The following is a 50686-nucleotide window of genomic DNA, read 5'->3' as shown; positions in this document are numbered from 1 at the left end:
GCCCGGTCGGCACTTCTAGATTGTTGACTGCTAGAAGGCTGGTTATTTTCACCGAGTTACTCTTAGGGTCCCTAAAGGAGGACCGCGTCTTTTGTGGGGCTGGCTTGGTTCTCTCCGCCAGAACAGGGAGGCCCCGTTCTTTGAACAGCCGTGATCGGTATCAGTTAGAACTCCTTCTGTTGGAAGCGATCAAAAACCATATCCAATCTTTCTTAAGCAACAGAGGAAATTTATTGACTCAAGTATCTTAAAATAGCCCAGGGGCAGCCTGGCGTTAAGGCCGGCTGGTGTGGGTGCCCAGTTTCTCAGTCCCACTTGCTCTGTGTTAACACTCATGATTGCAAGGCGGCTGCCCCAGGTTATATCCTTGGCTTGTAGCCAAAGGAGAAGAAAATGGTTTGATTCTGCTTGTGCTGGCTTAGAGCAAGTGCCTGCCCCTGAAAGCCCACGACAAGCAGGGCATGTAATACCCAGGTTGACCTAGACGGGATTCACCCACATGCACACACACACACACACACACACAGTCCCATGTGTCTGGAGAGAGGGAGAAGAATGGCCCTCCCAACACCTATCACGTGTCTGAGATCCCCCTGCTTTAAATCAACAAGTGAGCCTGCCAGTTTCATAGATGCTGAGAGAAGACACAGACGCTGGCATCAGAGGGTATGTGTGGGGTCCCCAAGATCACCCCTAGGTCCAATGATTCGCTAGGAGGAATCCCAAGACAGCATTATGTTCGCGGTCGTGGCTATGATTCATTGCAGCGAACGGGGCCAGCAAAGGGAAAGGCTCAGAGAGTGAGGTACCAAGGACACCAGGCTCAAGTGGCCAACAGTCCTGTCCCCGTGGTCACACGGGACACTTCTAATTCCCCCAGCAACAAGTTGTGACAGCACACGTGTGATGTTCCCAGCCAGGGAAGCTCGCGAGAGCCTCACGCCCGGGGTTCCTATGGTCGGCAGCCTCTCCAGAGCATTTTCCCTAACTCCAGGCTCCCAGAAGGAGAGCACGTAGCCAGCACAAGTGACACTCGTTGTATGAACAGCTTAGGCAGACTGACCCGTTCTTATCAACCCTGGGGATGCTGAGAACCCTCCCCAAATGCCAGCTTTTATAAGCAACCAAAGGCCAACCTCATGAGCCAGCCTTCTAAGGACACTATTCAGGCGAGCTATGTCACAGAGACAAAGAAGTTTCCTCACAGCATCGCAAGCATTGCTTCACCTTTCCTTCTTTCCACCTGACCCCAAGTCCCAGGGCAAAGCAAAGGAGGGCACAGGTGATGCTGTGCGCACTGGGGGCTTGTGTCAAAGCCAAAGAACTCTGAGCGTAGGCGACCCCGGTCTTTTATAATGGCCTCTGTGCAGACCTGGCCATGTTTTGCCTCAGAGGGAAACATGACCTTTACTGGGCAGCAAACAGAGCTCTCTTTCTGCTCCGGAGGGAGACATCACCTCTCTCTTCCAAGGGTGTTTGCTGAAAACAACCTAGAAGAGGTAATCCAGAACAAAATGCCGTCAGCGCCTCTGCCCAGAGGACATACAGAAATGCGAGAGACCCTGGAGAGCTGCGTCCCAACGGGGGCCCCGACCCAAGTCAGGAATGTTGTTGCAAGAAGGAGGGGCGGCTGCGGGGAGGCACCCATGGGTGTTCACGCCAGCGGGCAAGATGATTTTCGCACAATAGTAATGACAGCAGTACATATTGAATAAGTGATTACTACCTTCCAGACCCTGTTCTAAAGCTTTAGACGTTTTAACTCATTCGGTCCTTCATAAGTGAGAGGCTCTAACAGGTAATCAACAGACCTCCATTGCTTTCAGAACACTACAGACGTAGGTAGGCAGACAGGTAGAGAAACATATGTGGTTGGGGCGCCCGGGGGGCTCAGTCGGTTGAGCATCTGACTCTTGATTTCAGCTCAGGTCATGATCCCAGGGTCATGGGATCGAGCCCCACGATGGGCTCAGGGCTGAGCATGGGGTCTCCTTGTGATTCACTCACTCTCTCTCTCTCTCAAATAATAAATAAATAAATAAAAATTTAAATTTAAATATATCTGGAGACATATTTGTCTCTCTCTATATTTTTGTACATATTTGTGTGTGTATATATATATTTGAGATGAGTTCAAACCAAGTTCAACTTTGTTGGCAAAGTACAAAACCATTGGCTTTAAAACAATTGAAAACTGCTGCTGTTAGCTAAATGTGTTTCCTTCCCTTTTTTTTTTTTTTTTGAAAGAGAGCAGTTATGGGATGAGTTTCCACTAATTCAATAGGACCATTACTTCTGAAAAACATTTAAAAGTAGAAGAGTATCGGTTGTTGTTGTGTGTTTTTGGTTTTTTTTTTTACCTTCAGCAACGTTTTGCTGAGTAGTTTTCTTTAATGCCCAGAACTCTGTACTGCTTCCTTTCAAGGTAGGAAGAGGAAATAGTGGCTGGTGTGGTGGTGCCCGTGGTGATAGCAACTTGACCTCAATTAAGTTAAATTTCATCAGGGGGATGGAAGTGACGAGGAACCCAGTGAAGAGATCTTCCAGTGTGACAAGCGCTGGTGAGCTGTGTTTCTGGTTTGGGGGCAACTATCTTTTTTATATATACACACAAAACAGCTTTTAAAAATTTTATATTCTCCCCCAATATGCATCCAGCTCTCCCAAAGCTTCCCATGTGCAAAAGTCTCCCGTTTAGGGTAGGCTGATTTGCCAATGCCTTCTTCCTTTCATTCATTCGTGGGACAAATATTTACGAAGTATCTCCCCTTTATCAGGCCTCTGCTGAGCACCAGAGGTGTTGCAGGGGACAAAACAAAGGTTCTGCATCGTGCAGCCTTCCTTCCAGCTGAAAGGGGGGGCGGCAGGAAACCAGGGCGAGAAGAGGTGAGGTGAGTGAGGCATTCTCCTTGAACGCAAAATGTAAAGGGGCACCCGAAAACCTAGCAACCAAGATACATTTTATTTTGATGCAATATTTAAACAATCATAATCAATGCAAAAAAAAAAAAATCCACGGCACACAAGATGTCAAAATTTAAATTTATAATATGATGCCAGGGGTGGTAGGCGCCATGATGAAATTAAATCAAGGTGGGGGTAGTGGTCAGAGGAGAAGCTCGGAGGAGGGCCACTTTATTTTACTTGAACCCTCCTTCGGACATCCTCTTAAGTGTAACCTTGAATGATGTGGCTGTAAAAGTCTTAAAGAACCGTAACACATATTTGTTGGTTTTTCATGCCAACTCTCAAAATGAGTCACTTTGCCTGTCAGCCTTGTCCAGACAGAATTTTATTTATTTGTATTTGTATTTTTTTTTATTGAGAGAGAGAGGGAGGGAGAGAGAGGGAGAGAATCTTAAGCAGGTTCCATGCTCAGCACAAAACCCGACGTGGGGCTCGCTCCCACGACCCTGGGATCACGACCTGAGCCGAAATCGAGAGTCAGACATTCAGACTAAGCCACCCAGGTGCCCCCGGACAGCATTTCAAACTACAGCGCAGGGGGAGAGCTCACAGGAAATCAAACCCTCAACGGTTCAGAAGACTAAAACATTTGGAAACAATTGCAACAGGCAGTAGGAACATTTAAACTACTTGTTCTTGGCCGGGGCCTCAGGGGCTGGTGAATGAGCTACATATTCATATTAACTGCAGCAATATTTTCTATGCACGACCGGATATTTTTCCACGGGGAGTGAGTCCAGACTTTTTCTCAAATTCTCCAGTGGGTCCCAACACCCTTTTGGGATTAAGAAATACTGGTTTTGCTAGGGGCTCATGGTTTTCTTTCTGTTGGTTTCATCCATCTCCCGCCCTTCACATCCACAGCCCGGCTGGGGCAAAGCTGTAGTCAAAGATCCTCACAAGGGAGTATCCTGTGTCAGTTCGTTCAGCAAAGGCAGTGGAAGGTAACAGCAGCTGATGACTCCAGTGTGTCTAATGTGGCTCAAGCAAAATGGCACAAAGCGCGTGAAACACCGAGTGAGGTACCTGATACGTAGCCAGCTCTAAACACAAATGAGTTGCTACCGCTGATATTAACTATATAAAAGCTTAAGCTGTGTATTTTCGGTAGCACAGCGTAGCCTAATAGCCAATACTCTAAATGAGGAAACCAAGGAGGAAGAGAAAAAAGAATCCAGCTGCCTGAGTTTCAACGGCCCACCCAGTGGTCACTGCTTTGCTGGGTGTCACGGTAGCTTTGGGGGAGAGGTTAAGGAACATGGCATTTGTAGTTCCATGGGCCTCACTTGAGAAGGCCTCTCATCTTGAACTCCTGTTACTCACCTGCCGTGTGCCCCTGAGCCAAGACACCTTGCACAGCTCAGTCTCAGGTTTGTCATTTGGAAAATGGAAGGCGCTGTACCCCCTGCCTCCTAAGTTACAAAGACAGAGGAAACCGTGCCTCCCAATCTCCCGGTCCACCGCCATGGTTAAATGCAGAGCAGGTATTTTTATTTTCACTTCTCCAAATGAGCTAGGGGAGGGGCAGACTCTGTTGCCAGAAAAGAGCACTGGTTTGAGAGTCTGTCTAAAGATCTTTGGGTTTATGCTATTCCGTCCCTGATTTTCCGTCCTTTGGGGGAGAAAAGTAATCTTGGAACCCAGTCCCAGCTCTCCCTCCTACCAGCTGTGGGACCTTGGGCGAGTCCTTTGATCTTTCCAGGACTTCTATTTCTGTACTTGTAAGCTTTCCAGGCCTCTATTTCTGTACTTGTAAATGGATTCCCCTAGTACCTAGCAGTTTTAGGGCCTGCCCAAACTGGACTTATCACCCTCGCTGAACGTGTCTGTACTTCCTTTGGGCTTATTGTGGAAATACATACTGAGCGAGCCAAAGGTTCTACCAGGCACCGAGGCTACGATGGGGACTAAAACAAAGTCCCCATGCTCACAGTTTACAATTCCTGTGATTGGCATAAAAATAAATCATAAGGCAATGAGAGACCAACGGATTAAAAGGTTTATTTTCTTTAAATTCCCATCAATTGCAGTCACAGAGAATCCAATGTTACAGTCCTTGAAGTTTTCATATCCACGTTTTCTGTTCCCAACTGGGGAATATTTTCAGGGATATTTGTTTGTTTGTTTGTTTATGTCTCATTGTGGTCAGCAAGGTAACATCCAATCGTATAGGTCCACCTTACTCGCTGTGGTTAGACTTTCCCCTAATATTTACCATAATTAAAGGAAAAACTAGAAAGAGAGTCAAGAGCCTGAAAGCAGACAGTCATGGATTTTAGCCGGGGTTTTGCAAGGGATTTGGCCTCTCATTATGGACCTAATACAACCTATCTCTTGGAAAAGGCAAGCAAACATCAGCGTAGCCTTGATAGAGCTGCCTCTGTTCACTACACCTGCTTTTTAATAAATAAATAAAGGGGGCTGTGGATCAGATACATTCCTGGACCAACTCTGCAACATTTCATCTATAGACGGTACACACGGCAGTATGAAAAGTTGCAGGCCTAGAGAATCTTACTCCCCCAGAACCTCCTAGAACACCACTTCACGGGATTTGTTGAGAGTGTTAAAGTCACGGTGGCGCTCAGTTACAAGTTCTCCTTTGCACACGTGATGGTTCTCTGACACAACAGATGTCATTCACATGCATCATTAATTGCATTAATAAAATGCGCCCCTTTCCCTCCAGGCGCTCCCATTCCGGGGATGTGCCAGACCCACAGTCAGACGTGCTGGGGTGGGTCGGGGCCCGAGAACCGGGGGTGCTCCTGAGTCACCCCCGCTCCCGAACCGCGGCGAGCGACCGCCACAGGGCGGCAGAAATCCAGCGCCCACCGGGAGGAGGGAGGGACGCCCCGCCAGCCCCTCGGCGCGCAAGGCTTGGCGCGCGCTCCGGCAGGCCGGGCCGCGGGGCCTCGCCCACCGCCTAGCGACGCTCGCCATGGCAACCGGGGCTTGGCAACGGATCCGCCCCACTGCGTCGCGTCGGGCGTGGCGCGTCATCCAGGCGCGCCGGAAGTGACCGCGGCGGTCGCCGGGAACTCCCGGAAGTGGTCGCTGCTGGGGATTCTGACTCCCGGTCTGCGATGGGTTGCGACGGAGGAACCATCCCCAAGAGACACGAACTGGTGAAGGGGCCGAAGAAGGTTGAGAAGGTCAGCGACGTGGGCCCGGTGGGGGCCGGGGGTGTGGGGTCCCCAGGGAGCGAGGGGGAGGTGGGGGTGGTGTGAGCCAGCGGGGCTCCTGACGCTGCCGTGCTCATTTGGAGAACTCAGAATTACCGACAGTATTAATATCAGACCTTTATTGAGTGCTTGCTTTTGCCGTTCACCTGGGGGTACGCTTTATATGGGGTAGCTCGTACAGTTCTTACTGTCATTATCCTCGCTCTTCGGACCTAGAAATTGAGAGCCGGGAGGACAAAGTTACCCCTCTAGTTAAGTGCCAGGGCCAGGATTTAAAGCCCGTCTGCCGTTAGTTAGTAACAAGGATACGGGTGGCTGCTGTTGATTGAGTTTTGTACACACCAACTTCCTTTTCTCCGGGAATTCTTCCCAAAGGTTCCCTTATCCACACGAGAGCAGGCCCTTCTCCTAAAAAGCTATCTTACCACTCTGTGCACTGCCTTCGTGGTTGATTAAGGTCCGTCACAGAGAAAGGTAAGCTCCCTGTGGCAGAGGCTTTGCCTTTTCCCCCTCTACAACTAGCACAGTTCCTGGCACAGTAAATATGGTGAGTACCCAATGAATGAGCGGGTAGTTGTTAATTCCCATAGGTAACTGAGAACATTGTATATAATTTCCATGCTGCTAACACGAAAACTGAGTAACATGACCAAGATCACACAACTGATAGCTAATGAAGCCGGGATTTCCAACCATTTATGCAGGAATTCAAAGGTAGCATTAGTAATTACTTTTTTTTTTATGCTTTATTTATTTATTTTTTAATAATTTACGCCCGGCATGGAGCACCAACCCATGACATCAAGATCGAGAGTCACATGCTCTACCGACTAAGCCAGGCGCCCCGAAGCATTAGTAATTGCTTTTTAATAACAGAAGGCGCCCCGAAGTGTTAGTAATTCCTTTTTAATAACAGAAGGCACGTAAAGCACCCAGTTTAGCGCCCGGCACACGTGGGTGCTCCATGTATTCTCCATTCAGCAGCTGGAGAAAGCTTTTTGAAAGGTAAATCTCATATATCACCCCTGTGTTTAAAACCGCCCAGCAGCTTTTTGTCATATTCAGAAGAAAATCCCATCAGGTCTTGTGTGATCAGATGCCTTGTCTCTCTCACCCCTCATCTTCTACCCACCCCCCCTCCAGGTCTTTCGTTTTGTTTCAGCGACACAGACCTTTGTTCTTCAGCCTGGAGTAGAATGTCCACAACCTGATACATCGTTCACCGAGATATCATTCACCTCTGTTACTTCGTTCAGTTCTTTCCTCAAATGTCATTTCAGTCCACTGTTGCAAAATACATTCCCTCTCTATCCTCTTCTGCTGCTTTGTTTTTCTCTATGGTATTTAATCACAGTTTTTATTTGTTTATTGTCTGTCTTTCTCTTATGTGAACAGAGACCTTGTGTGTCTTACCTCTGCCACACAGTCAACACCTGGTAGATAAGTGTTGGATGCAAGAATGAATGAGCACTCAAGAGATTGGAGGCGCCCTCTGATCACACCTACATGTACATAGGCTAATGCTGGAGAGTCGACACTCATAAGAGCTTTGCCAGAAAAGCATGCAGCTGGTTTCGTTAACTCATGGCCAGGGCTGAAGAGGAACACCTTAATGAAAAGCTCGGCAGGGTGTCAGAAGGGGACAGAAAAGAACAAAGGGTGATCGGAGACAGCCGGAGCGCTCAGGCAGGATAGATTTGTGTTATTCTTATTTGTTCAACAAATACTTTATTAAATGCTTGCCATGGGCACCATTCTAGGCCCTGGGGACACAGCAGGGAACAGAGTCCAGCCTTTGCATTGCTTACATTTCGGATAGATATATAGTAATTTAAAAAAAATTTTTTTTAACGTTTATTTATTTTGGGGGGCGGGGAGGGCAGAGAGAGAGGGAGACACAGAATCCGAAGCAGGCTCCAGGCTCTGAGCTGTCAGCACAGAGCTCGATGTGGGGCCTGAACCTATGAACCGACCGAGCCACCCAGGTGCCCCAGATATATAGTAATTTAATATTTTTGACTACTCATATGGTGTGTTTGGTCTGGAATTTAAGACCTTGCCCTGAAAAGAAGACAGACCTTGGGAAAAAAATGTTTTCAGAAGTTTTGGGGGGTTACCAATTTTTAGATCCCTGGGTAAAGATTAGTTTATGGCTTTTCTCCCTGCCCCCACCTCTCCCGATATTTTTTGAATCAGCTAAGGACTATGGGTAAAGAAGGTAAGGGATCCAGAAAGTAGATCCTGGACTTGAATGGCTTTTTTGCATCTGCAGACAATGTAGTAAATTGACCTCACTGGTGGCAGGTTTTCTCAGGGCTCAGCTACAGTGTGAATTTTGATAAAAGCTGTTTAAGCTGTCAAAGTGTGGCTCTTGGACCTGGGGTATAGATAGAATAACGGTTGCCATAATGCGGGTTTTATTTTTATTTTGTTCTGTTTGAAATAATAGGCAATAGAAAGTAGCGATTAGAAGCATGGTCTCTGGAGCCGGCCTGCTTGGGTTCTTAGCTCCTTCATCTGCTTGTTGTGTGACCTTGGACATGTAACCTAACCTCTTGGTACTCCCAATTCGTCAATAACAAAGTAAAAATACTAAGCTACAGGGTTTTTATGAGGGCTAAAAGATTAAGTCACAGAAACTGCTTAACATAGCGCTTGGCACACAGTAAACACTTAAGCAGTTGTTACTGTAGAAATTAAATTGAAGGGAATTTTTCCTCATTTTTGTCTTTTCCTATTTTGTCCCACTTATGCCATCCTATTATATTATTCAGGTTTGGCATTTTAGGAGGGGAAAAGAGTGGGACGTGGAATATTATGTAGGTGAAATAGCATTTGAGGGCAATGGAAGGTCTTATGTTTGGGTTTTCATAATGTGGGTAAGGATTTGATATGCTCCCTAATGAACAGTGTTAAATTGGTGATTTTTATTAAGAATTCTGTAGCCTTTGGGCACCTGGGTGGCTCAGTTGGTTAAGTGTCCAACTTCACCTCAGGTCATGATCTTGCAGTCTATGAGTTCGAGCCCTGCATCGGGCTCTGTGCTGCCAGCTCGGAGCCTGGAGCCTGCTTCGGATTCTGTCTCTCCCTCTCTCTCTACCCCTACCCCTCTCTCGCTCTTTCTCTCTCTCTCTCAAAAATAAACATTAAAAAAATTTTTTTAACTACATTAAAAGAATTCTGTAGTCTTTGTGCTGAACTTGAAAAAACAACAAACCTATTTTCTGAGTCCTGAGTCCTTATATTCTGCTAAAGCTTTGGAGCCTTTCCCATTGATAGAAATTAAGCAGTACTGCTTATTGTTTTCTATATGGCTTCTCTAACTTACTGTTAAGATACAAATTAGTATTTGGGCTAATACTAGCCAGGGCTGCCTGGCTGGCTCAGTTGAAAGAGTGTGTGACTCTTGATCTTGGGGTTGTGAGTTCGAGCCCCACATTGAGTGTAGAGATTACTACAAAAAATCAATAACTCAAAAGGATGCAAATGCTAATATTTATATGCAGCTTGCATAGGCAATTTAATTATTTGATGTGAATGTTTTGTTTTAGGTATCACATTTAGAGGGAACTTATTTGACATGGTGTTGATTACTTTGACTTTTTAAGTCCCAGCTTCGTGTGTTGCTATCTTTGATTTCAAAGACAAAAATCATCACATGTGGTAAAACTGAATTAGCCTTTATATGTAGAACTGTGGACCATATGTCTTTCGGAGGTGAAAGTTAATTGAAGGGATTTTTTTTTTTCCCTTAGGTTGACAAAGATGCTGAACTAGTGGCCCAGTGGAACTATTGTACTTTAAGTCAGGAAATACTAAGGCGACCCATAGTTGCCTGTGAACTTGGCAGGTATGGTTCCTTTACTTAATTGAGATGAGTTTTTATTCAGTAATTTTTAAAAGAATTTCAGTGTGTAAGTACGGTTCTTGATTCATGAAATGCGAATCATCTCAAACAAATGTGTGAAGCCTAGGTTATCATTCCTTGTCTCTGACCATGTTTCTGCATTTTCCTATTCAGTTTGATTTATTTAATTCATGATCTGAAAATTCAGGGGCCAGTAGGAGCTCCGTTATAAACATAAACGCATGAAGGAGCCATGTGGGGCTGTAGGGAATGGTGGGGACTGGAGAAAACTGGAGAGTCCGTGTCCTGTCTGAAAGGGCAGCTGCTTCTCATTTCCCGTCAGCTGTTGCTGTTCCAGAAAGTGGGCCCAGTGGTGTCAGAACCTCTGGTTTTTTTTTTTTCCCAGGGAAAGTTGAAAATGTGTACTTTTATATTAAATTTCCATACTGTTCAGATCCCAATCAGTCCTCAGATTGCCAGGTTGCAACCCTTGGTTTAAACTACTTTCTTTCTTTGTATACTGTGGAGATAGTTGAACCAGGATTTAATTTACTTTTTTAGCGATGCAAGCCATTTCTGTTATCCAGTGTAGATGACTTTGGATTGAGCTCAGTTTAGTTCTTCCTCCTTTGTGTGGCGGTTGATTGTTGCCACAGTGTTTGGACTGACCCTTATTGTTGCAGACTTTATAACAAAGATGCCGTCATTGAATTCCTTTTGGACAAATCTTCCGAAAAGGCTCTTGGGAAGGCAACATCTCACATTAAAAGCATCAAGGTAAGACAGGTGATTCTGAAGTGCTCCAGGGGTGTCAGTGGTTAAGATTTATTTTGTAGAATTCGTGCACATTATAGACTGAAGGCTGAGATTTGGAATTCCAGTCCCACCCAGCCATCTAATAAGAGTGTGATTTGGGGTAGGTCACTTAAAGCTCAAGCCAGAAATTCCCACACCTGGCCTTCCTGCATTATAAATCTGTTATGATGTAATATGTGCAAAAGAACTTTGAAAATTGTTAATGTGATGAATAAATGTTTGGAGACATCATTTTTGTATTTAAAGCTTGGCTACTTGAATTTTTTATTCAATTCTATAATTCTTATAGAACTAGAGACTTCTAGGTAGATCACTATGAAATCAGTGTAGTATTTCTTGCTACTTAGACATTCTGATTGGCAGTTAAAGTTCTTTCATAAAAATGGGAAAACAAGGGGGTACCTGGGTGGCTCAGCCAGTTAAGCATCCGACTTCAGCTCAGGTCATGATCTCATGGTTCATGGGTTCGAGCCCCGCATCGGGCTCTGTGCTGACAGCTCAGAGCCTGGAGCCTATTTCAGATTATGTGTCTCCCTCTCTCTCTGCCCCTCCCCCACTCACGCTCTGTCTCTCTCTGTCTCAAAAATAAACAAACATTAAAAAAACATTTTTTTTAAATGGAAAAACAAGTTTTTAAGTAAAGGAAGTTGGTTGAGAGGACAAAATCTTTCAAATCTGGTCGATGGGAGAAAAATCAGAAAAGTGGCAGAGAACTTGGGGACCATCAAGCTTGTCAAACACTTCATCCCACAGGTGGGAATTCTCACTATCCATGACTTTTTGAGGCCACACAATGAATGACACATTTAACCCAGAACCAGAATGCCTGACTCCCCATGTATGGCTTCGGGTTTTTCTTTTCTTTTTCTTTTTAAAATTTTTATTATGATATTAGGTTTTTTGTTTGAATTCTTGCAATGATTACAGGATACAAGAACAGTTAATTTCAGGCAAATTAGTAATTCTGAGATGTAGCTAAAGTCATGCTTTAGAAATAACCATGTTGATTTCTGTCACCTTTTATCTTGGGAAGAGAATTCATTCCTTAAAAGACCCATGGTAGCGTAGTGATCTTATTTAAATATGATGATCATTGAAATTAATTTATACAGTTCTGGGGCGCCTGGGTGGCGCAGTCGGTTAAGCGTCCGACTTCAGCCAGGTCACGATCTCGCGGTCGGTGAGTTCGAGCCCCGCGTCAGGCTCTGGGCTGATGGCTCGGAGCCTGGAGCCTGTTTCCGATTCTGTGTCTCCCTCTCTCTCTGCCCCTCCCTCGTTCATGCTCTGTCTCTCTCTGTCCCAAAAATAAATAAAAAACGTTGAAAAAAAGATTAAAAAAAATATATATATACAGTTCTATATTTAAAATAATATTCAAGGTACATGGTTGAACTTTTAATTTTAATGCAAAAAAGAAAAAAATTCCAAGAAATCAGAACTGTAAAAGCAGAAGGATTCAGATAAAATGATGCAAATATGCCAGATTATCATTACTGTCATAGACTGGTCCACACATACTTCGAGAACTTGAGGAGACACATGGCCGCATCAACCAGGAAGCCGACCCAAGGCACAGTGGCTTTCCTTTCAAGGCTCTCGGCTGCTGTCCGGAGTGCTGAAATCAAAATGGTGGGTTAAATGTCAGATGCTCAAGTGGAGCCATTAGATCACTCCTTGTGAAGGTGAATTTTTGAAAACCCGAATGGCCAGATCTTGGGATCTAGTAGTATTCTCTGGCTAATATTCTGCTTTGGATATTAGACCGTGGTCTCACAGATTTTACTGTCTGTTCAGTTATTAAATAAACATGGGCGGCCAGTAATATGGAACACCTCGGTGAGGATTCATCTGCAGGGAAGGAAAGTGTTCCTTTCTGGATGAAACGGATACAGAGCTTTCTCTTAGTGGCGTAGTTTTTCACGTCCAAAGTTACTTTTCCCTAAATGTCAAAATAATTGTAAAGTAGAAATTAACTAGTTCACTTGCCAGTCAGTGAATTGGAAAACTCGTTTCCTATCACAATTTGTGGTTTCAGTTTTTCTTCATATTATAAGTGACGGCCAAAGGAAAGTAGGAAGAAGAGGTTTGGACGGGAAAGGACTGTAATAACAATTTCTCTGCTGACTTCGGCGGTCGTTGAGGCTGAGGAGGATCCACTTATCAGATGAATTCTTACAATATTGATGTTTTTTCACAGAACGTGACAGAACTAAGGCTTTCTGATAATCCCGCCTGGGAAGGGGATAAAGGAAACACAAAGGGTGACAAACACGATGACCTCCAGCGGGCACGTTTCATCTGCCCCGTTGTGGGCTTGGAGATGAATGGCCGGCACAGGTCAGTGATGGATGTGGGGCAGCTGCCGGAGAGTCCGGTCAGACGGACGGGCACTGTTAGGGTTTGCGCTGTAGCTTTATGATCGCACAGACTGCTTAAAGCGTCCTTTGGTTTGGGGGTGCCTCGGAGGCAACAGAGCTGGCACAAGGCCGTGTTAATTCCCTGGCGGCCGTTTGTGACGTGGTGGCCAAGCGCACCCAGCTTCGGTGCCTGTGCCTTCTGTTCCTGAGAGGAGGAGAGCCGAGAGTAGGGAGGGATTTTTAAAATTCCTCATGCGACACGGGAGGTGCGTTATTTGGTCTTTTCCTCTGGCAGAGAAAGCAAAGGACAAATGTTGCCCACCAGACAACTTCCATTTCCTCATAACTGCCGAAAAACAGGCAGCGGAAAATCGTTTTACCGGATGTGTGGTCAGTCAGTCAGCTAAAGACCCAGCTGGTGATGGTAACTTGCTTTAAATTTGGAGCGAACAAATCCTCTGAGCAGAGCACCAGAAATCTTAAGGTTGACATTTGTGTAGCGAACGTAAGTGACCTGTGTACTTTTGCCTTAAAAAATATGAGTGTTGAATGGCTCAGTAGGTGCCTTTTTATAGGATGCCTCAGTGTGAGCCAAAGGTTTAACCTCTTTTCCCACCATTTAGAAATATCTTTAAAAGCTGGTAGTCCCAGTTGTCATCTGGAATCTTCTGCCTAACACATTACATGTGGAAGGTAGTAATTTTTGACCATTTTCATTCAGGAAATGGGGTTAGGCTGGGGGCAGAGGGGAGACGTAGCTCACCTAAGTAAAAACTTCCGTTGGTCTGTAAACAACCACATTGAACCTGGAGCATTCTGGCACCTTTGCACACTTCTGCTTAACAGACGTGTGTGCGCCATGCGGGGCAAACTGTGCCTGAGGGAGGAAGCACCGTGCTCCGAATTGGAATAACCTGTGGCTTTATGGATTTGGAGAGAAGGAAAATTTTCGGCCCAGGGAGCTTTTAAAGATGCTACTCTTCAGACAGTGTGAATTTAAATCCTTTAAGCCCCTCAGAGTTGACCATTTAGTGGTAACTGAGGTGGTGGATATGATAATTGGCTTGATGGTGATCATTTCACAGTGTGTGTACGTATCACATCAAGTTGTGCACCCTGAATGTATATAATTTGTGTTTGTCAATTATACCTAAATAGAGCTGAAAGAAGAATTAATCAATTAGTTAAAAAGCTAAAGTTCACTGTTAGGGTCAAGCAGGCAATATTCTGGGGAAGCCGACTCACCTACCTAAGCTTGTCCTACTTTTGTGTGTGTTTCTGCACATGGGTACATACACATTATCTCGAAGTGAAAGTCATAACATAAAGGTCAGCACCTCTGCCTAGTTCCTTCCTCGGTTTCCCTCACCCCCAAGGAAAACCCCCTGACCGTGGAGCAGTCCCTCCCATTCCCCAGCCCCTGGCCACCGCCAGTCTGCTGTCTGTCTGCATGGATTTGCCTCTTCTGGATACTGCCTATACATAGAATCATTCAGTGTTTGACCTTTTGTGTCTGGCTTTCCACTTTTTTTTTTTTTTTAAAGAAAACCATGGTTCACCCTGAAAGAGGAACTTAGCAGAAACAGACTCAACTCTGGGGTCTTGAGCAGGGGTTACCTATAGCTTTTGCTTCAACTGTGGTTTCCCTAGTTTTTCCCTTTCATCCCCTGGCTAATCTCTCTTTTCTCTTCCCAGTGAATTTGTGTGTTTTGGCTTTGCCCTCCTGCTATTAATAGGGCCTCCACACTAGAAAATTGATTTGGGGGTTACTTTGTACATTTATTAAATGTTATATAATAAAGATTCAAATATAGAGAAAAACAGAAATAAGTGACTGGTGTAATGAAAACATTGAGCCTTTGTTTAAAGAAAAATAAACAAATTACTAGTAGTTAGTAAGCATCCATAAAATAGAATTTTTTTTTTGTAAACAACAGTAAGTGTTGTAAACAACAGTAAGTGAATTTAGTATGGTTGTTGTTAATTGGGTTTTTGTTGAGGCAAGCTGCATCCACTCTAATCCCTAGGGAATTGGAGAGACCTTCTATTGTGGCATTTTTAGAGGAACAGGTAAAGTAAAATGTACACCTGATGATTTTTGCCCCTTTCCCCCAGTCCTCGCCTCCAGCGGCAGCATTCTTGACTGTTTGGAGTTTAATGCCCCCTGCAGACCCGCCCAGCACCAATGCACATACACCACACTTCCCTACGCCTCTGCCAGTAGAAATGTAAACGTGTTCAACACAGTATACATATCATAACCTCTTTTTTGTCCTACTTCTCTAATTTGAGTATGTTTTTATAGCCTTGCATACAGATTTACCTTACTCTTTTTATAGCTGTGTGAGTGTTCCAAACTTACGTACCCATTCCTCTGCTCACAAACATTTAGGTGCTTTCTTTTTCCTTGTTCCAAGCAGCGCTGTCCTACACAGCTTCATAAATACATATTTACGCATCTGTACCCTCGTGGGCAGGTTTTATAGGAGACATTCCGAAAGGTGATTCTTGTGCGGGACTCTGCCAAATTGTCCTTCTAAGATGCACCGTGCTGCACCACCCCCCGCCCCCCAACAGACATGCCTGTTTCCTCAGTTTCCTGCTGGACACCTTCAGTCTCTTTTGTCACTGTCGGATACGTAAAACATTATATGACGTTTTGCAGTGAATTTCTGTAACAGTTGCGGTTAAACATTTTTTATGTTTTGGCCAATTATAGTTCTTTTGTGAATCACATGTGAATGTCTTTTGCCCATTTTTCTAGCACACTGTTTATTTTTGCTTTTTAAGAGCATTTTGAATACTCCTACTCAATCTCATATATATATAAAATATTCTCTTTGAGTTCCTATTCTGTCTTTTGACTTTTTATGTTTGTGGTTTTATTTTTAATGTATTTATCTTATTTGTAGGAGAGACTTGATTCTAAAGGATTTTTGCAAGGCAGCAGGAATGGGACCGTGGCCTGTATTTTTCTCTATTTCTGTTTCTTTTTCTACGTATAAATAGGTATATAGGACGTACTAGTTTTTTTCCGGTAATGGAATCAAATGTGACCATTTTTCTGTTTTAGTCCCTGGCCTTTGTCTAAACTGAACAAATGTTAGCTGATAATCCGGCTGTAATTTAAAAATTATTACTTAAGTCAGCTTCCATTTTGGATTCTTTCTCCAGGTTTTGCTTCCTGCGGTGCTGTGGTTGTGTGTTTTCTGAACGAGCCTTGAAAGAGATAAAAGCAGAAGTTTGTCACACGGTGAGTTGTTGACACATGTCAGTTGTTCCTTCTTGGTAGCTGAGGAAGTCACACGGTTTAGGGTTCCTCCTTCCATGTGTCATTTCAACATGCTTCAGTTCTTTCTGAAATAGATCTGATTCGTTGTTTCTCTGCTCAAAGCCCTTCCATGGCTCGTCTTTGTTGGAAACAGACCCAGACAGCCTTTGGTGACCGGTCCCTGCAGGCCTGTCCGGCTCAGGCCAAGCTTGGGCTGCTCCCTGACCTCCCTGCTGTGCCTTTGTTCCGTCTTCTGTGACCTACCAGCCTGGGGAGGTCATGCCCCCTGTGAACCTTTGCTGCTGAGCCTCCTTCCCTGTTCCCCGGGCACCTTGTTAGCTCGCTCTCCTCATCAGAATGTAATTGGTATTTCCATGGTGGTTTTCCCACAGGACTGGGGCGGTTACTTTGTTTTTTCCCTCCCCCCCCCCCCCCCAATAAGACTTTATTTATTTATTTTTTTTAGAGTAGTTTTGGGTTCTCAGCAAATTAAGAGGAAAGTAAAGAATTTCCCCTATTCCTTCTGCCCCCCCCCCCTCAACATCCCCACCAGGGGGTACATTTGTTACAACTGACGACCCTGCCTTCACACACCATCTCCCAGAATCTCCAGTTTACGCGAAGTTTCACTTGCACATCCCGTGGGTGTGGAGAAACGTGGGACGATGTGTACCCACCATTGTAGCATCACACACAGTATTTCCGCTGCCCTAAAATTCCCCTGTGCTCCTCCTGTGAGCGCTTGGGAGCGGGGGCGAGGCTTGTCTGTCTCATCACCCTCCAGAGCTTATTCCCTGCAGGGCACGTGCTGTGTCCTCAGTAAGTGCTCACACGAGAGAGCAAATACATGATGTAGGAGCTCGCCCGTTCGGGTCACATGACACGAATACCGACGGCCCCACTTTCCCAGTGTTGCTGCGGCAGCCCCCAGACATTTGTGTCTCTGGCGTGCTGTTCGCCTGCGGAAAACTTACCGTTTAGTTTAACACCGTGGATGCCAACAGCTCCCGATTGTACTTTCACCCATGTTAACTCAGCTTGGATTTCAAGCCCCTCGTTCTGGTTCTCCCTGTTGTGAATTATCCTTTCGTTGAACAGCTTTCACTGAACACCTGTCAGGGGCCAGCCTGTGTCCTGAGCACTATATGGTGGGAGAGCCTAGTGGGTGAGATCGTCACAGTCCCTGCCTTCACGGACCCCACATCCCAGTTGGAGAGGCACTCAGACAACAGGGAAGGAGGCTCAAGGCAGTAGCGACTGTGACAGATGCCAGGAAAGAAACAGGGGGTGACGTCCCAGAGGGAGAGAGGCTGGCGCAGTGGTGACAGAGGCGCCCCTGGGGGCTTGAGCTGACCTGAAGGGCACAAAGGAGCCAGCCAAGCAGAGTTGGAGCCAAAGCTGGGAAGTGACAGGATGTGGCTAGTGTGAGAACAGAAGGCTGGGGGGCGAGCGGGGGTGGGGGGGGTGGTGCAGGAGAGGAGAAGTAGGAGAAACTTACAGGTAGGGGTTACTTCATACCGCGCCCAGCCGCCCACATTGGGGCTTGTGGATCTCGTTCGAGGTGCGGTAGGAAGCCAGAGAGCAGCTTAAACTGGACCAGGTGTCCTGCAGTTTCAAAACGATCCCTCTGTGAAAGAAGCCAGATGTGGAGGACACCCTGGGTGACCGCGTGCGGGCAAAAGGTAGTTGGTTGCTGGTGAAGAAGTCACCGAGGGGCATGGAGTTGTTTCCAGTTTAGGGTGACTATGAATAAAGCCATCCCAGAATTTGGAATCTGCCTCGCTAAGCTTTTACAAAAGAGAAGAAATTCACAGAATGCGCTCAGAAATTGATTCACGTCATTTATTCACCTGTGCTTATGACATCTTGTGTGGAAGGTGAGGTGACAGGCGCTCCTAGGAAAGAGATGGCCCAGTCTGTGCTCAAGGGAGTGCAGTCCTGCAGGAATCATAAGTCAGACGAAGGATCCTCTTCTTTTTTAAGTGTGTATTTTAGAGAGAGAGAGAGTGTGCATGCACGTGAGGGAGGGGCAGAGAGAGGCAGGGACAGAGGATCCGAAGTGGGCTCTGCGCTGACAGCAGAGAGCCTGGCATGGGGCTCAAACCCATGAATCATGAAATCATGACCTGAGCCGAAGTTGGGTGCTTAACTTAGCCGCCCAGGCGCCCCTACTTTTTTTTTTTTTTTGAGGCCAGCTTCCAAGTGGATGGTAAGATGTCGTTGGAGCTCAGGGGCCAGAGAACTTCCTTTTGACTGTGCCGGTGAGCAGTGGCTTTATGAAGGAGGAGACGTGCGTTCTAAGCCTCGAAGGCAGAGCATGGTTCTCATCGGACAGACTTTCGCAGAGGTCGGGACGTGACCACCCGTGGTGCAAGCGTCGGTGGGGGGCAGCGCGCAGACGGGACCCCACACGTGTCTGCGAGATACCGGAGAGCGCCCCGGGGACTCCCGTTTCGGGCTCCTTCAGACTTCACGCGTGCCTCGAGGGGCAAGGCTCCGAGTAGGTTTTCATTGGCGCTCTGACCCGTGCAGGGCTCCTGCGGGGGGAGGATGCTGCACGCGGAGCTCCGGCTGGCGGGTCAAGCGGGACTTGTTTTGTGTCCTGCGTGGTTTTGTCTGCTTTACGTGTGCGGCAGGGGTGCCGTTTTTATACTTATGGCAAGAATGCCCCGTTCACGTTTAAAGTAAATCTGAGTAAAATTAGAAACGGGCACGTTCGCAGAAGTACATCGAGACACTGACGGCGCATCGGCGGGGAGGCCTGAAGCTACGCGACAGGATGTAGGTGGCATAGCGTGTGGGTGTGGGTGGCGGAAGAGCTGGACGCTGCCGCGTCAGACGGAGGAGGGAGAGGAGCAGCTGCCGCATCGGAGGGAGGAGGGGGAGGGGCAGCTGCCGCATCGGAGGGAGGAGGGAGAGGAGCAGCTGCCGCATCGGAGGGAGGAGGGAGAAGGGCAGCTGCCGCATCGGAGGGAGGAGGGGGAGGGGCAGCTGCCGCATCGGAGGGAGGAGGGAGAAGGGCAGCTGCCGCATCGGAGGGAGGAGGGAGAGGAGCAGCTGCCGCATCGGAGGGAGGAGGGAGAAGGGCAGCTGCCGCATCGGAGGGAGGAGGGGGAGGGGCAGCTGCCGCATCGGAGGGAGGAGGGAGAGGAGAGGAGCAGCTGCCGCATCGGAGGGAGGAGGGGGAGGAGAGGGGCAGCTGCCGCTTCGGAGGGAGGAGGGGGAGGGGCAGCTGCCGCATCAGAGGGAGGAGGCTGCCCAGGCAGCCTGTGGAGACAGAGGTGCGAGGTGTCGTCCTGCCTGGGTGGGGCAGGGTGTGGGATCAAGGGGAGCGGCCAGGGGAGTGAGTCCCACGGGGTGGCGGGAAGTTCCCGGCCCGGCCAAGGGGCAGGTGCAGGTGGGCCTACAGCGCAGAGCCACTGACGCCCGTGGGAGCACGGACGTGTAGACCTGTGCGGGATGCATGGAGAGCGACAGCGGAACAGGAGTCCAGCTGTGGCGTCAGGTGCGGGTGACGGCCATAGGCGAAACACCACGGGACCCAGCACTCCACCCGCCTGGGCCCCCTTCGGGCAGGAGGGGAACCACGTAGACTTTCTGTCCAGGTGTATGTGTGTTTTCCCCCAGAGTGTGGAAGCTGTTTTTTGTGTGTTCGAGCGTTCGCGAGAAGACTCAGGAAGTCTGCTGAAAAGCATAGAAATATGAGAAGGTGGGAAACGAAGCTGAAATTTATTACAGGAGCCAAACGCCCTAAGTCCGTGGTTCCCAGACCAGGCCGCGTGGTAGAGTCGCCACGGTGGTGTAAGCTCCCGTGGCCCACGTCAGGCCCACTGAGTCAGAATCTTCGCGGTTGGAGTAGCGCCCCATGGGTTTCTGCTCTTATTCAGGAGTTTCCGGAATGATTCCAGTGGGCGACCGGGTTTGGGGGACTAAGTGGTCCACAGCAGCCAGCCTTTGTCTTCTTCTGCCCGGAATGGGAACCATCCCTGGGACGGCGTGAAGCTGTCCTTTGCATAGGCCCACCTCACAGGTCCACGTCGGTGACCACGTTGACACATTTGTAGCACAACAGGGCTGCCTGCACAGAGTGTTACCGAGAAGCTGGTTTTATGTCACGGAACTAAAACGTTGCAAGGGAACCTGAGACCTTGTTTTGGTGCTTGGAGAGTTGGACTGGATGCAAGTGAACTTCTAATTTTAAGTTCACTTATTTTGAGAGAGAAAACACAAGTTGGGGAGGGGCAGGGAGGGAGAGGGAGAGACAGAATCCCTAGCAGGCTCCCTGCTGTCAGCACAGAGCCCAGCACGGGCTCAGACTCACAAACCAGGAGATCATGAGTTCAGCCGAAATCGAGAGCCAGTTGCTTAACCGACTGAGCCACCCAGGTGCCCCTGGATGCTAGTGAACTTGTAAACGTCAGTACCTTGAGCACTTCAAGGGAAAGGAAGGAAGCAGGAGGAAAGGGGAACTGAGGGCAGCAGGGCTGACGAGGGGAGCAGAGGGCAGGTGAGAACCAAGAGTGCTGGCTCTTCCTGTGTCATAAGGGCGGCCCCCACCGCTGTCCGAACCTCCGGCAGTCAAGGCAGGACACTGGCTGTCATTCAGGAATACCTCAGGGAGAGAATTTTCTTTTTTTCCTCTAACTTTTTTTAATCTTTATTTATTTTGACACACACACAGAGAGGGACAGAGACAGAGCAAGAGCGTGGGCAGGGGAGGGGCAGAGAGAGAGAAAGACACAGCATCAGAAGCAGGCTCCAGGCTCTGAGCTGTCAGCACAGAGCCCGATGCGGGGCTGGAACCCACAGACTGTGAGATCATGACCTGAGCTGAAGTCGGACACTTAACCGACTGAGCCACCCAGGGGCCCCGAGAATTTGCTTAAAAAGTAATCTGTTGCCAGAAAAGCAAGATAGTGAGCACTTTTAAGCTTCTAGGATTCATGTAAAAACTGCCCTGCATAGCTAGGTTGAATACTTGATGTTATCAGTTCCCTAGGGCTCCCTTAACAAGGCACCACAAACTGGGTAACTCAACAGAAATTTACTGTTCTTGAGGCCCCAAAGTCTGAAATCACAGTATGGGCAGGGCTGCTTTCTTCTAAGGACTGTGAGATGGCCACCTACTCCTTGTGAGTCTTCATACAGTGCTCTCTCCATGGAGTCCTCTCTGTGTCCAGATTTCTCCTTTTTATCAGGACGCCAGTCATACTGGCTTAGGGCCCACCCTAGTGACTGCAGTGTTAATTAATTATATCCACAGTGACCTGATTTCCAAAGGTCATATTCTAATGTACTGAGAGCAAGGACTTCAACTCTTTGTGGGGGACACATTCAGCATATACCACTATATGGTATTTGCCATTTAGAAAAGCAAAGAGCGTGGACATTCGGGGGCACACGTGTTTGGGAGCTGTTCACCCACACGGCGAACAGCGAGAATCCGTTGCCCATCAGGTTTAGGTCACACACCGCTGCTGGCTCAGGAATACTCTGGGCTTCGGGTTCTAACACGTGAGAGGAAGGATTATAGTGAGTTCATAGATGCTCTCCTCTTAGATGGAGATTTCAAACAATAACATTTTAAAGTATTAAATTGAGGGGCGCTGGGATGGCTCAGTCGGTTAAGAGGCCGACTTGGCTCAGGTCATGATCTCGCGGGCCATGAGTTCGAGCCCCGCGTCAGGCTCTGTGCTGACAGCTCGGAGCCCGGAGCCTGCTTTGGACTGTGTGTCTCCCTCTCTCTCTGTCTCTGCCCCTCCCCCACTCACCTCTCTCTCTCTCTCTCTCTCTCTCTCTCTCTCTCTCTCTCTTTCTCTCAAAATCAAACATTAAAAAAAAATTAAAAATAAAATATTAAATTGAATGACACATTTGTGTAGTGTTTCCAGGAATCAAGCTCATACTTGTAATTTAGTCTCCGAAGTTCAGTGATACTAAGTATGTCCATCAAGGCTGGCTGACCGCTAAGACGGACAGCCCTCAAGTTCCAGTGGCTAATACAGCAAAAGTTCCTGGTTCGGCAGCTCTTATCCAGGGCAGAGTCAAGGTTCAGGCTCCTGCTGGGTTACGGCTCAGACCTCGTCTGGGTTTGGGAGTGTGCTGCGTCCCATTGACGGGAGCGGCGGAGGGAGCACCCAGCGTAGGTGGTTTTCTCGGCCCAGGCCCAGAAGTGGCTCTCGTCACCTCCGCTGCCTGTGACCACACCTGACAACGGCAGGGAAGCCCGGGGAATGTGGCCCAGCTGGATGCCCAGGGACGAGGGAACACCAGCACTTTCTGCCCGAGTGCCAACAGGAAGAGTGATGGAGGAGTTTCAGCCACAGCACGTCGTGGAAACGCCAGCAAAGGGAGATAAAGTGACAGCGTCCGAGGCTGAAACAGGTCTTTTCCTTTTTGAAAATAACGTCTGAAATTTAGAGAAACCGGTGTCATAAGAACGATGGCAGGGAGACCCTCGGGATCTTCAGGGTCGACGTTTTCTCTACTCTTCACTCGGTAGTTTCACTCACGGTTGGTTTTTCGATCTGCTGGAGGAGACCCGAGGGTTTGAGACAGCTCTGCTTCTGTGCCCTGAAACGCACGGAGCGCACACTCGATTTCCACCAGCAGGGTCCGGAGAGGGGTAGTTGCTAGGTTGTTTTGTTTGTTTTCACTGTAAACAAGTCACTAGCCAGAAACCTAATTGTATTCCCCACTGTGTTCTTCCCTTCTTGTAATAAGGAGAAACACACTGGAGTAATTACAGTTTGTAAAATACACTCTGTGCTCGTTACTCAGAGCATGATCCGTGGTCCTGCAATATTGGCATCACCTGGGAGGGTTTTGTTTTTCTCTTTTTAAGCGACGCAGGCCCAGACCTGTGGAATCAAAATCTGCATTTCCACTAGACGCCCTGGGGATTTGCGTGCACAGTGAAGTTTGAGAGTCCCCACTTTAGATGTCGGAGGTATGATGAGGAGCATTTGACTTGCCATTTTCTGGCTTCGTTTATTTAGCCTTTGTGGTAGGTGAGTGGGGTGCTGTGCATGTTGTAAAGCCAGAAGTGGAAGAAAAACTTACGCTGGTTCTTTTTTTTTTTTTAATTATTATTTTTAAGTAAGCTCTACGCTTGACACGGGGCTTGGACTCAAGACCCTGAGATCAAGAGTCGCGTATGCCACCGCCTGAGCCAGCCAGGTGCCCTTCTTTTGCTGTCCTTCCATGGAGAGGTGGGACGGAGAGGGGAGAAAATGTTAAGGAAGGGGTATCTTCAAAAGTGGTCTGCAGATGCTGATTTTTTTTTTTTCAGGCTCTGGCCTCCTTAGGGTGAGCTCTCTGCCATCTTCATGGTCTTCAGAGGTATTAAGCCTCAGGGAACTGAATGATAGATATCACAGGCCGCCTTAAACTTTTTCACGTATAAGAAAAATCTAATAGAAAATTGAACGGTAGAATCTACATATTAGCAAGAAGATTCTACTCCTGGAAAGAGAAATGATCTCAAGATCCCTATTAATGCATCACCTTTAAGACACAGTCTGTAGCAGCATAATTCAGACATTTTTTGCTTGTGATTGGATTGTGTTCTTAACAAATGAATGCAGTTAAGAGTCTGACTCCAAGTGAACAGCAGTTTCCGGTTGGTTCTAACGCTGGCGGAGGCTGCTGCTTCATGTTGGCCTGGCCAGCCTGGCCCAGCCTTGGTGGCTGCCTGCCTGTCAGCCTCCACTCGCTCCCAGCGCTTCCCCTAGCACGCCACTACGACCCAGCCTGCCCCTCCCTGAACCTCCCGCTGCTGCGTTCCCCCGTGCCTTTGAGTTACTTGTATTATTATTACTTTATCTGTTACTCGAGTAAGTTGCTGAGGTAGCGGCTTCTGTTACGTCTGATCCTTTGAGGGCGGCTCTGTGTTTGAGTCCGTTGTGTCTTTGTACGAGGTGAGGTGGTGCAGTAAGGGCTTGGACTGTGGGGCCAGACTGCCTGCTTGGGTCCCAATCCCAGCTGCACTTGCTTAGCCGTGTGCTCCTGGAAAGTCCCATCGTTGCCCCGTGCCTCAGTTTCCTCATCTGTGAGACATGTCAGACATTAGAATTCTAAGTGCTTCCTCCTCATAGCAAATCTCTTAAGTAGACGCCTGTATTGGACCCACTCATAGTCATGTGACCATGCTGTGAATGGACATTGAAGGGAAATGAAGGTAGGCTCATGTTTCAAGTGACTTGGAAAGATACCAGCTTTTTTAAAAATGGTTGTTTTTTTTTAAATTTTTTTTTGAAGGTTTATTTTTGAGAGAGAGAGAGACCAAGCATGAGCGGGGGAGGGGCAGAGAGACAGGGAGACACAGAATCCAAAGCAGGCTCCAGGCTCCCAGCTGTCAGCACAGAGCGCAACATGGGGCTTGATCTCACGAGCCGTGAGATCATGACCCGAGCCGAAGTCAGATGCTCAACCAACTGAGCCACCCAGGAGCCCCTAAAAATGGGTTTTGCACTTAACTTGTTAGTGAGTTGTTATAAAATATAGGGACACAGTCGTGGTGAATTTGAGCTTTCTGAACAGGCAGTCAGAACGTAGCTGGTTGATACCACCCGTGAGCCCTGTGTAGAAAAAACGTGTAGAAAAGCAGAACTGTGCTGTCGTGGGGCTCTTGGTGGCCTTGTCTTTGACAGTCTTAACATTTTCAGCATGTGCTTTCCTTGGAATTAGGCATCGAGGTGGAAGAAATGTTTGTTGAAATGGTGATGTTAACGTTCTGTGGTTAGTTACATTTGATTTGCGCTTTCGAAGGCTCTTTTCCTTCTATCTAGCTTTGTGCTTTCCAAGGGCTATTTTCATTGACTAAGTAGATTTGATTTCGTTTCATTGCAAAGCTTCAGTTTCCCGAGGCTTTAGACTTTGCCTTTGAATTGTACATTTATTTTTTTAGTGTCTTCTTTATTTTAGTTGTTTTATGCGGTGCCACTTAATGGTTGTACGTTTTCAGTCTTGTACAATGCATGAACTCTTTTAGAGAAGGAGAATATACAGAAAATCCTCAACAGGACAATGAAAAAGTTATGGACTCTTTAGAGACCTGAGTCTGTTGAGTAGGGAGAATTAAGATCATTCCCGCCTTTGACCTATGTTGTTCAATGTGGAAACCACCAGCCACATGTGACTATTAAAATTTCAGTTTATTAAAATTTTGTAAGTTAAATAAAGGCAAAAAGTCACTTCATCAGGCATCCTCTCCACATTTCAAAGGCCCCAAAGCCCCCTGTGGTTGTGGTTGGTGTCAGACCAGACGTAGTATGTACCCACCAGGGCAGAAGGTACGATTAATGCCTCGAGACTCCAGAAGCTTATAGCATCCTTTTTAGGAAAGTGTGCTTCAGCTCTGGATTAGTTTCGTTTTACCCAAAAGAAGTGGACTCTTCTGTATTTTTCTAGGATTACCAGAACAAAGTTACGTGGTTCCCAGCCAAAGAGCACTGTTTTAGATCAGCAGAGTTTTGTTTTCAGTGAGACTTTGCTCTTGATTAGCATCTCATACACGGTAGTATCTTCAGAGCAAGATCTGTTTTTGTTCTAACTTGAGGCTTCGATTTGCAGCAGCTATTTACCGAGGCAGTCCGACCTCACTTGGCTGATCCGGGAGCCCCCAACGGTGCCTTGAGCAATACCTTTCCTCTCGTGATTTCTTCCTCGAAGCTGTAAGAGCGGCCTGTGATTTATAGGGAAGTCTTGTCAATAGCATATCTCTGAGTTCACTTCAGGGCTAGCTTGCACCAAGGAACCAGTTCTCATTCTTTCTTCTTTGGTTAGCGTTCTCTTACCACAAGTCAGGGACACGGCGATACCAGTAAGAGCACAGACGCTTCCAAAGGTCCAGCTCAGCGGCTCCGTTTCGTGTTAAAATGACTCTCCTGTTGAAAGCGCCAGTGTGGCTCCGCGGGGACCTCTGCCTGCCGCAGCGCCTGGAGCCTGTGGCGCCTCTCCAGGCACGTGACCACCAGGGGGTCTGTCGAGTCCACTTTGCTGGCAAACAGAGAAGGCGACCGAATGATCCACGGCAGGTCTCCTGGTCCATACACGCAGCTCTCGTGGACGTAGCGCCCTGTAGAAAGAAGCACAAAAACCTAGTGCCTTTGTCTCGTCAGTTTACGTTCACCCAAAAAGCGATGCTCTTCCAAGGTCATCGGGAAGGCCCCTGCTTCACGGGAGGTCGGACTAAACGTGATCTCCGCGATTGCTCTGATTGGGGCTTCTGGGTTGGGTTTTGAATCTGTGGCGGCAGGGACGCTTTCGTTCTTTCTGTTTAATGGCTACTCTGTTTAAGGGGACACTGTGGAATGTTCGTTAGTCACGAGCACAGGGGAGACGTCTTAGCACGCATTTGCCGGGCCAAGTCTAAATTCGGAACGGGGCCCCACGAACGTTTGTCTTCCTCGGTTGTGGGGAGTTTGCAGGAATTGCGTCGGTGTTAACGTGCCATTGCTTCGGCCCTCTTGCCCGTGCAGAGTGAGCGTTTGATACAGATACAAGTCATTAAAATTGGAATCATAGGTCGACTCCAGTGCCGGGTTCCTTCGCGACGAACTCAGCCGCACACGTTAGGTGCCTGACGCTGCACTCGGCTCTTCCTTCTTTGTCTGTTAACCCCCCGGCCAGTGCTGCGAGGTGCTTCCCGTTACCACCTCCGGTTCGCAGAGGAGTGAGGCGGAGGTCGACCCACTTTGGGGACCTTGCTCTCTGCTCAGCTCCGCCCTGCTTTTCTCTCCACGCCAGCCCATCGATCCTCCTTCTGAAAGCCCATCCGAGGGAAATACGGAAAAGGGGCGGAACTGCACGCGTAGAACCGTCCAGTGCTGTTTGTAAGACTGGAACAAGGTGGAAAGAACCTTCCCCCAGTGAGCACGCATTCATCTAGTAAAGGGCCAAGCAGAGTAAGCACTCCATAAGCGGCGGCTCTTGTCACGACTGACACCTTTCTCACTGGTAGACGTTCTTGGCACAGTGTCCCAGACTCTCAATAGAATTACACTGAACCAGGTGAAAAGTACGACCGTGAAGACAGGCTGCGTGAACAGCGTAGGACGTAGTGAAAAAAGAATCAGCTGCGCCTCGGTGGTAGCTGGATGGTCTCTACTGTACATACACGTGAATGTGAGCCAGGAAGGGGGCACAGGCATGCGGAAGGTCCTCAGAGTTGGGTTCGTGCCGTTTGGGTGATTACAAGTAAACAAAAGTCTTTGTTGCTGGTGACAGCAGGACGACCGTCACTCTGTGCATGCTCGTCCACTGGAGGGGCAGCAGACAGCTGCACCTGCTTAGAGACCCAGCTCTGCCACTTCCTGTGCTGCTTCCTATGACACTGGGGGTGACCTCACTTCTCTGAGCCTGGGGTTCCTCATCTGTGAAGTGTGAATACGACAGCGAGTACCTGAGAGTCATCGTGAGGACTGACTGCGGGCCCAGCGCAGGGCTCCGGAAGGTTCTACCCCGGTCACTGCCGGGGCTCGGCCTAAGGCGGGGGCTGACTCTTGGCGGCCACTTGTCTCGCTGCTTTCCTAGTGGGCAGTTTGCAGTCTGAAGTGAGCAACGGCAAGAACTTGCTGAAGTGTTCGCTTTGGGGCAACGATGATTTTTGTTAAGATTACAGAATATTGAAATATTCAGGTTGTCGTTATAAGAATTCTAAATCATGACTGTATTATTGATAGCAGCCACCCTTCATGACTTCTTACTCTGTGAGTGAATCATGTTTTCAGGAAGCATCTGAGCCCCGACCCCGGCCTTTCCTGAGCATTTATTCACCGGTCTTGTCAACCCCAGTGTGTAATGACAGTGAGCCCTGCTTTCTAAAGAAAGGCCAGCGTTGCTTCTTAGCCTGTGTAACTGTCACCTTCTTATTGTGTGAAGAGCCCCCTAATTGAATCGTGGCTAAAATATTTATTGAAAACACTAGAAAATTATTCCAGCCCTTCCGACCTGGTACCTGTCAGGAGAGTGGCTGTGTACATGGCCCTGGGAGTTGCTGGTCTTTGAGTTATTCTCTGGTATTGGGTTTTACATTTTTGAATTTGTCTACAACCTGTTTCTTTGAGATCAGTCCTTTAAACAACTGGGAAACTGGGTGAACCTGGTTGATTTTGTATTTCTGATCTACTGTGACTCAAGCCCGAGGGGCCACGCCTAGACGCGCTATTAAAATCAGTGGTTGTGTCTGTGCGCTGTTTTCTGTGGTGGTTGGGAAGCTGTGTGTAGACAGAAAGGCCAGGCCACGTGCCTGGGAGAGAGGATGCTGTGCCCCAGCCACCTGCACACACGTCTGCCCCGCTCTTCCCGCCTTCTCTGTCCAACACAGTTTGCGGCCCCATAAAGATCAGACACCTTGTTTTTCTTTCCTCTTGGGCTCCCAGAGCGTTCACACCTCTCCCTACCGGACTTGTCCGCATGGTGCTGTGACTGTTCTCCCGTCACCTCTGCTCCTCTCAGCCATCTCACCCTGGGTGGCGGGTGGGTGGGGAGAGCGGTGGGGAGAGTAGGCGTGAATGGCAGGACCAGAGGCCGGTTCTGGGTCTCCCACTCCCTAGGCATTTTCTCCCAGTGGCTGTGCCTGAGTCTGCAGTCAGCTGCTGCTTTTCCAGCCTTTTCACCAAAGAGGGACACTGACGTCCCCACCCCAAGTCTGTTCTGTATTGTCCTGGTAACTAAAACACCGGGACACCAGACAAAGGGGCAAAAGAATTCACAGCTCCCAGGGAGAGTCTCCTGAGGGCAAAGCAGAAAGACCTTCCCTTCAGCAAGAGTTTGCTGCCAACCTCTGAGCTCTGGAACAATCCATCGATCGCCTGCATTTCTCACTTGTCTGCTCTGGTAGAGGTCCAGGGAGACACAGCTTTTTTAAAATAAATGTTTAAGTTTGAGTTCTAGGGGCAGGTGGAAGAAACCCGCCAGCTTGTGTATTTTTATCTTAAAACTTTTAAAGTTGCAGCCGAGTTGTGTGTTCACTTTGTGAAAATTTATCAACCCAAGTACTTAATGATTTGTGAGCTTTTCTCTCTAGATATTATAAATAAGAAGTTTAAAAAAAAATTGCCCCATGTAATTGGAAACTCACGAATCCCTTCACTACTTCTGCTAACGATCGTCTCCCGATGTTATCCAGGCAGCAGTTGTATAGTTTTCATAAAATTGGAAGGCTTTTGCTTTTGCTTTGGTTCGAGTCTTACCTTTACATCCATCGTGAACACTTCCCTCCTCGTTCCTCCATTTAATGGCTCGAATGTCTCCTTCCCAGCCAGCATCAGGTGTGGCTCCCGGGGCATCTAAGGGGGAAACAGAACGAGCATTACAGCGGGCAGGCAGCTGCTCGGCCCTAGGGTGCCAGCTCTTCCTGGCCGTGCTCCCCCCACCCCAGATGTGGTCGTGGGAGAAAGGTGGAGGGAAGTCCAACCCTGCTTCAAGTGCTACGCCTTGGGGGCGGGCGGCGGCCGTGGCCAAGGTCTTGTGTTCCGGCTTGGCTTTCGTTTTCATACCTGTCTCCATCCCTAGTAACTTCCTGAGCGCCTCTAGCGCGCCCTTGGCATCATGATGTTGGGTTTCTCCATAACAGCCCTCTGAGGGGATGTGAAAATAGGATTTTCAGTGGATAGGATAGATTAAACTAAGATCCTAATCGATTTCTGCTGGATTCAGTGTTTGCACGGTCATCTGGACTGATTATAACCATTCAGACTTGAAGCCACATCAACTTTATACAAAGAGAAAGTAAGTCCACTTAAGGGAGGCCATCAGACTTCCCTCTCTCAGAAAACCTACCTGAGGTATCATGTTTGCCACCCCCAAAATTACTACTTTTAATGTTTTCCATTCTTTTTTTTTAATGTTTATTTTTGAGAGAGCACAGGTGGGGGAGGGGCAGAGAGAGGGGGACAGAGGATCCGAAGCAGGCTCTGTGCTGACAGCAGAGGGTCCGACGTGGGACTCGAACTCACGAACCATGCATGAGATCATGACCTGAAGTCGGATGCTCAACCTACTGAGCCACCCAGGCACCCCTCATGTTTTCCATTCTTAAAAGGGCCCCTAGCACAATGTCTGGCCCTCGTAGGTACCCAGCGGTATTTAATAAGTGAATGAAGAAATGAAGAAGTTTCTGGAGATTTGTGCTCAGATGTTGGTCATACTTCTTTCTGGAGAGGGAACAAAAGCAGCCGGGCCGGTTGGGCGCGTGGCCCTCTCTCAGCAAACCTGAGACCCCTAAAGACCCTCCCGTACTCCCCAAAGTGGAAGAGGTCTTGCAAAACGTAGAGCTCTTTGCCAAGCCATGGTAAATCGTGAGATACAATTTCCACTTACGAATAAGCATCTGTTGTTGCCTCTGATCCGAACAGACGCTGTATCGCTGGATGTTCTTACCTTTCAGTCGGTTCAGAGTCACCCAGTAATGCTGTTCTGGGCTCTGGACGTCTCTGGACCACTGGAGCAGGTCTTTTGCGCGGATGTCCGTCAGTACAAATTCTACAAACTTCCTCGTTAGTACGTAGTAAGCGCTTCCAAAATAAATTGTTAAGTTATGGGGTGGTTCATCTTTGAATCTCCTGTTTGGAGATCCGTAGATACTTCCTTCAGGGGTGAATTCAAGACGACTTCCACTTGTCTCGGATGTAACGTTTGGTGGTTGGATTACTCCAGGAGTGATGTTTTTATCGGTCCATTTGCTCCTGATGTAGCGTATGATTTCTTTGTTGGTTTTGATTGGAAAGTCGTGTCCACAAAGGTTAAGGACATAGTTCCACTGAAATTTGGAACGGACCAGATCTCTCATGCAAGTAAGATCTGCCTGCAGTCTTGTAAAGCCAGTGTGGGCCACTCTTCCTCCCTTTGATGAAATAAAAATATTTTCAAAACAGCTCACCAGGGTTTGCACAGCACTCTTATACTTCTTTGGGGCCTTTTTGTCAACATGAATACAGTAAAGGTTTTGAGGCACATAAATAGACCTGAGCAGCTGCACAAACATAGCCAGGTCCTTGTGAGTAGTTACGATATATGCCAAAGAGAAATTGCCCTCTTCTGCAGACAAGGGTCTGGTTATGAAATGCACCTCCTGGGAAATCCTGGAGCAGTTTCCTGGTGTGCGCAAGTGAGCAAGTATTTGAGAACCATGAGGGTTTTTACAAAAAGTTGCAATTTGAGGGGCGGCCTCTTTCCCTTCACATAAAGCTGAACACAGTTCATCTGGATAAAAGCCACATTCCACCGCTGCTGGATAGGTGGACTCCTCTGGTTCCTCTGGAGGTGGATCCCTTAAATAAAGAAAAACGCACACGCACACGGCTGTGCACACGAGGAGTCCGGGCTTCGTGGCCCGCAGCTGGCTCATGTCTTCAGCTCCAGGTGCCTTCTTATCACCACCGCTTGAATCTCTTTCCCTCTAGGCTTCCTAGGAGAACAACAGACAGATTCAGGGTGGCATAACTCTCCCCCAGCCTGCCGCTTTGCCGAAGTACACGTATTTAAAGCACCAAGTGTGCTCAACACGTATTTAAAGCACCAAGTGTGCTCAGCTTTGTAGACGTACGTGCCCGCGAAACCATCACCGCTATCGCCAGGACACATGTCCCCCCCCCCCGGAGATTTCTTGTGCCCCTTTCACTCCACCCGCCTTGCACCCTGTCTCTGGGCAGTCTCTGTGCCCTCTCTGTCTCTGTACGTCAGCTGCGTGGTCTGGAACCATATAAACAGAGTTGTAGACTGTACTTTTTGCCTCTTTTCACTTTGGGTAATGATTTTGAGATTTCATGCAGCTCATTAGATTTGTGACCATTCTTTCCTCCTTATTGCTGTGCGGTACGCTGTCCCGTGGGCAGGCGACAGTCCGTTTATCTGTTCATCTGTGGAAGGACACGGAATTGCTCCCACTGTTGGGATATGACGAGGTGCCGTAAGCTTTCGTGCGCGAGTCTTTGTACGGACGTTTTGTTTCTGTGTTTCAATAACTCTTCCGAAAGGGATAGTCCTTAGTACCAAAATGTAATGGTTGCTGGTTAGGTGACTTGCTGACGCAGAATTAACAGCAGTGCGTTCAGATTATTGAAATATATCAGCCTTTGGGAAAACCGAAAAGGTAGCCGCAAAACGTGGTTTACAAAAGTAGAAAGATCTGCCGTGGTTCTTTGGTTTATTGGCCAGCGCGTATTCACCCGTGCGTAACATGGTGTCAGAACTGAGTACAGCCATCCTGGAGGGACTCGGGCCACACACGGCACTCGGTGAGTAGCTGTTTACTACTCTCATGAGTAGTACTCGGTGAGTAGCTGTTTATAACGCTACTGTGGATCTCTTCACATTTACTGACTTCACAGAAAATCCTGATGACTGCTTCAGCAATCTCATGATTACGAGGTTGCTTGATTAAGGCTTTCTTTTGGCACAGTAGGGTGATTAGTGGAAGGATGTTCTCTTCCTTTTAAACACAATTCTAAATTAGGAGCGATGGCAGTTTTACAAAACTAGCCCTTAGTAGAAACTTCTGGAATGTTAAATGAGCAGGCTTTCGGGGTGATGTTAACAGGACCTGCGTTTTCGCTTCCCTGGGGCAAGTACCTAAGAGTGGAACTGCCGGCTGCTGTCCGGAGTGGTTGTGCTGTTTCACTTGCCCACAGCAGTGGGAGAGCTCCCGCAGCTCTGTATCCTCGCCCGTGCTTGGCGTGGTCACATTTATTCATCTTAACCATTCTGATAGGTATACGGTGCTGATTCACTGCGGTTTCACTTTGCATTTCCCTGATGTCTCAGGATGTTGAGCATGTTTTCATGTGTTACCGCCCTTAACGTTGGCGGGTTAAAAAAAATCTCAAATACTTATTTTGGACGTGAATACTGTCCTGTTCTACGTTATGCAGACTTCATTTTATGCTGTATCCTGTATCATTTTATAACTTTCCAGTAAAGGAAGCAATATATCAAGAGAATTTGTTCATCACAGAATTTGATTTGTTGAAACGAGTTTATGAATTTTTTAGAGAAGGCTTCCTTGATTAAAAACAAGATGTCTTTACCTGATAAAATTATTTGGTAATAATTTAGTTGCCTTTCTGGGGTCCCGTAGAAATGCACGAATAGGTTTAATAGGAACAAAGGTGACCCAAGGCGTTTTGATTAATTATTTTTTTATTAATTAATTATTAGTGCATGCAGGGAGCATCCTTTCGAATTTAGGGAGAAGACTGATCATGTAAGATGTCGACATTATCAGTAACTATTTTTTTCTTGCTTATAAATCCTGGCTCCTGATTTCCATAAAAAGTCATATCTCTGCCTATTGCTGTTTTTTCTGTTTTTTAAAAAGCCCATTTGCTTTTGAGCAGTGTTTTGTCTCAGATTGGACACTAGTCCCTTCCCTTCCACATCATTATTTCACATGCCATTGGGAGTGACTAGGCAGCATTTTGAGCTATCCTTCTCTTAAACTTTGAGCTAAAATTGTAAATGCTGATCGTGGACTGTGAATTTAAAGAATGTACTTATTTTCCCTGTGGTTTTCTTTTTCACCCATCCTGCTTCAAAAATAAAAAGCAGCCACTGCCCAAATATGCCAAGTTTTTTTGTGCCAGTTTGGTAAATGTTTGTTGATTGCCCCAAACGTGAAACCTTATGATGTAATTTTGAAGACATTTTTATAAATTATATAATACAGTATTATAAATTATATAATTATATATTATAAATTATATAATACTGTATTCACTGTAATTGACACATTTCATATCTGGTCTCTAAACAAAACCTGTATCATAAAAGGAGAAATTCACTAGGGAGGAAATACCTTCTTGAAATGAAATCAGAGCTTTTGCCTGCTTTTAATAATTTTGGTTAGGGGTGCCTGGGTCAGCATCCGACTCTTGATTGCAGCTCAGGTCATGATCCCAAGGGGATCATGGGATTGACCCCATGTCGGGCTCCTCACTGAGCATAGAGCCTGCTTGAGATTCTCTGTCTCTCTTTCTCTCCCTCTCTCTCCTTCTGCCCCCCTCCCCCACTTGCACTCTGTCTAAAAAAAAATAAAATAAAATAAAATTTTTTTTTGGTTAAAGGGAAACCACGTGCCATGGTTTATTACATTTAGTACGGAAAGGAGGTTTTGGAGGTTTTCTGGCTTGTCATCTTTGGTTTTGTTTCTAGGCTTGTGGTTAAAGTAAAACATTCTGGTTTCATCATAGAAATGTTGTTGGCCTCACTCCACTGACAGATTACACCCCGTGTAAACCGTGGCTCTGCCACAGGGAATTAGATTTTTTCAATCGTTTATGATAATTGAATGAGGACAGGTCCCGCGTGGAATCCCTCGTCCTTCGGGCGATACCTGGGCTAAGCGGTTTATGTCCCCTCTGCAGAGACAGGGACGTGAGCTGGGCTGTGTTCGTCCGCCGCCTTCCTACCTCCCGGTGTTAGTGGCATGCTCACGGGTGCCCGGGTAGATCCGCCTTCCCGCTCGCGTTCCCTCTGGGATTGAGAAACCGCTGTGCCCTAGGTGCCACGTGCAGCGGGGACCAGGGTCCCCAGCAGATGAGCCCCATTGTCACTGCTTCACCACAAGCTCTTAAAGGCAGTCAGACCAGCCTCCCAGATGAAGGCCCTGGAGCCCCCCCCTGCCGTGGCTCCTGCCGTGGCTCTAACCAGCATCCAGCGGGGACCCCGGAAATCCCCGTCACCTCTGTCACCTCTTGGGGCGTGCCGGCGTTTCCTCTCTATGCCGGGGGTGTGCCCGTTGTCAGCGTGGCGGACGTGTCCCGGCCTTGATTCTTGGCGACTGGTGACGGTTCTGCCTCTAATGTGAAGTCCGCTTTTGTTGCCATAATGAAAATGGAATCGTTAACACGTGACTCTTCTCCCACCGAACTCATTTCCAAGACGCGCAAGTGGTGGGGAACACGCAGCTCATTAAAAAGCGCAGTCTTACTGATTTCCGAACCGTTCGTTTCCTCCACACAAAGTCGTATTTAAGATGTTTATTTATTTCAAAGGCTTTAGGAAAGAGGGGTAGCTCTCCTTGGGTGTCATGCGGCAGACAGGAAGGTTCTTTGTCCGGACCAGACCCATTTTTAGCGCTCCAGGATCCTGTTTGCTCACGTGTTACTGAAGTCACAGATGGTTGCTAAACGTACTGATTTGTGCTCGCGAGGGAGCGTTCTGCCGGTCACTCACGTTCTCTTCCCTGGGCCTCACGTTCCCTGAAATCCTTCAGCCCTCGTCGCCAGGGCCCGTGGTGGGCAGTGTGTGCCCAGTGCGCTCAGGGCGAAGCAGAGCGAAGTAGCCTCCACACCAGGCGCGATGCTGGTGAAGGTCACGCTTTGAGCTCGCTGAAGACACACGATGTCCAAGGGATAGTGGGGAGTCTCTCCCGGTAGAAATCGTTACCAAAGTTGTGGTTAAGGATGGCGTTTAAATTGTTTTCCCTTATAGAATGCTAGACCCCACACAGTGACAGATGATTTGCTTCTAGTTCTCAGAATGGAATTGTGTGGCTTCTTATGTTTTTGTCCGAGCATAGAATACGTCCGAGAAATTATTTCAGAACACATTACTGCCCTAATTATTAGACCAGGTGTGTACATTTTTTTCTTCTTTTCTTCATCCATCCACAGTCCCCCCTTCCCCACCCCACAGCGAGCCTTAACAGCCAGAAACAAAAGGCAGCAGCACGGGTTCGGTATCGTGCGTTACCACTGAACACTTCCTTTAAGGGCAGTCATTTTGAATTTGTTAGGACGGATCTAATTGATTATAAAGACTTTTCCGGGGGCCGTGGGGGCACCTGGGTGGCTCGGTCGGTTGAGCGTCGACTTCAGCTCAGGTCATGATCTCACAGTTCGTGAGTTTGAGCCCCACATCGGGCTCTGTTGCTGACAGCTCAGAGCCTGGAGCCTGCTTTGGATTCTGTCTCCCTCTCTCTCTGCCCCTCCCCTGCTCACTCGCGCTCTCTCTCTCTCTCTCTCTCAAAAATAAATACACATAAAAAAATAATAGGGAAGACTTTTCAGGGGAGTTGACATCCTGTATAAATGAACTCTTTTAGTTTTGTTTTTGTTTTACAGAGATAATTTCTGTGGGTAAACAGATAATGAATGGGCATGTCTAAAGATGAACTTAAAATATTTTGCTGTATGTTCTAGAATATTACTGTTTTAGAGCACTTACATTAGCTTACCCAGATTAAATGATTTAGTCTCCGTTTGCTGGACTCACGATGCGGTCCCATAGGAACACCGGGACGGGGGTCGGGAGCAGATAGGTGGAGCCCCCACTGAGCCTGGCTGGGGGAGGTACTCGGCTTGAGCAGGACTGGGGCGCTTCGTGTTGACCCCCAAGACTGTGCCTGCCAACGCTCTCCATTTACTGCAAGTTTGTCTTTAAAATGTCACTCTACCCACAGCAGTAAAAATTTGGTATCTGTTATTTTTGTTGTCTCTGGGCTCAGAATGATGCCCAACACCCAAGGTAGAACATTAGGTTTTCTCAAAGTATTTCAACTTACAAGAGCAGACTAACTTTGAATCGGAACACTGTCCGACTGGCCAGTAACATAGATGTCCTAGTCACAACACGCGTGCATTTTCCAGCCGCTTTGATACAAAGAGGAAAAGTGCATTTCAGGGCACCCGACTCAAAACCACAACAGAAATAACATTAGTATGTTTGGGCTCGGAATGAGGCCTGAGCGTTTGGACGTGGCCTTGAGGCCGACTTAGTTATTGTCTCCCGTGTGAGGAAAGAACAGATGGTGGCATTTTGAATTTAAAACTCTAATCGCATCCTTGAAAAGACTCCACTTTTGCCGTCTTCGGCTGAAACGAAGAGTAAGGAGTGTTTGAGAGAAAAAGATGCCTGCTACGTCTGCATTTACAAATATGATTGGGGGCGCCTGGGGGCCTCAGTCAGTTGAGCGTCCAACTCTTGATTTTGGCTCAGGTCATGATCTCACAGTTGTGACATCGAGCCCTGTGTCGGGCTCCTCACTGTGAGCGTAGAGCCTGCTTGGGTCTCTCTCTCTCTCTCTCTCTCTCTCTCTCTCTCTCTCTCTCTCTCCTCTGCCCCTCTCCCCCGCTCGCTTGTGTGCACACTCTCTCAAAAAATAAAAAAACTATTACTGATACTTTTTAACATTCATTTCTTTTCGAGAGACAGAGACGGAGCGCAAGGAGGGGAGGGGCAGAAAGAGAGGGAGACATAGAATCAGAAGCGGCTCCAGGCTCTGAGCCGTCAGCGCAGAGCCTGATGCAGGGCTCACACCCATAAACCGTGAGATCGTGACCTGAGCCGAAGTCGGACGCTTAACCGACTGAGCCACCCAGGCGCCCCGGTACTCCTTTTTTTTTAAGTAAGTTCCACACCCAACGTGGGGCTTGAACTCATGACTCTAAGATCAAGAGTCGCATGCTCTGACCGAGCCAGCCAGGTGCCCCTAAAAATGTTACTGATACTCCAATATTTCTGTTTTAAAAAACCACAGAGGAAGCAAGGAAAAGCATTTTAGCAATTGTACCTGCTCGGCGTCTGCCATTTGTGATCTGTGTGTAGTTAACGAAGCGTTTACCAAAAGCCGTTCTCATGTTCCACGGGCTGAAACGCTGGCGGTGTCCGTGCCCAGCCTGGATTTTCTCTTCCGTCAGTTGCTTCTCTTCCCGCGGCTCCCGCTTAAATCACATGAACAGAGTTGCTTGGCAGGTTTCGTTACCCCTCCGTCCCTGGAGGATTTTGTTCTTGTTGATTCTGACCGGTAGGTTGAAAAAGAGTCACGCTTGCTTCTCTGAGTTTTCTTCAGGACTGGATTGCTGCCTCACAAAACAGGAGACAACGGCCATAAACACCTGGTCCGGATGAAGGGCCGCAGAGTGATGCTGGTGTTCTGAAAGCCGGGTGGAATCCTGGCAGTCGTGGGTCAGATTCCGTAAATGCTTTGAAAACTAGGAGGCCAAAGTTGGTTATCTGATCCTTGTTCATTAAAGGGATGAATGAAAGTCACGTAAAAATCTTGGGTGCTTCCTGAATAGCGTTGGGAACAATCCAGGTGTTTCAGCCCCGCTCTCCAGAGGGCCTGAGTTCAGGGACGCAGGCGAGCCTGTGCCCCGTCCCTGTCCTCCGGCTCCTCCGGGGGGGCCGTACCACCGCTCCGCCGTCGGTGCCGCTTCCGTTCTCCGCCGCTGGATGCCGGTGCCCTTAAGCCCTCTCCCTCCTCTGGTTTCAGAGCTTCTCTCTTTCGCTGCTGTCTCTTCAGGCTTACCACAGACAGGCAGATCTATCAAGAAGAGTGAAGCCAAGGCACCCGGGTGGCTCAGTTAAGCGTCTGGCTTCCACCCGGGTCATGGTCTCGAAGTTCGTGAGTTCGAGCCCCGCGTCCACGTCTCTGCTGGCAGCACAGAACCCGCTTCAGATCCTCTCCCCCCGCCCCTGCCCCTCCCCAGCTTGCGCTCTGTGAAAAATAAACGTTAAAAAAAAACAGGGACGCCGAGATGGGAATCGTACACGGTAGCTACTTCTCCCCTGGCCCGTGTCCAGACACTTGAGCTCGATTTACTCGGTCAGACGTGACAGAGGGAAGCACTGTTTTAAAAGTCAGTACACACACACAGGCACATGTTCATTCATTACACTCCCCAGAGTACTGCTTCGGGAAAGAGGCTTGTGTGATGGAGACAAAGCGAGTCCCACAAGTGGGGTTTCTGGGCCAGAGACGCATGCCATCGGTCGCTCAGTGCAAATGCCGTTTGGAAGGACAGTGACTGAGGGACGGCTTCCGTTTGTTCGTCTTCTGAATACACAGAGCAGCGCATGACCCGCCATTCTACCTCTGTTCCGCGGCACTTTCCTACTGGCTTTTTTCCCCCAGTGCTTTAGAAAAAAGGTAATATCCGGAGATCATATGGTTACACAATTTGTAGTCTTTTTCTTGCAGCATAAACCACTTTCTACGTTGTCAGAAACTCTAAAATAATTGTCTGCTCCTTTCTAAGAATGCATTATGATTTATCTATTTTCCCCATTTTTTGGACATCTAAGTTATAAGTGATAAAAGGAAGCAAATTTAAGATAAATACATGATTGGGGTGCCTGGGTGGCTCAGTCAGTTAAGCGTCTGACTCTTGATTTCAGCTCGGGTCATGATCCCACGGTCCATGAGTTCGAGCCCCACATCGGGCTCTGCACTGACAGGGCGGGGCCTACTTGGGATCCCCCCCCCCCCCCCGCCCTCCTCTGCGCATGCGCACTCTCTCTCTCTTTCGAAATAAACTTAAAAAAAATAAAATGCATGATGTCAGCTGTGTAGTAACTGTACACATAGAAAAATGCATTTGAAGGAAAATATGGTTGTTTTTTTACTTACACTATGTGTTACTTTATAAGCAGAGAGGGTCAGTCCCTTTGAGCCACCTATGTCTTTGCAACTCCCCTCCCTTTCAAAAGTGACCCTCCCTCGACCCTTCAGTCCACAGAGAACAGCCACGGCCACAGCCACATCCACTGTGGATGGAAGTCTTCCTGCCCTGGTTTCATTTGTCCCCAAGGGGTAGACCATTCGCCCAAGTTTCTGGGGCCGGGAAGAAGCCTGCCAAGGTCAGGCATGCCCCAAGAGCAAGTGACAGGACCTGTAGCCAGTGGGAGGGTCCCGTGCCCAGGCTCTAGGGGACAGCCCTGCTCAGGTCCCAGCAGTTGAGGCTTTGAGAGCATGGGTTTGGTATTAATGGATCTTTTGAATTTGGAAGAGAAAGCAAGATTTTTAGTATGAAAGGCTCCCGACTTTTTATTGTTAGTGGCTAATTCAACTTTAAAGATGCAACTCAGGGCACAACCCACCACAACTGTATGTAGCACAGGGTCCACAGTCCTATCTAGACAACCAACCAGTCACACGTAGAGGAAAGAGACGGTTGACTGCCGACACGCCAGGAAGGGGGTTGCTGAGGAACAGTGGAAAGCAGGTGCACCAAGCCTGGAGGGGGGAAGGAGGAGGGGGAAGGCTAGCGGGACAGATGGGGACTCCTTTCGCCTCCTGTGTGCGCTCGGGAGGGTTCTTGACGCTGTGGCCCCAATACCGCTGAGCCCTATGCCACCGCCTGATTCTGGTCCTGAGGATCCCTTTTTATTTCCTACCCAAGAAGGGGACCCCCCCCCCAAGAGAATCCTCTCGCCAAATCCCCCACGGTGTTGGGGCTTCCCGGGGGTCATCCTGCAGAGCCTGGAGGCCTCCCTGCACTGACGGCGAAAAGCAAGCTCCTGTTCTTCGAGGCCGTCCCAGCCCGGTGCTCTGGCGGCACCCCCTTGTGTCGTTCGTGTGGCTTCCCTGTGGCCTCGACGGCACGCCTTGTGGGCCAAAGGAGGGTCTCTTCAGTCATGGCACCTCCCAGATGCCCCTAGGGAAGGAGCTGCTGTGGTCCTGTGTGGTTTTGGAGGCGAGCAGCACAGTAAAGACCGAGCTGGGGCAGCAGCTGAGGGCTCAGCACGGGCTGGCCGGCTCCCGTGTGTCGGGAGGAGCTGGGAAAGGCTCGGCAGCGTTCAGGAAGAGGGCTTCGTGTCTTGTCCCGTGCTGAGAATGTGTTCTGTAGGAGATTCTGGGTGCCGTGGGGCCGTCCCGGTTCCCGTTCCGGGCAGGGTAGGCTTTCCAGGAGCCCCTGAGGTCTGCGTAGAGTCGTGCTCACGGCTCACGCGTACGGCGGTCCGGTAAGGCTGTGTCGCCAGGCGGTAAGGGACAGAGACTCAGGCAGAGTCGGGAGGAGCCCGTGCTCTCCCCTCCGTGAAAGGGCACCTTCCCCAGCAAAGCAGATACGGCCACACACGTGCGAGGTTTCTCCCGGGGAGGCTCGTTGGAGACACGGACATGTGTCCCGGAGAAGGGCCTGTGCTGGTGCGGGCAGCTCTCCCACGGGAAGACGCGCACTGGCCGCGGCGGCCAACGCTGGTTGACCGGTGGGTGCCCAGCCCTGTGCTGAATCCCCTGAGTGGTCACCCTGAAGTCTTGCCCCAGCCTGGACCGCACCGGGAGCTCGTTTTACTTCCCATTTAGCGGAGGAGGTAACCGAGGCCCAGAGAAGCCACCAGTGTCTCTCTCTGCCTGGGACCCACACGAAGAGGAAGACGCCACCAAACAGACGCTGGCCAGGATCGTTCCCTGAGCAGGGCGGGCTCCCCAGGCAGACCCCCTGTGGCAATAACAATGGGCAGCAGCCTGTGCCCCCAGACGGGTCTCCCCCCCCCCCCCCACCCCAGCTTCCTGCTGGGACTGAGCCCACTCCCCTCACTGGCCCTGTTCCCGGACTCCAGAGCAGGCTGCCCAAAGCAGGGTTCCCCACAGGCAGCGTCCGCATCGCCTGAGAAGACATGAGAAATGCGGGTTCCTGGGCCCCACCCTAGACCCCGAGTCGGACACCGGCCCGGGGTCCCATGAGTCCTGGAGATTCTGACGCAAGGTCGAGTTCACAGCCCTCGGCTCCGCCTGGAAGGGGAGCTCTGCGGGCCGCTTCCCGTCCAGGCCGGGCTCAGCGGCGAGCGGCACATCACAGGCTCTCGTGAAGTCAGTCATCGTGAGACAAGCCAGCAGGTGCTGCATAAATGTGGCTGATGAGTCCTTACACAGGCTTTTCCCGAATGCCCCCCACGTGCTAGGGGCTGTGTACAGGGCCCTCCTCCTGCACACCTGGAGGTCCGGTCCCTCTAGGACGTAGAGGTCCGGCGGGGAGACCTGTGTGGCAAGCGGCCCGACACAGAAAATGCTGGGAACCCTCCCGAAATCCAGATTCGCAGACGCCAGAGACTAGAGGGAGGCTGACCTGCAGGCAGGCCCTTTCCGAGCCAGCCCTCCCGGGCCTGCCACGCTAGCTCCACACGCAGAACTTGGCAAAGCAGAGCTTGACTCAAAAGCTGGCTAAGCTGAGATACAGGCAGAACACTCCAGGAATTTCCCGGGGGTTTGCAGAGCGGTGGTTGGGCACGGGCGAGGGTCTCAGGGGTAGCTGCCCTCTGCGTGGTGATGGAATGTCCTGTTTCCTGCCCTCTCCAGTGCGGGGCTGCCTTCCAGGAAGACGACGTCATCGTGCTCAATGGCACCAAGGAGGATGTGGAGACGCTGAAGGGAAGGATGGAGGAGAGACGGCAGAAGGCGAAGCTGGGGAAGGTAATGCGGCCCTCGCGTCTGCCCCTCACCTTCCGGAGGCTTCGGCCGCCTTGGCTTCGGGGCCAGTTGCAAACCACCGAGCGGCCTTGCTGGCGGCTGCTGGTGGGCGTGCCGCGATCGAGGTGGCTTTCGCAACCTACGGGGGCCGGGGCTCTGGAAGGACTCCCGTCGGGGCTCGTGGTGCGGGCAGGGCGGTTCTGCTCTCCTGCACTCAGCTTCTTCATCGGTGACCTGGGGGTGGCGGTAGCTCCTGCATAGGACAGGTGTCGTCAGGAGGGGAGAGGGCCAACAAGGTGATGCCCGAGGGAGGGGCAGCCGCCAGGGTCGCTGCGCCGTCACTGATGGTAAGAGTCCGTGCTGAGTGTGCAAAGTTTGTAAAATAGAAGCGGAAAGTTACCGTCACCCCAGCACCTCTGGAGAGTCCGTGCTGCTCAGGTTTGCAGGTCCCGGGAGTCCCCCAGAGGTGTGGGTGGGGGGCCCGACCCCGGAAGCCTGCGATCCCCACCCTCCGCCGAGGCACTTCCGGGTGGCAGGGAACTAAGCAGCCTGCCCACAACTAGAGCCCCCCTGGCCTCCCTGCGCCCTGTGCCGGGGGACTGGCTGGGAGTGTGGTACCACCGCTCGCGGGGACGGAGGCCGGTCGTGTGCCCAACCGCGGCGACCGAAGCTCTGGGTGGATGTGCCACGTGAAGGCTCTGTTTTGTGACCCTGGGCTTAAAATCACATTCCACAAGCAGTGGATTCATTGCTTAATGAGCTGCCATAACGACCGGGCTGAAAACAGTTTATAGGCTAAGAAGTCTTTCGATGTGCCATCCATTCTGCCTCCAGCAGTAAATTTTGTTATTTCTTAAAGTGTTTGCGGATGATCCCTGTGGCTTTTCACGAATAGCAAATTTTTCATTCTTTAAAAAAAATGTTGGGGACACTTGGCTGGCCCAGTTGGTGGTGTGTGCGACTCTTGATCTTGGGGTCATGAGTTCAAGCCCCACGCTGGGTGGAGAGATTACAAAAAAAAAAACAAAAAAAAATTTTTCTTTAAAAAGTTAAAAATAATAAAAAATTAAGTGAGGTTCAGGGTAAATGTGGGAGAAATTTTGTGATTAGAACTAAGTCAAAGGAGGGGCGCCTGGGTGGCTCAGTCGGTTAAGTGTCCGACTTCAGCTCAGGTCACGATCTCGCGGTCCATGAGTTCGAGCCCCGCGTCGGGCCCTGGGCTGATGGCTCAGAGCCTGGAGCCTGCTTCCGATTCTGTGTCTCCCTCTCTCTCTGCCCCTCCCCCGTTCATGCTCTGTCTGTCTCAAAAATAAATAAACGTTAAAAAAAAAAAAAATTTAGAACTAAGTCAAAGGAATGCTTGAAGTATTAGAGAATTTGTTGCAGTAGCCCGAGTGCATAAAATCATGGGGGAAACCCTCTGTGTGGCGTGCATTTACCAGTGACGTAATAGAGATTTTTCGGAGTTGTCGTTGTTTTAATCATAAAAGGGAAAGGAACTCTGGCATGTAAGTGCACGCATTCTGCACTGGCTTTCTGAATTAACTAGGATTTCGTCATCACGAGAACAAAAAGAGAACACAGAAGGCTCGAGATGTTTTAGACGATTTCCAGAAAGGAGCTGCTCGTTTTCTTCGTTGCTATCATTGACCCAGCTCGGTTTTTAAAAAGCACAAAAGGGAAGAAAATGTGTTTCAGAGGAAGCTCCGGTGTTTGTATGGTCGTTAACCATGTCACTTCAGTGAGTCGTCTCCTGTCCCAGGCTTCCTGCCAAGGTGTTCAAAGCCCAGTGGAGCCAGCACACCCCTCTCTGCAAAATACTCACCGCAGCTTCTGGGAATGCCTCTGAGATACTGCTACCAGGATACCAGAATGTTTCCCAAATATGCTCACAGCTGAAAACAAGATAGAGCACGTCCTGACTTCTCTTGCCTTTTATATAAAGCCTCAGCTGTGAACGAAAGGCTTCAAAATCGGCAGTTGTCAGTCTTTTTCTAAAGACTAGGTGTTACCTTCACGGATTTGAATGCATGCTTTGAGCGTGTGAAATGAACAGGAAGTTTTTACATTTTGTACAGCATTACAAGTCCCTCTGCACGTATATATTACAAGTTCAAGGCCAGTGCCCGAGGAGGGTCCCTTTTCCACGTTTTCTACTGAGGGGAGCCTTCTGAAGTAGTTGGGTTGTGTGTCTCTAGTGCCACCTTTTGGATGCTCTGGAAAATGGCGTGTTAAATTCTCTGAATAAACACAGTTCTGTTTGTGCTTCCTGTGACTCAGTTCTAACACGGCTGTGTGATTTTAGAATGGTGAGTTTCATTTGGAAAATTTTTGCTGCCCAGTATAATTATTATGAGTGATGGAATTTTGGTGCCTAAAAATCTAACGGGTAATCCAGAGTTGAGATTTGGCTAACATGCCTTTTAGTATAGCCTCAAGCCGTTTTTTTTTTAAGTTTATTTACTTTAGTAATCTCTACACCCAACATGGGCTCGAACCCATGACCCCAAGACCCCAAGACCGAGAGTCTCAGTCTTCGTCTGAGCCGGCCAGGTGCCCCCAGCCTCAAGTCTTTATAGTTAAATAAACAAATATGAAAGCGGTTTGACAACTTTGAAGAAGTTACTGGAATGGGTTCGATTCGGTCCATGTTTCTGCTGGTGGGACTTGATGTTCCCATCTGTACTTTGGTATTATTTGTAGCCACCCTTGACGGTGTTAGCCCTGAAATCTGGCATCTGAGACTTTTGAGAATGTGATTTCTGGAATATAAATGCAGAGCTAGGCAGGCGTCTCCAGGTGTATTCCCGAGTGACGCAGAAGTGCCTGGCTGGAAACACACACCGTTACCGTGGTCTCGAGTCTCCTTCAGAACGTGCACCCGCCCTCCACACACTGCAGCGGCCTGTCCCGGGGCACAGCCACACTAGCGCCGGAGTAGACTGAATCCAAGCACAGCTCCAGTCTGCTCTTTCTTTTTACAGAAAGCAAAGAAACCCAAGGCGGTAGAGTCTGTCTCGAAACCAGATGTCAGTGAAGGTAAGACGCTTAAAAAGGTCCTTATTTGAGCAAAAATAAGGCTGTGGCGCTGTTCCTTTAAAAAGTATATGCTTTTGTTTTTGTTTGCCTGACTGTTCTTTTTTAACAGAATCCCCAGGCCCATCAAAAATAAAGACAGGGAAGCCTGAAGAAACCAGCCTCGATTCTAGAGAGAAGAAAGCCAGCTCAGCTCCCAAAAGTGCAGGTGGGTCCTGTGGAGACAACAGGGAGCTGTTCAGAAAGCTGTTCAACCAGCTGGTTATGTCACGGTCTTTCTTGGAGTGAGTTGGAAAGCTCAGGGTCGTCCGAAGTCACGTTTCTGAGTAGCTCGTTGAGCCCTCTTAGAGGCGAAGAAACAGCCCCTCTACCCCAGGGTCGGCCCGAGGGAGGCTGGGCACGCGAGCCAGTTGTCTTCTTGCCGGGTGTGCCTTTGGAATCAAGCTACTGAGCCCCCACAGAGAGCAGGACCCTGCTGCGGACACTGGGTCGGGTCGTGGCCCGGCGCTCAGGGTGTTGGGCGGGAATGTTCCTGATCCCTTTAAGGCTCGGGTTTTATGTGCATCCCGCGTGGCATTCAGAGCCAGCCCTTCTCCTGCCTCTTGGCCAAGTGTCAAAGGGCTATTTAACACACAGTCCAGAATTCAGTGCGTTTCTCCTCGTTGCCTTTAAGAGAAGATATGTATTTCACAAAAAAAGAAACACAGATTGGGGTGCCTGGGTGGCTCAGTCAGTTGAGCATCCGACTTTGGCTCAGGTCACGGTCTCACGGTGGGTTCGAGCCCCGTGTCGGGCTCTGTGCTGACGGCTCAGAGCCTGGAGCCTCCTTCCGATCCTGTGTCTCCCTCTCTCTCTGCCCCTCCCCCACTCTCACTTTGTCTCACTCTGTCTCTCAAAAATAAATACAAAATGTAAAAAAAAAAAAGAAACACAGATTGATTATCAGGTAAAAGAATGTGCAGTCTTGTGCTGTAAGTAGCGTCCATGGTGGTTAGCGGATCCAGTCCCCGCCTTACACGTAGCGGCCACCTGGCCTGCCGTAGGTGGCCCCGCCTCCTGGGACTTCCGTTCCTGCCCCTCGTTGAAGGAGGCAGAGAGCACCCCCTTGGGAGGACGATCTGGTTCACATCGTTCACGGGGCGGGGGCCAGAGCTGAGAAGGCAGCAGACGGTTACTGGTGCGGTTTCACGTGGTAGATGTGAACCCAGCAGCTTTAAGGAGGGGGCATCGGGACGACGGCTTCCACCGTATCCGGGGGAGGTGGCGGCAGATTCCCCAGACGGACACACGTGTTTCCTGTAAGAGTGTGGTGTAAGCTGGGGGTGACCTGTGGTCCCGACCCTAACGAATCTGGCTTCTCGTTCTTCCAGCGGCAAACGGGAGCTCTTCCGGAAAAGTCGGGAAGCCTCTGTGCGGAGCCACAAAGAGGTCCATCGCCAACAGTGAAGAATCTGAAGCTTACAAGTCCCTCTTCACTTCCCACAGCTCCGCCAAGCGCTCCAAGGAGGAGTCGGCCCACTGGGTCACCCACACGTCCTACTGCTTCTGAAGCCCGTACCGCACCAGGCGCCCCGCAGGCCCTGCTGGGTCTCCGCGGGGGCGGCGCTGTCCCTTGTGCTCTGCCGGCCATTGGTGTGTGTGCGGTGGTGAAGTCGCCCTCCCAGACCTCGGAGCCGGCGTGGTCGCCCTTGCTAGCGAGGGGCGCGGGTTCCCCGGGTGGCCGTGCCGGCACCTGCCCGCCCCCTCCCGCAGGCCCCGCGCCCGCTTCCCCCTGTAGATGCGCCTGTCCCCCCACCGCCCAGAAAGACGCATGGGCTGCACTTTCTACGCTGAAAATCATTAAAGACTCCCGATTCCTCATGGGTGTGTGAGTGGCTCATTTTGACCAAAATTCTCATGCTTTTGCTGCCAACAGTTAAACAGGCCAAGAGAAACTGACCTTTACAAAGAAAGAGCGAGTTTTAAACGCACTGTGCCGCAGGTGTGGTTGAGGGAACTGGTCCATGCCGGCAGAGGGGAGCGGGGCCTTGGCCCTCGAGGTTCAGGGCAGCTTCCTTTATCGGTTTCAAGACAGAAGGGAGTTAGGACACCTGATGTTTTGCCACAGAATGAAACACATCTGCCTTTCCTCCATCTGTCTGTGTTTTCTGTCCTCTGTCTTCCGTAATGTTCTGGTAAGGGAATTGCAGCCTTTCCATTGATGGTGATCAGAGCAATCCCGTGTCCTACGAATTCCTTTTCCTCCCAGAAGATGAAGGGAATTCTATGTAAAATCGGTGCGTTTTACCTTTACCTGTGCTCTGTGTTGACATCAGTCATTGAAAGTTCCCGTGAGACAGCAGATGAGGAGCCGTGAGTATCCAGGTCTCAACACGGCCTTCTGGCCTTCTGGACCCGGTTGTAGCATGGACATGATCGGCTGGTTGGTTAACGGCTGGTCCAGGGCCCGGCTTCCATTAAAAGGAAGGAAACCGCGCTGGGGGAGGCCCCGGGACGGAGGGTCCTGTCCCCAAGTTCTCTGCCTCTACCTGGTGGGAAGTTTAGCCCCTGAGGAGGCATCCATACTGTGAATAGAGAAGGATTTTCATCGGAATTCCATCAACATCGGGTTTTGTTGTGGACTTCTCCAGAACAAACCTGCATTACCCGTCTTCTACCCGTTGCCCCTGTTCCACAGAGCCCAGTTAATCCATTTCTTAGTTATTGCCTGTCTCCTTTTTCCTTTTGTTATTGTTAACAATCAGCACCTTTCTTATTTGGTTAAGATTTCTTTTATCACAAGGAGTTTTCTCATCTCACGAAGAAAACTTGATTCATTGGTCTTATAGTCAGGTGTCACTAATTACAGCTTCAGTCATCACGAGGCATTTTATGTTAACAGCCATTGTTTCTGCCAACTTCGATTCCCCTGATTTTAGCCTTAATTTTATTTTGCAGCGATTACTTTGTCCGGTTTTTCCCGGTGACCCGGTCACAGTGTCCCCAGCATCAGAACTTGAACGTCTCAGCCCGCCCTGCTTCCCCTCGATCAAAGTCACATCCCAGCTCTGCAGGTCACTCCCCCCGCCCTCCCCGGGGTGCCCCAGCCTCCCCCCACCTGCCTCTGGCCTCTGCTATACTCTGCAGTCTCAGTCCCCTGAGGCTGCCCCGCCGAGAGAGCCCCGCAGCCCCCAGAGAAGAGCTTGCTTTGGAGATTCCTTGAGTGTCTAGCAAGGCATCGAGTCCTCAGAGGCCCGGGGAGCCACACCTGCCCCTGGTTAACGCGGGGACAGTGTAACCTTGTCCCCCTGGGCGGGACGCCTGATCTGCTGGAGAAGGAGAGCAGGCTCCCGGCTGGCTCGGGGCTACCGTGGTCCTGAGCGCTCACCCGAAGGGCTGAGCACCTGACGGTCTATCTTCGGGGCTCAGTGACCCGAGAGAGGGGCCGGTGACCAGCGTGCCTTCCCACAGCACCGCACGCGTGGGCACAGCTCATCTGTCAGGTCCTTTGTCTCCCACCAGTACTTGCCAAGCGCTTAAGTCGGCTCAGAGGGGTCAAGTCAGTGGGAGCCGAGCAAGGGTTCCCGCCCCCGGCCCCGGCCACTTTTGTAGCCAGGAGGGCCATGGGAGGGGAAGTCTCCAGGCTGCTTAACTCTTATTGCCAAGAACTAAAGTTAGAGCCTCCCCGGAATGAACTGCGACAACGCCCACTTAGCACCATGAACCTATTCTTGCCCTTTGACCCAAAGAGCATTTTGGCTCAAAGATCTTCTGGGGACACCTGGGGGGCTCCGTCTGTTGAACGTCCGACTTCGGCTCCGGTCACGATCTCGCGGTTCGTGGGTTCGAGCCCCGCGTCGGGCTCTGTGCCGACAGCTCGGAGCCTGGAGCCCGCTTCGGATTCCGTGTCGCCCTCTCTCTCTGCCCCTCCCCTGCTCACACCTTGTCTCTCAAAACAAGTAAACATTTAAAACAAAAGATGCCTATACCTTGCCTGCTTTTCTACTTGTCTTTTACTGAAAAGTGCTTTAGATTCTGACCAGGATACAAACCCCAACAGTGTGATTCCTGTCATCAAATGTCCATGAACGTTTTCAAATCAGAAACCGCCTGGGACAAAACTTGCTGAGCACTCCCGTTGTTCGGTGTCGTCCGTGTAAATCAAGTCTCTCTGCCCCTCACTACATCACACCGTAAGATTTTGGGGGGGGGGTGACAGAACACGGGGTGCGCGCAGACACGGGGCCACCCCAAATACTCGGCCGCCGTAACTGAGCAACGGGGGTGACTCTCCCACGAGAGCCACATGAGGCTGCTCAGGAGAGAACAGGACGGAGCGTCTGTTCCCAGGATGAGCCCCTGAGGGCCACAGGGCACACCCTCTAACACACGGCCAGACACCGGCCAGCCGCTCCCCGAAGGAGCCCCTCGTGAGGAGTGGATTCCCTTCACTGCCCGCCTTCCAATCAGCCCTTTGGATTTGCACCTCTGCCCGCCCAGCGCAGACCGCCTCCTGCAGGAAGGCCCCCGCCTCTCTAGCGGGCTGTGCGCAGGTAGGCGCCGTCTTCCCCCCGTGGTTCCCCCGACGAAACTTCTCGGTCACTGCCCAGAGCTCAGCCCGGCTTGAGGCACCGGGATGGTTCCCAGGGGATCCCTTGATGACATTCAGAACATTTCATTCCCAGGCAATGAGTCCGTGAGTCCGACGACGCGGGGGAACAGGTGCCAGCCTCGTGTTGCGTTGCACGAGATTTTGGGGGTTCGTGTCATTTTAAAACCTGATGGCTTCCATTGTCGCACGGGCTGGGTCCTTGTCACCTCAGCGTCCTCAGTCCCCTCCCCCACTTACCCGGCCACCCCCTCCTTTTTCGGGAGAGCCTTCCCGCATAACCTAACCCAGCACGGGCCCCTCGTTCTGTCCTCGGAAAGTACTCTGTTCTTATCACCTTTGGAATGAAGTACTTTATATTCTTGGTTGACCCAAGCGGTGCGCACTCAGCAGCGATCCACGAGTGGAGGCGGGCGGCAGAGACAAGGGGTGCGGGGACTGAGTGTGGCCACCATCTGGCTCCAGCCTCGAGCGGCCCCGTGTTC

The 50686-nt window shown here is 49.5% G+C and overlaps 2 protein-coding genes across 3 annotated transcripts; one reads left to right on the top strand and one right to left on the bottom strand.

Annotated features, from left to right (window-relative positions):
* Positions 1-5985: 5985 nt before the first annotated feature.
* On the top strand, positions 5986-47473 carry RTF2 (replication termination factor 2). The gene is made up of 9 exons (XM_019458092.2): positions 5986-6122; positions 9908-10002; positions 10683-10776; positions 13013-13152; positions 16347-16425; positions 42467-42580; positions 45562-45616; positions 45726-45821; positions 46984-47473. Exons 1-9 carry the CDS (start codon positions 6054-6056, stop codon positions 47160-47162), a joined length of 921 nt encoding a protein of 306 aa, XP_019313637.2. The 5' UTR covers positions 5986-6053; the 3' UTR covers positions 47163-47473.
* On the bottom strand, positions 24941-38835 carry LOC109272228 (beta-1,3-galactosyl-O-glycosyl-glycoprotein beta-1,6-N-acetylglucosaminyltransferase 7). Of its 2 annotated transcripts, XM_019458089.2 has the most exons (4): positions 37958-38835; positions 30829-31855; positions 29640-29735; positions 24941-26521 (listed from the first exon to the last, which is right to left on the bottom strand). In XM_019458089.2, the coding sequence occupies exons 2-4, from the start codon at positions 31793-31795 to the stop codon at positions 26298-26300; spliced, it is 1287 nt and encodes a 428-aa protein (XP_019313634.2). In that variant the 5' UTR covers positions 31796-31855; positions 37958-38835; the 3' UTR covers positions 24941-26297. The 2 variants fall into 2 exon arrangements, with proteins under 2 accessions (XP_019313634.2, XP_019313633.2); XM_019458088.2 differs by lacking the exons at positions 24941-26521; positions 29640-29735 and having other exon boundaries at positions 29882-31855.
* Positions 47474-50686: the final 3213 nt, after the last annotated feature.

The sequence above is a fragment of the Panthera pardus genome, unplaced genomic scaffold, assembly GCF_024362965.1.
Source record: "Panthera pardus isolate Hobbes unplaced genomic scaffold, ASM2436296v1 HiC_scaffold_25, whole genome shotgun sequence".
NCBI lineage: Eukaryota > Metazoa > Chordata > Mammalia > Carnivora > Felidae > Panthera > Panthera pardus.
This window is presented reverse-complemented; position numbering and strand designations above follow the sequence as displayed.

Excerpts from the sequence above, each read along its gene's own strand:
- RTF2 (XM_019458092.2), top strand. The coding sequence starts at position 6,054 with ATGGGTTGCGACGGAGGAACCATCCCCAAGAGACACGAACTGGTGAAG. Across the intron at positions 10,777-13,012 it reads CTCACATTAAAAGCATCAAG|AACGTGACAGAACTAAGGCT; the intron begins GTAAGACAGGTG and ends GTTTTTTCACAG. Across the intron at positions 42,581-45,561 it reads AGAAGGCGAAGCTGGGGAAG|AAAGCAAAGAAACCCAAGGC; the intron begins GTAATGCGGCCC and ends TTCTTTTTACAG.
- LOC109272228 (XM_019458088.2), bottom strand. The coding sequence starts at position 31,795 with ATGAGCCAGCTGCGGGCCACGAAGCCCGGACTCCTCGTGTGCACAGCC.